The 72,089-nt window shown below is 41.5% G+C and overlaps 1 protein-coding gene, 1 long non-coding RNA gene and 1 pseudogene across 3 annotated transcripts; 2 read left to right on the forward strand and 1 right to left on the reverse strand.

Annotated features, from left to right (window-relative positions):
- Nucleotides 1-968: 968 nt before the first annotated feature.
- Nucleotides 969-15,548, forward strand: LOC129050835 (uncharacterized). Its single transcript, XR_008514663.2, has 3 exons — nt 969-1,317; nt 10,821-10,881; nt 15,219-15,548. It is a non-coding gene; the product is annotated as an uncharacterized LOC129050835 (long non-coding RNA).
- A 1,768-nt stretch (nt 15,549-17,316) lies between these two features.
- On the forward strand, nt 17,317-57,059 carry CYB5B (cytochrome b5 type B (outer mitochondrial membrane)). Of its 2 annotated transcripts, none has more exons than XM_054533027.2 (5): nt 17,317-17,657; nt 39,951-40,079; nt 40,921-40,950; nt 52,347-52,375; nt 55,676-57,059. In XM_054533027.2, the coding sequence occupies exons 1-5, from the start codon at nt 17,418-17,420 to the stop codon at nt 55,764-55,766; spliced, it is 519 nt and encodes a 172-aa protein (XP_054389002.1). In that variant the 5' UTR covers nt 17,317-17,417; the 3' UTR covers nt 55,767-57,059.
- Nucleotides 34,560-37,299, reverse strand: LOC112129434 (ER membrane protein complex subunit 3-like; annotated as a pseudogene).
- Nucleotides 57,060-72,089: the final 15,030 nt, after the last annotated feature.

Genomic DNA, 72,089 nt, shown 5'->3' on the forward strand with positions numbered 1-72,089 from the left:
GCTCATGCCTGTAATCCCAGCACTTTGGGAGGCCGAGGCGGGCGGATCATTTGAGGTCAGGAGTTCGCGACCAGCCTGGCCAACATGGTGAAACCCTGTCTCTTCTAAAAATACAAAAATTAGCCGAGCATGGTGGCGGGCGCCTGTGTTCCCAGCTACTCGGAAGGTTGAGGCAGGAGAATTGCTTGAACCTGGGAGGCGGAGGTCGCAGTAAGCTGAGATTGCACCACTGCACTGCACTCCAGCCTGGGTGACAAAGCAAGGCTGTTTTCTTAAAAAAAAAAAAAAAAGAATTTTTGGAGAAGAAAATGCTTCCTCCCACTCCAGGTATTTCCTTTGGTGTGAAGGGCCATCAACTACTATAACGCTCCAGCCTCCTCTTCAGCCCTTACTCCTGCACATAGGGAAAGGAGAGCATTAGCATGTTCCCAGCCCCAGGAGAAACTGGGCATGAGTTGCCGTGTCTTCCTTTTCCTGGTATCTGAGGATCAAGAAGGGAGCACACATTCTCTACCTCCACATGGGAGGGTGCTCCGGTCCACCGCTGCTTGGGACTGATGGGATAGTCTCTCTTATTAGGATACAAGGACACACTCAGCCACATTCTACAGCCTATAGCCTTTATCAGAAGATAATCCATCTTCTGATTTTTTTCCCCCCTCAATTTATTTAGAGCCTGAGTAGGGAGGAAGTGTGTTATTTATTTACATATTTTTTGAGACAGCGTCTAAGTCTGTCACCCAGGCTGGAGTAAAGTGGAGCCATCTCGGCTCACTGTAACCTCCACCTCCCGGGTTCAACCAATCCTCCTGCTTCAGCCTCCCAAGTAGCTGGGACTACAGGCATGCGCCACCATGCCTGGCTAATTTTTGTATTTTTAGTAGAGATGGGGTTTTGCCATGTTGGCCAGGCTGAGTCTGCTATTTATTGAATCCCTTCTCAAAAGTTATCAAGAACCACCAACTTAGAGCATCAAGGACCCATAGATTCATCCTCTCACCTCTCCCCTTCCTTGCTGTATTCCCAGCCCCAGGAGAAGAAGCTGTTCTCCTTGGGAATCCATAGAGATAGTGGAGTGCTAGAAGTAGCCTTAGAGGGAAATTACAAGAAAGGCAGAAAAGTTAGATTTACTTACAACAGCAGGTGAGAGGAAATGGATTATATCACATGGAGCGGGGCGGGGAACAATGGAGCAGTGATTTAATAGTGGACTTCACCAGAACCACGCGCAGGGTGTGGCATCCCTGGTATTTTTCCACAGCCTCACCCTGACCGGGACCACAGTCACATCTGTCCCCCACCTCGCCCAACCCACTTGTATCCTTTTACGCCCACTTCTTGGAAAATAGATTACTCCACTTCCACAGAGAGGAGCAGGAGTTTGGTGCATACACACCAGCTTAAATAACATAGTATTTTATTATTATTAGTCTTTAATTACAAAAGTAATATACAATCTTTGAAATAACTAAGCAAAGATATAGAGAAGCATAGAAAAGTATAAAGATGAAAGCTAAAGTCAGTTCCAAGCCCTCAACTCTGAGATAGCTATTGTTAACCTTTTAGTTAATTAAATGTTCAGCCTTTTTTCTATACATATTTTAAAATTTCTTCATATTCCTTAAAAAATTTTTATAAAAGTAGTTCAAATAATATAGAAGTGCATGATGTAGAAGATGAAAATGGTTTATTCTGCTATTTCTCCTACTATTATGATGTAGTTGTATTATTACATGGAATTTTTGTTGTCGTCACTGTGTCCTTTTCTCTTTCCTGGTCTCAGGAATGGTTGAAATACTGGCACACACGGCTGGGCGAGGCGGCTCATACCTGTAATCCCAGCACTTTGGGAGGCAGAGGTGGGAGGTGCTTGAGCTCAGGAGTTCAAGACTAGCCTCGGCAGCATGGTGAAACCCCATCACTACAAAAAATACAAAAAATTAGCGAGGTGTGCGGATGCGTGTCTGTAGTCCCAGCTATTTGGGAGCCTGAGGTAGGAGAATGGCTTCAGCCTGGGAGGTGGAGGTTGCCGTGAGTCCAGATCATGCCACTATACTCGCACTCCAGCCTGGGAGACAGAGCCAGACCCTCTGTCAAAAAAAAAAAAAAAAAAAAAAAAAAAAGAAAGAAAGAAAGAAATGGCACTCATGTGAGAAGAAGGTACTCGTATTATGACATCCGTTGTGGAGTTGAGGAACTGAGGCTCCCAGACTCACCCACAGCAACACCCCACTCTTGGTTGGGTGGCCAGGATCCCTGGGGACAGGAACAATTTCCTTACTTAATAGGCAGCTTGGTTAAGAAAAGGTGGTAAGAGGCTGGGCACGGTGGCTCATGCCTGTAATCCCAGCACTTTGGGAGGCCGAGGCGGGTGGATCACGAGGTCATGAGATCGAGACCATCCTGGCCAACATGGTGATACCCCGTCTCTACTAAAAATACAAAAATTAGCTGGGCATGGTGGCGCGTGCCTGTAATCCCAGCTACACAGGAGGCTGAGGCAGGATAATCGCTTGAACCAGGGAGCTGAAGGTTGCAGTGAGCCAAGATCATGCCACTGCACCCCAGCCTGGCGACAGAGCAAGACTCCATCTCAAAAGAAAGAAAGAAAGAAAGAAAAGGTGGTAAGAGAAGTGGCTTCCATAAGCCGGGGCTCTTGGCCTTTCTTTCTCTATCAGAAATACCCATCACATTTACCCGTACTCACACTGGCCTCTCCAGTTCCAAGAATTTGATTCTGGGAACGTATAGCTGCAAGTGAACAAAGAGTCAAGGGAAAGTTCTTTATCAACAGAAGAATTATTTTATTCCATGTGTTTCCTTACAGAACTTGGGACAATATGGGGAAAGAACGAGAAGAAATAAAAGGCCAGTTACTTAGGCCACTTTTAATGAATCACCCCTCAATGTCATTACCCATCCTTAGTCAGGAAAAGCTTGAGTTTTTCCATGCCAAGAAAAACAGAGGGCAGGAAGAAACAAATTACGACCTTGTTTGTGTTTTGTGTCTCAACTGTTTGATTTATAGGACTTGATCCAGTGATTATGGATGAAAGAAAATATCCCAGTGTCCCAAACCTAACCTGAACTTAACCGGGGGTGGGTCTCACGTCCACTGCTCAAGTTAGCACAAAGTTAAAAGGCTTTAAGAAGAAAAGCATCGAGGTTTGGAGCTGCCTGTAGGCATTCTCAACCCAGTGGCAAGGCCAAATTCCTTTCCCACACTCTGATTTCAAAAAAACTCTGTTTAGAAACTTTACCCCTTTTTCCTTATCCCAGAAGCTGAGCATTTATCTATTTAGCAGATAGTTGTCAAGCACCTACTGTGTGCAATGCATGATGTTGGACAGAGGACACAGAGAGCATACAGATCAATCAACACACAAATCAGAAAATGTCATGTAGGCTGGGCACAGTGACTCATGCCTATAATCCCAGCACTTTGGGAGGTCAAAGTGGGAGGATCACTTTAGGTCAGGAGTTTGAGACCAGCCTGGCCAACATGATGAAACCCTGTCTCTACAAAAAATACAAAAATTAGCTGGGTGTGGTGATGGGCGCCTGTAATCCCAGATGCTCGGGAGGCTGAGGCAGGAGATCGCTTGAACCCGGGAGGCAGAGCTTGCAGTGAACTGAGATTGCCGCCACTGCACTCTAGCCTGGGCAACAAAGTGAGACTCCATCTCGAAAAAAAAAAAAAAGAAAGAAAAGAAAAAAAGAAAGTGTCATGTAGCCATGAGCAAATGGAGAGAAAAGAAAAGAGAATGATGTGTTAGAGAGACACTGGGTAACCACTTAGGAGGAAGTGGCGAGCCTTGATCTTAGGAAGACAATGACATTTAAACTGACATCAGAATAAGATCTGTATGTGAAGCAGGGGTTGGGGAGACCATTCCTGGCAGAGGGAAAATCCTCCAAGACAGGCTTGTGCTTGACATATAGAAATTAAGCCATCCTGAGGCCGAGCGTGGTGGCTCATGCCTGTTATCACAGCACTTTGGGAGGCCGAGGTGGGTGGATCACCTGAGGTCAGGAATTTGAGACCAGCCTGACCAACATGGTGAAACCCGGGCATGGTGGTGCATGCCTGTAATCCCAGCTACTCAGGAGGCTGAGGCAGGAGAATCACTTGAACTGGGAGGCGGAGGTTGCAGTGACCCGAGATCGCGCCATTGCATGCCAGCCTGGGCAACAAGAGCAAAACTCCATCTCAAAAAAAAGGAAAAAGAAAAGAAAAAAAAAAAGAAATTAAGCCGTCCTGGGGACACATATGCTGGCTAGTGACAGCCGCTGATGTCAGGCTCAGTGTAAGGGGGCAGGTATCCTCACTTCCTGAAGGAGCTGTGCCCACCTTGGCCAGAGCCCCGTGGGGCTCCACAGCACTCAAGGGATGGAGAGCTGCCACTGAGGCCCAGCGTGGCTCACCATCCCAACACCCCTTGATAACTGCTCGAATATTGCATTTTTATCTACCACCCAGGCCTTCTCTCTTAAATTGGTGTCATGGAAGTTTGAAAGAAATGGAAGAAAAGGAGCGACATGACTGATTCTGTTTGGTCTTCCTACCTTGAGGTCTGGTTGGCATTTTCCGAGAGGAAAATACAAAATTGTGTTTTTTTTGGAGGAGGGTGAGAGGAGAGAGTGAGAAAAAGGAAACAAGGCTTCACATTTTCTATGATTTTCTAAAACTCTGCACGTTGACAGTGGTGGCAAAATAAACTAATCCCAAAGTTGTTTTTCTATTGAGAAGAAAGTGGTGGTGGATTTCATTCCCTTTTGTTTCCAACCTTTTCTCCCAGTGACAAAGTATAAAACATGGACACAAGAGAATAAGGTGGACCTCAGAAATCCTGAAAAGACTGCGAAGCTTACTTTCTTCCTCAGGAGGGAAGAGGGGAATGTTTCTAGCCCTCCCTGGAACCTAAAATGAAAAACACGAGTTTTGTGCGTTGGAAAGAAGACAAGGCCGTATCTGAATCATCGGCGTTACAATAATGTGAACATCATTATGGCAGCATTTCAAACAAAAGGCTATGAAGCTGTTGCGCAGGGCTGCAGGTGCCATTGTGCTCACTAATGGTATGCGCTCCATTGGTGTGGGCTTCAGCAGTATGGAAGCACTGAAGAGGCCTCTCAAAAGGCTGCACCGGATCTGTGCTCCAGAGTGGAGTGGGGCCTGCTACAACCTTGACTCCAAACACAAGATGCCCGAGTGGATTGGAGGCGGGAGTGGGCTCCAGAAGTTAATTTCTTTTTCTTTCCCCCTTTTTTTTTTAGACAGATTCTTGCTGTGTTGCTTAGGCTGGCAGTGCAGAGGCATGAACACAGCTCACTGCAGCCTCAGCCTCCTGGGTTCAAGTGATCTCAAGCAATCCTCCTGCCTCAGCCTCCTGAGTAGCTGGGACCACAGGCAACTGCCGCCATGCCTGGCTAATTTTTGAATTTTTTTTTTTTGGTAGAGACGGGGGTCTCATCATGTTGCCCAGGCTGGTCTTGAACTCCTGGCCTCAAGTGATCCTCCTCCCTCAGCCTCCCAAAGTGCTGGGATTACAGGGGTGAGCCACCACACCAGCCAGGAAATTTCTAAAACATTATTTGCAGGGAAAGGACGGTGCCCATGTTGCCCAGGCTGGTCTTGAACTCCTGGCCTCAAGTGATCCTCCTCCCTCAGCCTCCCAAAGTGCTGGGATTACAGGGGTGAGCCACCACACCAGCCAGGAAATTTCTAAAACATTATTTGCAGGGAAAGGACGGTGCCTTCCTGCTGGTGGTACCAGAAGAGGCGTAGGCTCACCGGAGTTGGGCCATTGGTGTGTAACACATTTCCGCCCAACCTCTCCCTCGCCTTGGCCCTTTCAGTCCTCTGTGATATGCTGGGCCCTCTACAGTGAGTGGTCTGCCCGTGCCACTTCCTCAAACAACTCATCACAACTCATGGGGTTTTTCCCCTTTGGATCTGACCGTACAAAAGGTTAGATGTGTAGACTGTTACAGCCAGGCACAGTGGCTCATGTCTGTAATCCCAGAACTTTGGGAGGCCAAGGTTACAAAAACCACTCAGTGTTTTGCTCCTGGGAAAGGAAGGTAGGTGCTCTGTGCACTCAAGGCCAGTGTTCACAAACCCTTGTTTTGTTTTTTGTTTTTTTGTTTTGAGACAAGGTCTTGCTCTGTTGCCCAGGCTGGAGTGCAGTGTCATGAACATGGCTCACTGCAGCCTCAACCCCCTGGGCTCAAGCAATCCTCCTGCCACAGCTCCCCAAGGAGCTGGGACCACTGGCGTGTGCCACCACACTCAGCTAACTTAAAAAATGTTTGAAGAGATGGGATCTCTCCATGTTGCCCAGACTGGTCTCGAGCTCCTGAGCTCAGGCGATCTTCCTGCCTTGGCCTCCCAAACTGCTGGGATTACAGGCATGAGCCACTATGTCCAGCTCCTTGTTTTATTTAAAGGGAGAGGAGAAAGAACGAAAGGGGAGGTCCTAGCTTATTTTCCCTTTTCTATGAAGACCTGATGCAGATTCTGCTTGACATAGTACATACAAAGCCCATGTGACTGGCTTGAAGGATCCATTGCCTTAAGGGGCTCTCAGGAAATGATCTCTAAAAGCCTGGTGACGGTACAACATACTGCCTCTAATTTTTTTTTTTTTTTTTTTTTTTTGAGACGGAGTTTCGCTCTTGTTGCCCAGGCTGGAGTGCAGTGGCGCGATCTTGGCTCACCACAACCTCCGCCTCCTGAGTTTAAGTGATTCTCCCTCCTCAGCCTCCTGAGTAGCTGGGATTATAGGGATGCGCCACCACACTCGGCTAATTTTGTGTTTTTAGTAGAGATGGGGTTTCACCATGTTGGTCAGGCTGGTCTCGAATTCCCAACCTCAGGTGATCTGCCTGCCTTAGCCTCCCAAAGTGCTGGGATTACAGGCATGGGCCACTGCGCCTGGCCTGCCTCCAACTTTTAACACCACCCCTTACCCATAGTTTTAAGGGTAATTACGGCCAACTGTGGAGTTTTATTTATTTATTTATTTATTTATTTATTTATTTATTTCTGAGGTGGAGTCTCACTCTGTCGCCCAGGCTGGAGTGCAGTGGCATGATCTCAGCTCACTGCAACCTCCGCCTCCTGGGTTCAAGCGATTTTCCTGTCACAGCCTCCCAAGTAGCTGGGATTACAGGCGTATGCCAACACACCCAGCTAACTTTTGTATTTTTAGTAGAGACGGGGTTTCACCCTATTGGCCAGGCTGGTCTCGAACTCCTGACCTTGTGATCCACCCGCCTTGGCCTCTCAAAGTGTTGGGATTACAGATGTGAGTGACCTCGCCCAGCCTAATTTTTTCTATTTAGTGGAGACGGGGTTTCACCATGTTGGTCAGGCTGGTCTTGAACTCCTGACCTCAGGTGATCCACCTGCCTCAGCCTCCCAAAGTGCTGGGATTACAGGCGTGAGCCACCTCACCTGGCCAAAAAAGGATATCTTAATAAAGCTGATTTAAAAACTACAGTAAATGACCAGGCGTGGTGGCTCATGCCTGTAATCCCAGCACTTTGGGAGGCTAAGGCAGGAGGATCACCTGAGTTCAGGAGTTAGAGACCAGCCTGGCCAACATGGTGAAACCCCGTCTCTGCTAAAAATACAAAAGTTAGCCAGGCATGGTGGCGTGTGCCTGTAGTTCCAGCTACTCGGGAGGCTGAGGCAGGATAAAGACCTGCTTGAGCCTGGGAGGCAGAGGTTGCAGTGAGCTGAGACTGAGCCATTGCACTCTAGCCTGAGTGACAGTGTGAGACTCTGTCTCAAAAAAAAAAAAAAAAACGAAAACCAGTAAAAGTTAATTTAATCACCATGGAGGATTCTGTGCCTTGCTATTCATCCTCAACAGACTAGGAAAAAGGCAATTGGCCAAAGGCAATTGGTGCATTTGGAGGGCAAAACCAACATACAGGCAACTTTGTGTTTATAGAAAGATTATGACTTATCGAAGTGGCCTTTGCCCAGCAGACTGTAGTAAAAACAGTGACAGTCATGTAATCTATGTGCTAGATTATCTTTAACAAAAAGAATCTGGCCAGGCGCTGTGGCTCATGCCTGTAATCCCAGCACTGTGGAAGGCCGAGGTAGGAGGATTGCTTGAGCCTAGAAGTTTGAGACCAGCCTGGGCAACATAGGGAGAACCTGTCTCCTCTAAAAATAAAATAAATTAGCCGGGCATGGTGGCACATGCCTGTAGACCCAGCTACTTGGGAGGCTGAGGCAGGAGAATAACTTGAACCCAGGAGTTCGAGGTTGCAGTGAGCTATGACCATGCCACTGCACTCCAGGGCAAGAGAGTGAGACCCTATCTCAAAAAAACAAAAAGAGCTGGGTGCAGTGGCTCACGCCTGTAATCCCAGCACTTTGGGAGGCTGAGACGAGTGGATCATGAGGTCAAGAGATCGAGACCATCCTGGCCAACATGGTAAAATCCTGTCTCTACTAAAAATACAAAAATTAGCTGGGCATGGTGGGGCATGCCTGTAGTCTCAGCGACTCAGGAGGCTAAGGCTGGAGAATCGCTTTAACCTGGGAGGCAGAGGTTGCAGTGAGCTGAGATCTTGGCATTGCACTCCAGCCTGGGCGACACAGCAAGAACCCATCTAAAAGAAAGAATAAAAAAAGTAAAAAGAATCCCTTATATTGTAAAGAGCTTCACAATTTTAAAGTCTTTTCACATCCATTTACTCATTGGCTCTGCACCTGACAGGGATTGCAGCCTTTCAATATTTTTAAATCACTCTCCCTCCTCCTCTTCATGACTTTTCTGCAACACCGAATCCAGACTTCTAACACTATATCTAGGTTTCGTTTGTGATTGTAACAGCTTTATTGAGATATAACTCACATACCATACAATTTACCATTTATCTTGTAAAATTGAATTTTTTTAGTATAGTCACAGGGTTGTGCAATCATTATTACAATCTAATTTTATTTTATTATTTTTGATACATAACAATTATGCAAATTTATGAGATTAAATTTAATTTTAGAACATATTTATCTTTCCCAAAAGAAAACTCTTACCCATTAGCAGTCACTCCCCATTTCCCCCCAACTCTTTCAGTCCTAGGCAACCACTACATCTACTTTCTTTTTCTGGAGAAAAAGAAATTTCCTATAAATAAAATCATATAGAATGTGATCTTTTGTGACTGGCTTCTTTCACTTAGCATGATGTTTTCACCATGTTGTAGCATGTTATTTTTGTGCTGAATACTATTCCATTTTAAGGATACAACCATATTTTATTTATCCATGCATTAATTGATGGACATTTAGATGGTTTCCACTTTTTGGCTATTATAAATAATGCTGCTATGAATATTTGTGAGCCAGTTTTTTTCTTTTTTTTGAGTTGGAGTTTTGCTCTGTCACCCAGGCTGGCCAACATGGTGAGGTCAGGAGTTTGAGACCATCCTGGCCAACATGGTGAAACGCCATCTCTACTAAAAATACAAAAATTAGGTGGGTGTGGTGGAGTGTGCCTGTAATCCCAGCTACTTGGAGGTTGGGGCGGGAGAATTTTTTGAACCTGGGAGGCCAAAGGTGCAGTGAGCTGAGATTGCACCACTGCACTCAGCCTTAGCGACAGAGACTCTGTCTCAAAAAAATATATAATAATAAATTAAAATAATAAAAGAATAAAATGATATTGAGCCTGTAATCCCAGCACTTTGGGAGGCCAAGGCAGGCAGATCACTTGAGGCAAGGAGTTAGAGATCAGCCTGGCCAACATGGTGAAATCCCTTCTCTACTAAAATTACAAAAATTAGCTGAGCATGGTGGCGTGTGTCTGTAATCCCTGCTACTTGGGAGGCTGAGGCAGGAGAATCACTTGAACCTGGGAGGTGGAGGTTGCAGTGAGCCAAGATTGTGCCACTGCACTCCAACCTAGGTGACAGGGTGAGACTCTGTCTCGGTAAATAAATAAATAAATAAATAAATAAATAAATAAAGATATTGAATGAACTTGAAGAAAAATTTTAAGCAAATAAAGCAACAAATAAAACAATAAAGTTCATCTATAATAAGCTATGCTTTGTATAAAAAGGGAAGGGCTGTGGGAGAGATAAATAAAAATGAATTGTATTTATTACCTATTAAAAATAAGCTAGCAAACACTGGAAGGAAGAACAGCAAGTGTTCTGAAGCCAGGAGAAGCAACCCAGAGTGGAAAGCATCCTTGCCAATGGCTGTTTGCATCAGCCTATATAGTTTCTTTCACTCCTAGAAGCTGGGCTGGGCTGGTGGGGGTTGGACCTCACTGGCGTAAGACTGACAGGATGGTCTTGGGTGAAACTCCAGAAGAGGCCACCTAACGGGCCGGGAAGATCTGGCTGACTTGGGGGTGGGATCTAATCCAGAATGCTGACAACCAAACACCCCCTGAGGCTATCCCCTGGAGGATATAGGTTCCTAACTTTGCAAGGACTTCCTGAAGTTTCTCAAACAGTGGATGACTCAGTCCTGGCCCTGGGAAGGGAAAGGGTGTTGGAGTGTGACAGCTTTAGAAGTTTGTCTTCCCTCTGGCAGGAGCAAAGAGTAGGTTGCTAGGGAACATAATATCTTGAGAAGGGCAAGAACAGATTGGAGGGCCACCTCATTGTATTTCATTCCTGGAAGAGGAAAAGGGAACATTCCTCCCCGCTGCCACCTCAAAAGGGTATGAGAACACAGGGCATGCCCGACGGCTGCAAAAACTGGGACAGCATCCTCGCTTCTTGCTCTGTTCTCAAGGAGCATGCACAGTGTTTGCCTTGACCATTTCCTGTTTATACAAAAGCAGTAAAATGAGCTTGCAAGGTAAATAACAACTCCGGTGGAGCAGTGTCTCACACGCCAAGGTACTGTTATCTGAGGTAAATTACAGAATTCACACTGATTGTCATCCAGCCTGGGGGGAGAATTTTCTAACTTGTAAAAACAGCAATAGTAAAATGTTCATGTTAAACTTGTTTTATATGGTAAGTGCCATCTTCCTTGTAAATTTCCTTAAGAACTGGGTTTCATTTTTCAGCATCTAGAAATAATAACCCCCAAAATAGCTAGCATTTACTGGGGACTCTCTGTGATAGGCAGTGTGCTGAGAATTTCGTTTAATTCTCATGTCACCACAATGCTTTACTGTAGCTACCCAGTAAATATTTGTCAAAGAGCTTGAAAAAACTATCAAAGACCTTCAAGAAGAGAAAATTACAGACCAATATTCTTCGTGAATATAAATGCAAAGATCCTTTTAAAATATTAGCAAATTGAATTCAATAAACAAGATTAGCATCATAACCAAAGTGGGATTTATCTCAGGAATGCAAAGATTTTTAAGTTTTTTGTTTTGTTTTGTTTTGTTTTTTTTTGAGATGAAGTCTTGCTCTGTCGCCCAGTCTGGAGCGCAGTGGCGCGATCTCGGCTCACTGCAACCTCCGCCTCTTGGGTTCAAGTGATTCTCTTGCCTCAGCCTCCCAAGTAGCTGGGACTACAGGTGCGTGCCACCAAGCCTGGATAATTTTTTGTATTTTTAGTAGAGACGGGGTTTCACCATGTTAGCCAGGATGGTCTCGATTTCCTAACCTCAAGATCTGCCCGCCTCGGCCTCCCAAAGTGCTGGGATTACAGGTGTGAGCCACCACACCTGGCCAGAAGGTTAGGTTTTTGAAAACCATTCAGTGTAATTCACCATATTAACAGAATAAAAGAGGAAAATAATATGATCATTCTGATAGATGTATAAAACATATTCGACTGGCCAGGCACAGTGGCTTATGCCTGTAATCCTAGCACTTTGGGAGGCTAAGGTGGGTGTATCACATGAGCTCAGGAGTTTGAGACCAGCCTGGGTGACATGACAAAACCCTGTCTCTACAAAAAATACAAAAATTAGCTGGGTGTGATGGTGTGAGCCTGTGGTCTCAGCTACTCGGGAGGTTGAGGTGGAAGGATTGCTTGCAAGCCCGGGAGGTTGAGACTGCAGTGAGCCATGCTCGTGCCACTGCACTTCAGCCTGGGCCACAGAGCAAAACCCTGTCTCAACAACAACAGCAACCAAAAAAAAAAAAAAGAAAAGAAAAAATATTCAACAGGATTCAACACCCTTTCTTAATAAAAACAAAATAAAAATAAAACAAACTCAGGAAACTAGATCCTCAAGATCCTCAAGCTGATAAAATGCATCTACTGAAAAATTATATTAAATTGTGAAAGACTGAATGCTTTCCTCCTAAGATTAGGAACAAGACAGGGATGCTCACTTCACCATTTCTATTCAACACTGTACTGAAAGTCCTAGCCAGTGCAATAAGGCAAGGAAAAAAGAGGCATACAGATTGGGAAGAAAGGTGGAAGCAAAGCTGTCTCTATTAGCAGATGACATAGTTATTACATAGATAATTCTAAGAAATCCATAAAATAATTACAGGAACTATAAGTGAATTTGGCAAGGTATAAGATAGTAAGTCAATATACAAAATCAATTATATTTATCTAGACTGGCAGCAAACAATTGGAAAATGAAATAATTTCATTTATGGGGCATTAACAAACAAAATATTTAGAAATAAATGTAATAAAAGATGCTAAAGATGTCTACATTGAAAACTACAAATTCAACTGAAGTAAATGGTTTATGAAATGTAGGTTTTTAAGGTGTCTTTTTTCTGTAAATTCATCTATAAGCGCTTTTGTAAAATTAAGAAGCTGATTTTTTTTTTTTTTTTTTTTTAGAAACAGGGTCTCACTCTGCCAGCCAGACTGCAGTGCAGTGGCACAATCATAGCTCACTGTAGCCTCCAACTCTTGGGTTCAAACAATCCTCCTGCCTCAGCCTCCCGGGCAGCTGGGACTATAGGTGCCCACCACCATGCCCAGCTAATTTTTACATTTTTTAAAAGAGATGAGAACTTACAGGCCAGGCACGGTGGCTCACGCTTGTAATCTCCGCATTTTGGGAGGCCGAGGTAGGTGGATCGCCTGAGGTCAGGAGTTCAAGACCAGCCTGGCCAACATGGTGAAACCCTGTCTGTACTAAAAATACAAAGAAATTAGCTGGGCATGGTGGTGGGCACCTGTAATCCCAGCTACTCAGGAGGCTGAGTCAGGAGAATTGCTTGAACCCAGGAGGCAGAGGTTGTACTGAGCCAAGATCATGCCACTGCACTCCAGCCTAGGTGACAGAGCGAGACTCCATCTCAGAAAAAAAGAGATGAGGTCTTGCTATGTTGTCCAGGTTGGTCTTGAACTCCTGAGCTCAAGCAATCCTTGTGCCTCAGCCTCCAAAGTGCTGGGATTACAGGCATGAGCCACAGTGCCCAGCAAAAAATAATAACCTTTTTTTGGTAATAATTTTAGATTTACAGAAAAGTTGCAAAAATAATACAATGAGTTTCTGTATACTCACTCAATTTTCCATAATGATAACATTTTACATTACCATAATATGTTTGTAAAAAGTAAGAAATCAACACTGGTACCTTACTGTTTTATTTGGATTTCGCTAGTTCTTCCCTAGTGCCCTTTTTCTGTTCTAGGATCCAGTCCAGGATACTACACTGCATTTAATTGTCATGTCTCCTTAGTTTACTTGAGTCTGTGACAATTTCTCAATCTTGCCTTTTTTTTTTTTTTTTTTTTTTTTTTTTTTAATGAGCTTGTCAGTTTTGAGGAGTACTGGTCAGGCATTATGTAGAATGTCCCTCAGTTTGGGTTTACCTGATGTTTTTCCCATGCTTGGACTATGGTTATGAGTTTTGTGGAAGAATGCCACAGTGGCAACATGCCCTTTTCATCACATCACACCAGGGGTACATGCTGTCAACATGATTTATTATGGAGATGTTTTAATTTTATCACTTGGTCAACAAGCTGATTTTAAATTGTATGTGGGGCCGGGCATGGTGGCTCATGCCTGTAATCCCAGCACTTTGGGAGGCCGAGGGGGGTGGATCACCTGAGGTCAGGAGTTTGAGACCAGCCTGGCCAACATGGTGAAACCCCTCCTCTACTAAAAATATGAAAATCAGCCAAGTGTGGTGGTGGGGGCCTGTAATCCCAGCTACTCTGGAGGCTGAGACAGGAGAATCTCTTGAACCTGGGAGGTGTAGGTTGCAGTGAGCTGAGATTGCGCCATTGCACTCCATCCAGTCTGGGTGATGAGAGTAAAAAAAAAAAAAAGTATGTTGAAATACAAAGGATCTAGAATAGCAAAAATAATTTTCAAAAGTTAAGAGCAAAGCTATAAGACTTATATTACCTGATTTAATGCCTCATAGTAATCAAGACTGTGGAATTGGCACAAGGATAAACAAATAAGTCATCGGAACAGAGTAGAAAGTTCAGAAAGAGAACCACACTTATATGATCAATCAATTTTCAACAAAGACAGGAAAACAATTCAAGGGGGAATTGTGTTTTCATCAAGTGGTGCCGGAACAAGTGGGTATCCACATGGAAAAAAAGAGGCTAAGAAATCTGCCCAAGATCACCAAGTTTGTGAGTGGCAGGGACAGGTATTCCAAGCCAGACTTTCTGGCTAACATGTGCTATCAATTGTAAATATAAATTTATAACCAAAACATTTAGGTCACAATAATTTTTCAGTGTAAAATTCAATTTGAGGCTATACTATTTAAAAATGTCAATGTCATGAAAGCAAAAGCAAAGTTAAGGAAATGTTCCAGATTAAAGGGGACTCAAGAGACTTAGCTAAGTGTAATACATGATCCTGAACTGGATCCTGGGTCATACAGGCACACTAAAATTCCACAAAGGACATGAATGCAATAACGGAAAATAATATAGAGAGTATGTTAGATAATAGTTTTGTGTGAATGTTAAATTCTCTGAATTTGAAAATCATACTGCAGTTATGTAACAATATGTTCTTATTTTTAGAAGATACATGTAGAATTATTTGGCTGTAAAGGGTGGTGATATCTGAAATAGTTCAGCATTATTAACAACAACGATCAAAATAATATGGAAAAATCAAATATTGAAAAGTATTAACAATTGGTAAACCTAAGCTAAAAGTATACGGTCTTTCATTGTATTATTCTTGTAACTTACTTATTTGAAATTCTAAAAAAATTTTCAAATAAAATGTTACACGTATATATCACTTAAGTGCTAGAATTTGTAATTTTTTTATTTTTTATTTTTATTTATTTATTTATTTTTTTTTTTGAAACAGGGTTTTGGTCTGTCATCCAGGCTGGAGCACAGTGGTGTGATCATACCTCACTGCAGACTCGACTTCCCAGGCTCAAGCCATCCTCAGGTCTCAGCCTCTCAAATATGTGGGATTACAGTTGTGTGCCACCATGCCTAGATAATTTTTGTATTTTTTGAAGAGACAAGAGCCTCACTATGTTGCCCAGCCTGGTCTTGAACTCCTGGGCTCAAGTGATCTTCCACCTCGGCCTCCCAAAGTGCTTGAATTACGGGGCTTGAGCCGCTGCATTCAGCCTGTAAGTGTTTTTATTTCTTTCAGAGATTTTGTTTCTTATGTTATCTCTCTACTCCCAATGCCTATCATAAGACTTGTAACAGTAAATAGTAAATGTCTGGAATAAATGTAAATATTTGAATCTAGAGTTTGTGGAGGATCCTAAGAATCTTGTGAGATTGCTCTCACAGTGTCAGTCTAACTAGGGAGGTAAAATACGTAAAGTTAAAATTTATAGACGTAGCAGGTTTCCCAAAATAGTAATATGCTTTCTTAGGTACTGCAAAGGGATGGAACCACTGGAGCTCAGAACGGTAGGAGAAGAAGTTTGAAAATAGAAGAAACTGAAGAGGAACTTGAAAAGCCAGTAGGCATTGAAAGGAAGAGGAGTCCTTGGGACAGCAATTGAGGGCAGAATGTGGAGTATCCCATGTTTCTACCACCATTCAGAATCCGATTTTCAAACGAATTCTGTGATGATCAGGATCAATCTGCACTATTTTAGTCTCTACGTGATCTAAAATTAACTTGGTGGACCTGGGATGACCACGGATGTGGTTTTAAACCAGCAGGTTTCGGAGTCGGGGCTGGTGTAGCAGGCTTATAAAGGGAATGGTGGAAAATATTATATGTTAGTGAAAGAGGTTGCGAATGGATTGTGGAGAGCCCTGAATGGTAGACTGAGAGAGTGACAGGATGAAAATGACATTACAGGAAGAGCAATCTCTCAGTTATAATGGCAGTTAAAAAGTGGCGCACAACACTGCACCTTAACCAAACGTGGAATTCCAAAGTGCTGGGACCTCTAGCGGAGAGCAGTTGAGTTCGATTCTATTTTAGATCACGAAGAGACTAAAATAGTGCCGATTGATCCTGATCATCACAGAATTCGTTTGAAAATCGGATTCTGAATGGTGGTAGAAACATGGGATACTCCACATTCTACCCTCAATTGCTGTCCCGGACAGCAATTGCCTTTCTAATCGGCTGCCATGTTTAGCGATTACTATGGGCCAAGCGCTTTACACGCACTCTCATTAAAATAGGCAAACCGGGCCGGGCGCGGTGGCTCACGCCTGTAATCCCAGCACTTTGGGAGGCCTAGGCAGGCGGATCACCTGAGGTCAGGAGTTCGAGACCAGCCTGGCCAACATGGTCTCTACTAAAAATACAAAAATTAGCCGGGCGTGGTGGCGCATGCCTGTAATTCCAGCTACTCAGGAGGCTGAGGCAGGAGAATCGCTTGAACCTGGGAGGCGGAGGTTGCAGTGAGCCGAGATCGCGCCACTGCACTCCAGCCTAGGCGACAAAGCGAGACCTTGTCTCAAAAAAAAAAAAAAAAAAAAAAAAAAAGGCAAACCCCTCTGTAAGAGAGCGTTTATCAAGCCCATTTTACTGATGGGGAAACTGAGGAGAGACGGGATTGGCCAGATCACGACCTGGAGGCAGCAAAGATGTAAAATCAGGGTTGGGATACAGGCTGCGCCGGTAGTGTAGGGGATACGAGCTTCCTGAGACTCAGGAGAAAGCCACAGCGATGGGAAGGGAAGCGGAACACTGGAGATCCTAAAGGCCCACAGGCTGAGCGAAGTGGAACCTCTCCTGAGGTGACACCTGTCAGCACCCCTCTTTTGGGCGCCAGTCCAAAAATCGCGGTATCTGCTTGGCGAGGTTGGAGGGACTGAACGACGCTAATTGGTTAGTTGGACCTCGAACCAGACTTTCACCTGGAGAATCAGGAGAGGAGTGGGCGGGATTTCGAACTGAGCCACTCGCTTCATTGGTGAAAAGAAAACGAACCAGGAACTATTCGGAAGTGTGATTGGCTGTTGCTAGGAACCGTCTCAAGGCCTTATGGGCCCTGGTTACGGAAGCCGAGGAAGGCTGAGCGCGGGCTCTCAAGGAAAGTAGTCGCGGAATCTCAGTTAGCGGTGGAGAGGCGGTATGTCCGGTTCAATGGCGACTGCGGAAGCTAGCGGCAGCGATGGGAAAGGGCAGGAAGTCGAGACCTCAGTCACCTATTACCGGATGGAGGAGGTGGCAAAGCGCAACTCCTTGAAGGAACTGTGGCTTGTGATTCATGGGCGAGTCTACGATGTCACCCGCTTCCTCAACGAGGTGGGGCCTGGGAGGTGGGAGGCCTCTGAAGCTGCTGGGGCGAGGGGTGAAAAGGCTGTGTGGAGGGTATGTGGGAAGGAAGGGAGGCTTGGCTGGGGGCGATAAGGCTTACGAAAGGGATCACGACCCTCAGAGGGAAACTGGGGTGGGATTAGGGGAGGGCTTTAGTTTGCATGCATTTCCAGTCAGCTCCGAGTTCTGGTGCCTTATGTAATATCATGTATTACTTATGTGTCGAGCACTTGCTGTGTGCTCAGCTAAACCCTAAGCCATCATTATCTTTGTTTTACAGAAAGGGAAACTGAGGCTCACAGGTTGAGGACTCTCAGGGCCATAGAGTTAACGGCCTAGATCCGTTGAACCTAGGTCTGAAGTGCACCCACATCTGTGCTTTTCCAGTGTGCCTTCTGAAGTAATACCGTGTTTGGTTTTCGTCTTCTAGAGTAGAAGCTGAGATTTCTCTCCACACGCTCCCCCACCTTGATTATGCCTCCAATTTTTTTTTCCCCTAATCTGAGTTAACCTTGAGGCCAGAAAGTCATAAATCAACCTTTTTTTTTTTGTCTTTGACTCATGTTTTGTCATTTTTCTTAAATATTCAAGACTGTTTTATTTAATCTTCAAGACTGTTGCATTAGATCTCATTTTAAAAATTATCTTTGAGACCATGGCGCAACTAATTTTTTTCTTTTAATTAAGGAAACAGGATAGACTTTTAAAAATTTAAACTAACTTTATTGAGGTGTAATGTACATACGCAAATTGTGCCTATCTAAAATATACATTTTGATGAGTTTTGAAAAATGTATTCATCCATGTTAAGACATAAACCATTTCCATCACTCTAAAAAGTTTCCTTTCCCTTTGCAGTCATTCTCTCCCAACCCCAGGCAACTAGTGATATGCAGCCACTAAAGATTGGTTTGAAGCTTTGATTTTGTGTGTGTGTGATCATTTTATTTTGAGCAATAGATTAATGACTTGTGAAAGTTCATTTCTATATTTCTCTGAAGCAAATATACTAGTGAAATACTTTTTCGATTAATTTGGGGCCTAAAAGAGAAATCTCTGCATCCTGACTTTTAATTCTAAAAACTTTTAAAATTTAAAACTTTCCCCCAAAGAACATTATTTTTAATAAATCTTAATAGTGAACAATAATTTAACAAACCCAGAATTTACTAACTTCTTGCATTTGTATGGTGTATGGCATTTTATGCTTTTAAAAGTGCTTTCCGGCCAGGCGCGGTGGCTCACGCCTGTAATCCCAGCACTTTGAGAGGCCGAGACGGGCGGATCACGAGGTCAGGAGATCGAGACCATCCTGGCTAACACAGTGAAACCCCGTCGCTACTAAAAATACAAAAAATTAGCCAGGCGTGATGGCGGGCGCCTATAGTCCCAGCTACTCGTGAGGCTGAGGCAGGAGAATTGCTTTAACCCGGGAGGCGGCGCTTGCAGTGAGCCGAGATCGCGCCACTGCCCTCCAGTCTGGGTGACCGAGCGAGACTCCATGTCAAAAAAAAAAAAAAAAAAAGTGCTTTCCCGGCGGGGTGCTGTGGCTCACGCCTGTAATCCCAGCACTTTGGGAGGCTGAGGCGGGCGGATCACGGAATCAGGAGTTCCAGACCAGCCTGACCAACATGGTGAAACCCCGACTCTACCAAAAATACAAAAATTAGCTGGGCGTGGTGGTGGGCGCCTGTAATCCCAGCTACTCAGGAGGCTGAGGCAGGAGAATCACTTGAACCCGGGAGGCAGAGGTTGCAGTGAGCCAAGATTGCGCCATTGCACTCCAGCCTGGGCGACAGAGCGAGACTCCAAAAAAAAAAAAAAAAGGGGGGCTTTCAAAACAGCTAGTGGAGGGTGACTTGGATAGTAGTGATTTTTATTTTAACAGAGGTACAAGTAACAGGTTCAGAGAGATCCTGGTCATACAATCAATTAGTAGGAGATTTGACAGATCCCTTGATTTCTCTTGTCTGCATAGCATTACTTCAAAATTCTAGCCTTAGCTATGACTTCTGGTGTTTGCTTCATAATAAGTTTCATGCTAAAGCATGGTTCATAATGGGTAGAAAATCAAGTTTTTTGGCTGAGCGCAGTGACTCATGCCTGCAATCCCAGCACTTTTGGAGGCACAGGCGGGCAGATCACCTGAGTTCAGGAGTTCGAGACCAGTCTGGCCAACCCGGCGAAACATCTCTACTAAAAATACAAAAATAAGCCAGGCATGGTGGCACCTGTGATCTCAGCTACTTGGGAGGCTAAGGTAGGAGAATCGCTTAAACCTGGGAGGCGGAGGCTGCAGTGAGTTGAGATGGCGCTGCTGCACTCCAGCCTGGGTGACAGAGCGAGACTTCGTCTCAAAAAAAGAAAAAAAAAAATCATGTTTTTCATTTATGGTTTTATTTCCCTGCATTTTTTTTTCTTGATTGATTCAGAATAGATGGTGAGCTTGGAGGGAACACTCAGCCCTTACAGAGAGCATTAATTCAGTCTCAAGTAATAGTTGCTAACCTGTTTCTTTCTTTCTTTTTTTTTTCCTCTGTGAAGATTCCAGAAGTAACTAACCTGTTTCAACCACATGCTAATATAGCCAGAGACATCACTGATGTGCCAAGGTTTCTCTTGGAGCTTGAGCCGCAGGTCTTTACCTACAGTTTTGTTTTGTTTTTTGAGACAAGGTCTTTCACCCAGGCTGGAGTGCGGCTCACTGTAGCCTCAGTCTCCTGGGGTCAAGTGATCCTTCCGTTTCAACCTCCCGAATAGCTGGGAAAAGGTGTGCACCGCCATGCCTGGCTAATTTTTAAAATTTTTTTTTGAATTGGGGTCCCACTGGCTGGGTGTGGTGGCTCACGCCTGTAATCCCAGCACTTTGAGAGGCCGAGGCGGGCAGATCACGAGGTAAGGAGTTCGAGACCAGCCTGACCAAAATGGTGAAACCTCGTCTCTACTAAAAATACAAAAAGATTAGCTGGGCCTGGTGGGGCACACCCGTAATCCCAGCTACTCAGGAGGCTGAGGCAGGAGAATCGCTTGAACCCGGGAGGTGGAAGTTGCAGTGAGCCGAGATCGCGCCACTGCACTCCAGCCTGGGCGACAGAGCCAGACTCTGTCTCAAAAAAAAAAAAAGAATTGGGGTCCTACTATGTTGCCCAGTGTGATCTAGAATTCCTGGGCTCAAGGGATCCTCCTGCCTGGGCCTCCCAAAGTGCTGAGATTACAGGTGTGAGCCACTGTGTTCAGCCTAATTAGCTATTCTTATTTATTCTGTTTTCTTGTTCATTCCAAGCCTATTCATTCATTCACTTATTCAAATATTTATTAAGCCTTTACTATGTTCCAGACACTGTTCTAGGTGCTGGGGATTTAATAGTGAATAAACAGCTATGCCCTCATGGAAATTACATGGCACAGGAGGCAGACAATAAGCAGAGTAAATAACTAAAATATATACTACGTTAGGTAGTGGTAAGTGCTAAGAAGAAAAATAATACAGGGGGCTGGACACGGTGGCTCATGCCTGTAATCCCAGCACTTTGGGAGGCCAAGGCGGGTGGATCATGAGGTTGGGATTGAGACCATCCTGGCCAACGTGGTGAAACCCCATCTCTACTAAAAATACAAAAATTAGCTGGGCGTGGTGGCATGTGCCTGTAGTCTCATCTTGGGAGGCTGAGGCAGGAGAATCACTTGAACCCAGAAGGTGGAGGTTGCAGTGAGCCAAGATTGTGGCACTGCACTCCAGCCTGGTGATAGAGTGAGACTCCGTCACAAAAGAAAAAAAAAAGAAAAATAATACAGGGAAGAGGACTGTGGAATATGTATGTGGTGTGAGGAGGAGGGTTTGAAATTTTAGCGATGGTGGCGAGATAACTTTATGAAGATGACTAAGTAAAGGCCAGGAGCAAAGTAAAGGAGCTAGCCATGAGGATATCTGTAGGAAGAGCATTCCTGGCAGAGGAAACAAGTTCAAAGGCCTTGAGATGGGAGGAGGTCTGGTATGTTTGAGGAACAGTCAGGGAGGCCACAGTGGTTGAATAGTTGCACATGAGATCAGAATGATCAGGGGAGGGCAGATCGTGTACAACTTCACAGGTTTTAGGAAGGACTTTGGCTTTTATTCTGAGATGGGAAATCATTGGAGCAGAAGAATGACATGATGTGACTTAATGGCTTAATAGGATTGTTCTGACTACATTGTTGTGAAAGACTGAAGGAAGAATGTGTCTGGAGTTGGTTCCTTCTGGTGGGTTCTTGGTCTTGCTGACTTCAAGAATGAAGCCATGGACCTTCGCGATGAGTGTTACAGCTCTTAAAGGTGGCACAGACCCAAAGAGTGAGCAGCAGCAAGATTTATTGTGAAGAGTGAAAGAACAAAGTTTCCACAGTGTGGAAAGGGACCGGATCAGGTTGCTGCTGCTGGCTGGGGTGGCCAGCTTTTATTCCCTTATTTGTTCCCACCCGCATCCTGCTGATTGGTCTATTTTACGGAGTGCTGATTGGTCCATTTTTACAGAGTGCTGATTGGTGCATTTACAATCCTTTAGCTAGACACAGAGTGCTGACTGGTGCATTTTTACAGCCTACCATTGGTGCATTTACAGCCCTCTAGCTAGACACAAAAATTTGCCAAGTCCCCACTCCACCCAGGAAGTCCAGCTGGCTTTGCCTTTTCAAGAGGACAAGGGCAGAATTGAGGAGCCCAGTTAGGAGGCTGTTTTAGTAATTAGGCAAGAGATAGTGGGTTGTACCAGAACAAGTGTCAGATTTTGGATGTGTTGTGATGGAAGAGCCAATAGGATTTAATGGTGCGCCAGATTTGGGGAATGAAAGAAAAAGGAGTCAAGGATAACACCAAAGTTTTGGCTTATGAGTCTTCAAGAATTGGGTTGCTATTAGATGAGAGAGGGAAGATTTACATTGGTGTTCATCCTTCTCTTTCCAATCTGATGTCACTTTGGGGCCCCTCCTTTAGCAAGAGGTTCCTAATGTAAGTGTCCTGTGTCTGTAGCTTACCATTTTTTTGATTAATGACTGGTTAGAGTGTGATACTGGAGTTTGAATGTGGTAGTTTAGAATTGGTAATATAATTGAATTGTCTTTCCCTAGCAGATTAATTTTGCATTGTTTGAATCAGTGCATTCATGAGTTGTTGAAATCATGAATGAAAGTACTACATGTCAGTATCTTTCCACTATTTAGTAGTTTAGAAAAATCACATAAAAATGATTGTAATATCTTATGACATTGAATAGAAAATATCAAAGTGCATCTCTCTTATCAAGGGTAAAATTTTGTGAAACTTTATTCAGTTATATATAATGTCTTTTTTTTTTTTTTCTTTTTTTGGAGACAGTCTGGCTTGTTGTCCAGGCTTGAGTGCAGTGGTGCCATCTTGGCACCACTGCACCCTCTGCCTCCTGGGCTCAAGCAATCCTCCACCTCAGCCTCCCAGGTAGCTGGGACTACAGGTATGTACTACCACACCCAGTTAATTTTTTTGTTATTTTTTTGTAGAGATGGGGTTCCATCATGTTGCCCAGGCTGGCCTCAAACTCTGGGCTCAAGTGATCCTCCCGCCTCGGCCTCCCAAAATGTTGGGATTACAGGCATGAGCCTGTAATGATTATATGCCTGGCCTATAATATCTCATGTATATGGTGTTTACTGGATTGCAGTGTAAAATTATTTTCTTACTGGGTATTACAAGTGAAAATTTGGAAGCCATTGACTTGTGTATAAATAGCCATTTGTCAGAAGAGTAACTTGAAATAACATTGTGATATTTTAAAACTTTTTTTTTTTTTTTTTTTGAGATGGAGTTTCGCTCTTGTCGCCCAGGTTGCAGTGCAATGGCATGGTCTCGGCTCACTGCAACCTCCGCCTCCCAGGTTCAAGTGATTCTCCTGCTTCAGCCTCCTGAGTAGCTGGGATTACAGGTGCATGCCACCATGCCCGGCTAATTTTTCTATTTTTAGTAGAGATGGGGTTTCGCCATGTTGGCCAGGCTGGGCTTGAACTCCTGACCTCCGGTGATTCACCCGCCTCGGCCTCCCAAAGTGCTGGGATTACAGGCGTGAGCCACCACGCCCAGCCCTATTTTAAAGCTTTATATGTGTATTTATTTATTTATTTATTTTGAGATGGAGTCTTGTTTTGTCACCCAGCCTGGAGTGCAGTAGCGTTACCTTGGCTCACTGCAACCTCTGCCTCCTGGGTTCAAGCGATTTTCCTGCCTCAGTCTCTGGAGTAGCTGGCACTACAGGTCCCTCTTACCACACCTGGCTAGTTTTTATGAGATGGGGTTTCACCACGTTAGGTAGGCTGGTCTCGAACTCTTGACCTCAAGTGATCTGCCCACCTCAGCCTCCCAAAGTGCTCGGATTACAGGTGTGAGCCACGGCACCGGCCTGTGTTTTTAGAAACTGTCACCATAAATGAGAATATTACTTTAGGACCCATCTCGTAAATGGGATAACATTTTATTAACCCAACAAATATTTGTTAAGTTCTGTGTAGTAGTAGGCCCTGGTGGTGTATAAAAATAAACATGGAACCCCAGCCTGGGCGACAGAGTGAGATTCTGTCTTAAAAACAAAACAAAGCTGGGTGTAGTGGCTCACACCTGTAATCCCAGCACTTTGGGAAGCCAAGGTGGACAGATCACTTGAGCTCAGGAGTTTGAGACCAGCCTAGGCAACATGGCAAAACCCCACCTCTACAAAGAATACGAAAATTAGACGAGCATGGTGGCATGAGCCTGTAGTCCCAGCTACTCAGGAGGCTGGAGTGGGAGAATGGCTTGAGGCCAGGACATCGAGGCTGCAGTGAGCCGAGATAGCGCTACTGCACTCCAGCCTGGGTGACAGCGAGACCCTGTCTCAAAACAAACAAAACAAAAAAATCCCATGGTACTGCCTTCTTGAAGCTACCATTCTAGAGGAGTCAAAACAAAAACAGACAGATGAAATAATTTTAAATTATGGCACTTTTATGAAGAAAATAAACGAGTTGAGAAAGAAAAATCAGGAAAGATTTAATTTAATAAGAGTGATCTGGGAAAGCCTCTGTGAGAAGATAACTTTTAATTGAGCCGATGGTCATGAACCTGATTTGGAAAGAATACAGAAAAGAGCATTCCAGCAGCATTTGAAGTCAAGCAAGAGTTTGGCACGTTAGTGGGACTGAAAGAAGCTGCGTCTATAGTGAATGAAGGACAAGAATGGCCAGAGAGCTAGGCGGGAGCGAGGACATGCAAGGTCTGGTAGGTAGTTCGGATTTGATCCGAAAGGTAATAGAAAACCACTGACATGTTTTAAGATGAGGGATGACATTGAAGCAATTTACAGACAGTCCCTGACTTATTATGGCTTGACTTACAATTTTTTGACTTTACCGTGGTGTGAAAGTGATATGTGAGTACTCATACAACCATTCTGTTTTTCACTTTCAGTATGGTATTCAATAAATTACATGAAATATTCGACACTTTATTGTAAGATAGGCTTCATGTTAGATGATTTTGCCCAACTGTAGGCTAATGTAAGTGTTCCGAACACATTTAAGTTAGGGTAGGCTAAACTCTTTCAATCCCAATAATTTGTTTGAATACTACATCTTCCGTGCATATACTTATATCTGCAAACATGTATATACTTATATATACAAATATGTATAAATATATACAGAAATAGAGTCATAGTATTCTATTAGTTGATTTGCCTTCGTAGTCATCATAGTATTTATTGGGTGCTTATTATTCTAAGTGCTTTACATGTAATTTCTCTTTTAAGCCTCCCAACAACCTGTTTTAGAGATGAGAAAACAGGAGCAGAGGAGTAACTTTCACAGAGTCATAAAGTTAGGTGGCACAGGTGAGATTTGAACTCAAGCACTGTGACCCTATAGCCTGTACTTTTTTTTTTTTTTTTGAGACAGATTCTCGTTCTATCACCCAGGCTGGAGTGCAATGGCGCGATCTCAGCTCACTGCACCCTCCACCTCCCGGGTTCAAGCGATTCTCCCTGCCTCAGCCTCCTGAGTAGCTGGGATTACAGGCACCTGCCACCACATGTGGCTAATTTTTGTATTTTTAATAGAGACGGGGTTTTGCCATGTTGGCCAGGCTGGTCTCTAATTCCTGACCTCAGGTGATCCGCCTGCCTTAGCCTTCCAAAGTGCTGGGATTATAGGCCTGAGCCACCATGCCTGGCCTGTGGCCTGTACTCTTAACCATATCCTAGGATCTGCCTCAATGTTTTTCATGGCTGCAGAGTAAGGAATTAGGTCTGTTTTATAGCTTCGTTCACATTTTAAATATAGTTTGGAAGGATTGGGAATGTGGTATAGGGAAGTTAGAACAGATACCCCTTTCCTGGAACCTAGGTAATTTTTTCATTTCTTAAGTAGGTCAAACAGGTATATAGTGAAAAGCCGCCTTCCCCTCTGCCCAGTTTCCCTGCCTCCTAAAGTTAACTACCGTTGTTTGTGTATCCCTCTAGTTTCTTTTTGCCTGTACAAGCCAAAGTGAATGTAGTTTCTCTTTTTTTACACAAAAGATAACATACTATGCACACTGATCTGTGTCTTGCCTTTTTCACTTAACTGTATATCTCAGGGATCTTTCCATAGCAATAACTGGAATCCCTCCTCCTCCTTCACCACAGCTGCATAGGATTTATTGTATGGATCATTATTTAAGCAGTATCCTATTGATAAACATTTGGGTTTATCAATATTTTGCTGTCACATTTTTTTCTCTAAACTTAATTGAAATCAAATGTAGGGACAATAAAATGTACAGATTTTGAATGTAGAGTTCAGTGAGTTTTGACAAATGTCTCATCTGTATAATCACCATCACAATCAACATACGGTCGTGGGTCACTTCACAATGAGGGTACATTCTGAGAACTGCATCATTAGTTGATTTTACCCCTTCACGAACATCGTAGAGTATATTTACACAAACCTAGGTAGTATAGCCTACTACACACCTTAGCTGTACAGTATAGTCTCTTGTTCCTAGGCTATAAACCTGTACAAACCTGTAGGCAGTTGTGACACAGTAACAAGTATTTGTGCATCTAAACATAGAAATGGTGCAATAAAAATATGATATTATAATCTTATGGGACCACCATCATATATATGGTCCATTGTTGACCATATTATGTGGCACATAACTGTATAGAACATTTCTACCAGTGTTGTCCCCATACACACTGATTTTATTTCTAACACTATAGTATGTACTCTTCTGTCTAGCTTCTTTTGCTTAGTATATCTGTGAGATTCATCTATTTTTTCTGTGTTATCAGTGATTTGTAACTTCTGATTTCATTGTGTGAACATACCAAAATTTGTTTATCCATTCACTTGTTGATTGATATTTGGGTTGTCTCCAGTTTGGGGCTGTTATGAATAAAACTGCTAGGAACTGTCATGTACAAATCTTTGTGTGGACATATGATTTTATTCCTCCTGGGCAAATACCTAGTAGTACAGTTGCTAGGAGTGAGATTACTATGTTATATGTCTGTTTAACTTTTTAAGCAACTGCCAGAGCATTTCCCAAAGTGTTTATATCATTTTATACTCCCACCACAATGTAGGTTTTCCAGTTTCTTCACATCTTCATTGACACATTGTATTTGTCAGTTATTTTACTTTTAGCCATTCTAATGGGTGTGTGGTTGGCCAGGTGCTGTGGCTCACGCCTGTAATCCCAGCCCTTTGGGAGGCTGAGGTGGGCAGATGACGAGGTCAGGAGATCGAGACCAGCCTGGCCAATGTAGTGAAACCCCATCTCTTCTAAAAATACAAAGTTAGCCACGTGTGGTGGTGCATGCCTGTAGTCCCAGCTACTTGGGAGGCGGAGGCAGGAGAATCGCTTGAACCTGGGAGGTGGAGGTTGCAGTGAGCTGAGATCGCGCCACTGCGCTCCAGCCTGGGTGACAGAGCAAGACTCCATCTCAAAAAAAAAAAAAAAAAAAAAAAAAGCCATTGTAATGGGTGTGTAATGGTATATAATTGTGGTTTTAACTTGCATTTTCCTGATGACTAATGATGTTGTATCTTTCCATGGGCTTATTGGCCATTTATATATGCCTTTTTATGAAGTATCTGTTTGGTCTTGCCCTTTTTAAAATTGGGTTGTTTGTTATTTTTGACTTGAAAGCATTTTTTTCTAGTGGCTGGGTATTAGCTTTGGGGTCCAAGTGTCTGGTTGAGCTTTCTACTTTACCACTTAATAGTTGTGGAATCTTGTGGAAATAATCTCTGTAAAGGCCCTTTCTCTCTCTAAAATGGAGATAATAGCACATACTTCACAGGGTAGTTGTGGTTGTGACAAGTAATTTAAATAATACATATATAGACTTATTATGGCATATTACCTGGCTTAAAGAGCTCAGTAAATGTTAGTGATTATTTTTGTTTTTAATACAAAATTGCATTTAATATAAAATTGCATTGTTTCCTGCAGCATCTTTTGAGTACCAAGTGGCAAGTGCTTTGAAGGATTGAAAGGTAAATTAGATGGCTTGGATTTGCAGGGAAGATCTGTGCCCAAGTAATTGTTGTGTGAGGTATAGAGTGGCCTTGCCTTAAGACTGCTGAGAATGCAGGCTCTATTTGGTACAATCCTAGGGTATTTCTTGAAAGCTTTGGCGTTTGACTAATAATTCCTACTGTATTTCTCCAAGGCTGGTCAAAAGAAAGTTGATTGTTGCCTGGCCAGTGGAATTAACATTATAATTAAGTTAAATTAATTAATTTATTTGTTTTTGAGACAGAGTCTCACTGTGTCTCCCAGGCTGGAGTGCAGTGGCGCGGTCTCAGTTCATTACAACCTCTGCCTCCTGGGTTCAAGCAATTCTTCTGCCTTAGCCTCCTGAGTAGCTGGGATTACAGGTACCCACCACCACACCTGGCTAATTTTTTGTGTTTTTAATAGAAACAGGGTTTCACCATGTTGGTCAGGCTGGTCTCAAACTCTTGACCTTAGGTGATCCTCCTGGCTCAGCCTCCCAAATGCTGGGATTACAGGAGTGAGCCACCGTGCCCGGCCTAACGTTATAATTTTATAGAAAGAATGCTCTCTGCCAAGAGTGGTTCCAAGTGGTTAGTTCTAGGGAAGGTAAGAAATAAGATGAGGCAGAATTTAACCTCTACCACTGCCCAGGTGAGGTGACCTGATCAAGGAATCTGCTTTCATTTATTTATTCATTTTGCTCGGGGGCATGGCATGCACTCACATGTGTGTTCGCACTTGTGAGCAGTGTGTGTGCTCACTCCCTGGCTCCCATTATGTTCCAGGCACCATGCTGTGTTCTAAAACAGCCATGAATGGGACAGGCGTGGTCTCTGTTCCCAATGGAGTTTATCTAGTCTGATGGAGAAGAAAGATATTAAATAAATAATTGCAATTGTGATACATAAATATCATGAAGGTACATATGGCGTTGTGAGAATCAGTGCAGTGGGACCTCATCTTGGGGGATAAGGATGTCAAGTTATGTTTGGATCTGCAGACCTGAACTTCAGACCCTGCCAAGGTTACACCATTCCTGGCAGCCAGCTGGTTTGCCTCTCTTAGGTGACATCCTTTTCTTATCAGGCTCATTCTAACCCAAATGCAAATACCTATAGACGTGCATCGTTTCCTTCTCCTGTGCACCCCACAGGTCTGTTATCTTTCTCTGCCCTGCAGACTGTTTTTTAGGAAGTAGTTTTTGTCCTCTCCAAAATTTTAACCTCCATGTTTTATTTTGATGAGATAACGTGTTTGGCTAGAGGACTCCCTTTTCATCACCAGGCCTAATTTTGTACTTCCTCAATCTTAATGTTTCTAGATTTCATTTTCCAAGTCAGGTGATCTCTAGTATATCTCCATTGTTGTATTTTTATTACATCACTATGGAATTTCCACCCACAGATAATTTGTGTAATTTTTTTTCCAACAAGATTTTTATTCTGTAACTGCCATTCTTCACATTCTCCTCTTTTCTGCCCATCAGTCCCCATTTCCATAGAATTAGTAATCTGGAAGTATTATTTTCCATAAGGAATTTGTCCTCTTCTCTGTTGAAACATAGATTTTCTGTCTGCTCTCCAAAAATACTTAGTAAAGTAAATGAACTTAAGGAAAAGTCAATAGATTTCTCCTACTCCTATCACATATTCTTTGGATAGTTGAACTGGATAAAATTTTTCACAAGAGGACATTACGAAATTTCCTTTGTAGCCGTAAAGTATTTCACTTGATTATTATTGCTTGATTTAGATAGAAATGAATAGATCACAATCATTGTTTCATCTTTTTTGGCAGTTTATAATTTCAGTTGCAGTATAGTTTATTTGAAACATTTCATTTGTAATATTGTGTAACTGCATACATAATACTAATATTAAGTAGACAAAGAGTCCATTAGTGTTGAAGTACAAAGGCTATTCAGGTTGGAAGAATTTTTTTTGCAAATTCACAAGAGGTTTAAACACAAAGCAAATCCTAGAAAAAAATGGGAAATATCTACTGTCTTACTAGGTTTACTTAATAAAAAGTAGGGAGGAATTTTTGAGTGTCTAGTAGATTTGAATAGTATAGACAACTAATCTAGACTACTGAGCATAACTCCCCCATACACTTCTGTCTTGTTTTGTTAAGATTCAGACAAAAACACAGTTTTAGTTTGTATTAATTATAGATATATAAACCTAACTTTACTCTTTCTTTTATTGGGTGAAATATAGATAACAAAATTTGCCATTTTAACCATTTTTAGTTGTATAATTCAGTGGCATTAATTATGTTTACACTGTTATGCAGTCATCACCACCATCTATTTCCAAAACTTTTTCGTTACCACTCCAAACAGAAACTCTAACCATTAGCCATAACTCCGTATTCCTCTCCCCAGACTCAAGCTAACCTCTCATCTACTTTCTGTCTCTATTGAATTTGCCTGTTCTAGGTACCCCATATAAATGGAATCATATAATATTTGTCATTTTGTGTTTGGCTTCTTTCACTTAGCATAATGTGTTTTGTTTTATTTTTATTTACCATTTTATTAATTGTTAAGCATACAGTTCAATGGCATTAAGTACATTCACATTGCTGTGCAATCATCACTACCATCTATCTCCAGAATTTTTCATTACTCCAAACTGAAACTCTGTACTTATTAAATAACTCCCTATTTCCCCCTCTTCCCAGCCTCTGGTAATCACAGTTCTATTTTTTGTTTTTTATCAATTTGACTACTCCAGAATATAAATGGAATCAACAATATTTGTCCAGTTGTATCTGGCTTATTTTACTTAGCATAATGTCTTCAAGGTTCATTCATGTTGTAGTATGTATCAGAATTTCATTCATTTTTAAGGCTGAATAATATTTTATGTATATACCACATTTTGTGTATCTATTCACCTGTTTATAGGCATGGGTTGTCTACCATTTGGCTGTTGTGGACAATGCTGCAGTGAACATTGGTGTACAAGTATCTGTGTGAATCTGTTTTTAATTCATTTGGACATATCTAAGAGTGGAATTGTTGGGTCATATGGAAATTCCATGTTTGGCTTTTTGAGGAACCTCCAAACTGTTTCCCACAGCAGCTGCACTATTTTATATTCCCACCAGCAATGTACAAAGATCCCATTTTTCGATTTTTTTTTTTTTTTAATTGTAGCCATCCTAGCAGGTGTAAAGTGGTGTCTCATTATGGTTTGATTTTCATTTCTTTTTTTTTTTGGTGTGGGGAGTCCCTTTCTGACAGAATTCATTTCCTTAATGACTACTGATCTTGCATATCTTTTCATCTTCTTATTGGTCATTTGTATATTTTCTTTGGAGAAATGTCTACTAGAGTTCTTTGCCTTTTTTAAAATTTGAATGTGAGACGGAGAGAGAGCGAGAGAGCTCTTTGCCCACTTTTAAATTGGAGTGTCTTTGTTGTTAGGTTACAGTTCTTTATATATTCTGGATATTAATTCTTGATCAGATATATGATTTGCAAATATTTTCTCACATTCGGTAGATTTTCTTTTTACTCTTGATGTCCTTTGATGCTCAAAAGTTTTTATTCTGATGGAGTCCAATTTATCTGTTTTTTGTTGTTGTTGCCCATGCTTTTGGTATCGTATCTAAGAATCCATTGCCAATCTCAAGTCATGAACATTTACCCTTATGTTTTCTCTAAGAGTTTTATGATTTTAGCTTTTATATTTAGGTTGTTGATATTTTATATTAGGTTGTTGAGTTAATTTTTGTAATGTGGTGTGGGGTAGGGGTTCAACCTTTCCTTTGCATGTGGAAATCCAGTTTCCCAGCATCATTTGTTGAAAAGACTGTTCTTTCCTCCACTGAATGGACTTGGCATCCTTGTGAAAAATCAAATGGGAGCTCTATCTTGGCTCACTGCAACCTCTGCCTCCTGGGTTCAAGCGATTCTCCTGCCTCAGCCTCCCAAATAGCTAGGACTACAGGTGCCCGCCACCAGGCCCAGCTAATTTGGTATTTTTAGTAGAGATGGTGTTTCACTATGTTGGCCAGGATGGTCTGGAACTCCTGACCTCATGATCCGCCCGCCTTGGCCTCCCAAAGTGCTGGGATTACAGTCATGAGCCACCACGCCCAGCCTGTTTCTATTTTTAATTGTATTTTACTTAAAAATTTATATTATGGTAAAAACAGCATGAAGTCTAAGATCTTTTTTTTTGAGACAGTCTCACTCTGTCACCCAGGCTGGAGTGCAGTGGTGTGAACTCTGCTGACTGTAACCTCTGCCTCCTAGGTTCAAGTGATTTGCCTGCCTCAGCCTCCTGAGTAGCTGGAATTACAGATGGGGGCCACCACACCCAGCTAATTTTTGTGTTTTCAGTAGAGATAAGGTTTCACCATGTTGGCCAGGCTAGTCTCAAACTCCCAACCTCAAGTGATCCACCTGCCTCAGCCTCTCAAAGTGCTGGGATTACAGGTGTGAGCTGAAATCTACCATCTTAAACATTTGTTTGTTTTAAAGACAGGGTCTTGCTCTGTCACTCAGGCTCGAGTGCAGTGGTGTGATTGTAGCTCATTATAGCCTCGAACTCCTGGGCTCAAGCAATCTTTCTGCCTCAGCCTCCCAAGTAGCTGGGACTACAGGTGTGCACCACCACACCTGGCCAATTTTTTTTCTTTATTTTTAATATAGATTGGGGTCTTGCTGTGTTGCCCAGGCTGGTCTCCAACCCCTGGCCTCTAGTGATCCTCCTGCCTCAGCCTCCCAAAGTCCTGGGATTATAGGCCTGAGCCACTGCACCTGGCCCATCTTAAACATTTTTAAGTGTACAATTCAATTGTTTTAAATACTGAATATTGAATATTGTTGTGAATCAGATCTCCAGAACTTTTACATCTTACAAAAATGAGACTATACTCATTAAACAAATTCCCTTTTTTTCCTTCCCCAGTGCCTGGCAATCACATTCTACTCTGTGTTTCTATGAATTTACTTTACATACTGCCTATATTTTTGAGATTTAGCCATAAGATGTCACTGTAGTAAGTGAACACACTTGTATAACCACCATCTTGTTCTTCCTCATCCCCAGAGGTACCCACTGTATTACCATAACAGCATAGATTCATTTTGCCTGTGTTTGAACTTTTTATAAATGGAAATTTCACAGTATATATTCTTTTGTGTCTGGTTTCTTCAGTTCAACATGTTGCATTCTCATGTGTTGTGTATGTGGCAGTGGTTCGTTCTTTTTCATTGCAGATTAGTATTCCATTGTATGACTCTATCTCATTTTGTACATACTCTGCTGTAGATGTTTGGGCTGTTTCCAGTTTGGGACTGTAATGAATAATGCTGCTATGGCTGTGTGTGGTGTGTGTGTGTGTGTGTGTGTGTGTGTGTGTGTGTGTGTGAATACTTATATCTATTACACATTTCTCTTTAGTATATATTAGGGGATCTCATTTGTTTTTTTTTTTTTTTTTTTTTTTAAAGAGATAGCATCTCACTATGTTGTCCAGGATGGTCATGAACTCCCAGGCTCAAGTGATCCTCCCACCTTGGCCTCCCAAAGTGCTGGGATTATAGGCATGCGCCGCCGTGCTTGGCCTTCATTTGATTTCTTTTTAATGGAAATTTTTATTGAGATAATTGTAGATTCATATGTAGTTGTAAGAAATGATAGAGATCCTTTATACTCTTCTCCCATTTGTAACATTTTGCAAGACTTTAGTATGGTATCACAACCAGGATATTGACATTAATACAGTCCACAGATATTATTCTGATTTCCCAGTTTTACTTCTCTTTTTTTTTTTTTTTTTTTTTTTTTTTTTTTGAGACGGAGTCTTCCTCTGTTGCCCAGGCTGGAGTGCAGTGGCGCAATCTTAGCTTACTGCAACCTCCGCCTCCCGGATTCAAGCGATTCTACTGCCTCAGCCTCCTGAATAGCTGGGACTTACAGGCACATGCCACTACGTCCAGCTAATTTTTTGTATTTTTAGTAGAGACAGGGTTTCACCATGTTGGCCAGGATGGTCTCGATCTCCTGACCTCGTGATCCGCCCACCTTGGTCTCCCAGAGTGCTGGGATTATAGACGTGAGCCAGAACGACTGGCCTTACTTCTCTTTGATTTATTTCTTAAAGAGAAAGCGAGATGGTTTAATTTGTAGTCAAGAGTCATTTCTTCTTGATTACAGTGCTCAATATGCAAATTTCATCTACCTGTTGATACAGAAATGGTACCCTGCCACTTCCCTGGACATTTATTCCAGACAGAAAAATTCCTGTGCAACCCTCACCTACATGTCTGCCAGCAGTTGATCTCTCTGCCTTCTTAAAAAGTTATGTAAACTCTTATCTAGAATATCTGGGGTTTTTAGTTCAACTGACTGGACATATACAGTATAGAAACTCATTTTTTTTCAGTGGGTTTGATAATATTCTTAACTCTAGATCAAGAACTTCCCATTACTTAACCTGTCTTTGATGATCCTGAAAGTTCCCTAGATGGGAAATAGATCTAGCAGTATGTCAAGGTCACTAATTTTCCCTGGATGGTATTAAAATATATAGAAGGTTTGCTATGTCTCCTGGCTCTGGATAATCCGTCTGAAAAGAGTTTGTGTGAATGAAGGTTTCACATATTTGCTCTCATGTCATCCTGTAGTCTCAAAATGAACAATACAGGGAGATTCATTTTGCTTATCTATAGTTTCTAAATTTTTGGTAATGAAAATTATTACTTTTGTAAAGAAAGTTATAAAAATACTAACACAATTAAATATAAAAATGCAGGGTGCTTGGATCCCAAGAAAATAGGAGCTTACTGTGATTAAAAGTCAGACTGCATATAATAATTAGTTATAATTAATAATGCTTTTTCTTTTTTTTGTTTACATGAAATCTTTCAGAAAATAATAATGCTTTTTCAAAGGTTGAATTTTTGGTAAACGTTTATATTTTGGCTAGCTTAAGTTTTTCCCTTTCTCTGCCTCTCATTTCTAGAGTCACCAGAAGGAAGATGTAAAACATCTTTTAAATGGCTCTTTCCCTGTAAATCATCCAGCACACACCCTTCATTTTTTCTAGTTTCAGGCATAAAGGGAAACCTGGCTCAGATAAGAATGATCCTTGCTGCATGCTCAGTGGCTCATATATCTTTATTTTTAAATTATTATTTTTAATTTTTTAATATTTATGTATTTTTAATTTTTTTAGTGGCGGGGTCTCACTCTGTTGCCCAGGCTGCAGTGCAGTGGTGCCACGCCTCGAATTCCTTGGCTCCTGGGTGATCCTCCTAATTCAGCTTCCTGAGTAGCCAGGACTACAGGCCACTGTATAATTGCCTGTATACATTTTTTAATTTAAAAAATTTTTTTTGTAGAGAACAAGGTCTTGCTTGGTTGCCCAGGTTGGTCTTGAATTCCTGGCCTCAAGCAGTCTTCCTGCCTTGGCCTCCCAAAGTGTTGGGATTACAGGTGTGAGCCACTGTGCCTAGCTATCTTTTTTTTTTTTTTTTTTTTTTTTTTTTTTTTTTTTTTTTTTTTTTTTCTAATTCTGAGAGGCTCTAGCTCAAACACAAGTTAGCAGGTTAAGGGCTACTCAAAGTTCTGGCAGAGGTAATCTTTACTGCTTGGCCTTCAAAAAATAGAGGTTTATAACTCTTTTTTTATTTTTTTTGTGACAGAGGTTCACTGTATTGCCCAGGCTGGAGTGCAGTGGTGCGATCGTGGCTCGCTGCAACCTTCGCCTCCCGGGTTCAAGTAGTTTTCCCGAATAGTTGGGATTACAGGTGAGCGCCAGCATGCCCAGCTAATTTTTGTACTTTTAGTAGAGACAGGGTTTCACCACGTTGGCCAGGCTGGCCTCAAACTCCTGGCCTCAAGTGATCCGCCCTCTTCAGCCTCCCAAAGTGCTGGGATTACAGGCGTGAGCCATGGCACTTGGTCTTGTAACTCCTTTTTGAACATACCTTCAAAGTGAAGGTCTTTGCCCATGAGCTCTTTGACATCGTCTGGTGTCCACTGGTGACCCATCAGCTCCAGAACTTTCTACTTTGTCTTGGAAGCTTTGCTGGTTTCTGTGGGCATCGCCATGGCTGCTCTGGTCATCTGCTCCTGCCTCATTTCTTATTGGTCAGTTGCCATTATCTTGGCCCAGAATCACAGTAAATTCTCTGAAGCCCAAATACGTTGAGGAAATACCAGGATGCAGAACTCATTCAGGGTGGATCTAATGTGAGTAGTTTGATAACTTGCTGCAGCATAGGCTTAAAACCAGAGGGTCGGCTGGGCGCAGTTTCTCATGCCTGTAATCCCAGCACTTTAGGAGGCCGAGGCGGGTGAATCACCTGAGGTCAGGAGTTCGAGACCAGCCTGACCAATGTGGTGAAACCCTCTCTCTACTAAAAACACAAAAATGAGCTGGGCATGGTGGCAGGCACCTGTAATCTCAGCTACTTGGGAGGCTGAGGCAGGAGAATCGCTTGAACTTGGGAGGCAGAGGTTGCAGTGAGCCGAGATTGTGCCATTGCATTCCAGCCTGGGCAACAGAGTGAGACTCCGTCTCAAAACAAACAACAACAACAACAAAAAACAGAGGGTCAGTGGAAATAGGACTTTGGTTGCAACAATGCCTGAGTATGTCATGTTGATCCATTCACAAGAATCATAGGGATGACGTTTGTTATATTTCCTTTCATCATGCCTGAGAGCATAGTGGGAGGAAGTGGTGATATTTTTATCCTCTGGGTTGTTGATGTAATATTCTCATATCAAGAAAAGACTTTTTGGGAATGTAATTTCCATTTTCACTGAAGGCTCTGCTTCAAATTAGGACTTAACTGTCAGATACTTGCTCCTGGGTGAGCTTCTTGTCACTCTGTACCAGGATGAACATGTAGTGGCAGATCATGTCTGAGAAGAAGCAGATGATAAATATGGGCGGGACTATCCAGTGGCTGATGCTGGAGTTGGACAGTAGCTCCTACCCTCTATCTTCACTGAGAGCTGGTTTGGCTTCTCCTGGGGTGCCGGGGCTCTTTGGGTTTTCGTCAAGGCCTTCTCATGCTCCTCAGCCTGGGCATTATCTTGGCCTAAGACTGGCCAGGACCCTGCTATAGCCTCGGGCCTAGTGCACTGATTCCAGCTCCTCCAGCTGGGCTGCCAGTGGCCCCCGGCAGCCCTGCATGCATTTGATTTTCACTAACTCTATCTGAAGACTATAGAGTTCTAAACAGAAACCAAGAGCTCCCTGACGTCTTTTTGCTTGTTCTAAGCCATCTCTATTAAGACCATATTTTAGAGTGAAAGTTATTAAACCAAAGAATTTTGTTTGATCACTCTGACCCCCACTTGCTTCAGTGAAAAAAAAAAAAAGCAGGCTATAAAACATGTACTACATGAATTCACTTTGTGAGAACACAAAAAACTTTTATTTATCACTGCCTACCACACAAAATAGTAAGGATTCAATAAAAAATTGTAGACTAATGGCTGAAATGATTGAAAGAATACACAGGAAAAATGAAATTTTATGCACCAAATTGTTAACTGGACTTATTTCTGTTCCAGGACTCTAGTTGATTATTCTTTTTTCCAAGTTTACCACAGCGAATATATAATTTTTACTTAATATTTTAAAAAGTGTTGTGCTTTCTCTTGTTTATAAGTGGTGAGAGACTGATGAAAGTGAAAGTACTTGTAGAAAGAACTGTGTAGCAAGTTAAAAATTCAGTCATTCCCTGAAATGTTGTAATCTACTAAGGAGTTTTATTGTCCTTTTACTCTGAAAGGCAACACAATAGTTGGGAAGTGTCAAAAGGAAAAAATATCATCCATAGTTTAGGTATATAGAACAAATTGGGACATAATTCCAGAACTGATGACTTAGTTCCACAACAAAGAACAGTTTCAGATATAATAACCTGAGAGTTTCAGATATAATAACAAGTGAATCGTGGCTGTCTTACTTTTGCTGTAAAATAGCATTCTTAAATACTGGGATGTGAGACCCACTCACTGGGTGAAGACCTTTTAGGAGATAAAAATAGAAGTTATCCTTATCCTCAGGGAGCTCATAGGCTGGTGACTATGACTGGGAAGTAACACTTACAGTTTTTATACTTCAATTGAATTAACATTTATTTAAAATAGGAATGATAATTTATTCCTGCTGAAATGGTTGTTATAAAAAGTAAAAAGCATTAATATTTCAAAAATACAAATTTCGATGTATTAAATAATATAAATTCTAAATTTGCTAATTTAAGTAAATGTTTTTTGAGTATTTAAGTCAAGGACTGTGCTAAATATAATTTTACAAAATGATTAATTTTCTGAGTAAGTAATGCTTTATTTGGTAAAACAATTTCAGAGGCTGGGCATGGTGGCTCACACCTTTAATCCCAGCACTTTGGGAGGCCGAGGTGGGTGGATCACCTGAGGTTGGGAGTTCAAGACCAACATGGAGAAACCCCGTCTCTACTAAAAATACAAAATTAGCTGGGCATGGTGGTGCATGCCTATAATCCCAGCTACTCGGGAGGCTGAGGCAGGAGAATCACTTGAACCTGGGAGGCAGAGGTTGCGGTGAGCTGAGATTGTGCCATTGCACTTCAGCCTGGGCAACAAGAGCGAAACTCCGTCTCAAAAAAAAAAAAAAAAAAATTTCAGAAGAGTATGTGGTGAAGTCTTCCTTCTAACCTATCTCCCAGCCACTAGGTTCTTTCACCATTTTCAGAGATATTTTATGCATGGGTATAAATATGCATATATGTATCTTCATTTAAAAATTGTAGATGGTATTATATTATGCTCTTCTGGAGTACAAAGTGTTTTATATGCTTATCTCATTTAATATGTACAATAGTTGTCAAGACAGGTACTCATTAATATTTCCATTTTACAAGTAAGGAACTAAAGACATCTCAGTTTCTTAATAACTTGTGCAGGGTCACATAGCTGATAGTTATATAATCTACTTCCTGAGGCACTACTTTATATAGTTAACTTATTTATTTATTCATTTATTTTGAGTCAGAGTCTCACTCTTTTGCCCAGGCTGTAGTGCAGTGGTGTGATCTTGGCACACTGCAACCTCCCCCTCACAGGTTTAAGTGATTCTCCTGCCTCAGCCTCCTGAGTAGCTGGGACTGCAGGCACCCGCCACCACCATGCCTGGCACTTTTATTTTTAGTACAGACAGGGGTTCACCAAGTTGGCCAGGCTGGTCTTGAACTCCTGATCTCAAGTGATCTGCCCGCCTTGGCCTCCCTAAGTGCTGGGATTACAGGCATAAGCCACCGTGCCTGGCCTAGTTAACTTTTTAATTTGAAACAATTTCAAAGTTACAGAAAAGTTGCAAGAATAGAATAAAGAATTGCATATACCCTTTGCCTGGAGTCCTCAGTCAGGTTTCTGAAGCTATCTCAATAATATTGGCAAAAGGAACCAACCTAGGATCACACATTGTTCCCAGTTGTCATGAATCTCTAGCCTCCTTCAATCTGGAACAGTTTCTTCACTCTTTCTTTGACTTTCATGACTGTGGTATCTTTAGAAATCACAGGCCAGACCTGTCCAGAGAGATTTTGTAGAATATTTCTAAATTTGTGGTTGTCCTAGGTGTCCTCACAGAAATCCCCATATGATGCATTTTTGACCACAGTATCACAGAAGTTATGCTGTGTTCTTCCCATTGCATCCTGTCAGGCAGCACATAATGTCAATTTGTTCCATTCTTTCTATTACAGGGAGAAAGGAAGAAAGGGTTATGGGAAAGTAACTTGTTGGTTTGCTTTTCAGAGAACCCTCGGTTGAGTAAATATCTTTTCCTTGTAGCACCCTGGAGGAGAAGAGGTTCTGCTGGAACAAGCTGGTGTAGATGCAAGTGAAAGCTTTGAAGATGTAGGACACTCTTCTGATGCCAGAGAAATGCTAAAGCAGTACTATATTGGTGATATCCATCCGGTAAGAACTGTCAGAGATGGGAGCCCTTATGCAGAGAAAACTACTCAACAGCTGCGGAACAGAATGAAGAAATGAATTATTAGCCGGGCGTGGTGGTTCACACCTGTTATCCCAGTACTTTGGGAGGCCAAGGCAGGCGGATCACTTGAGGTCAGGAGTTCGAGACCAGCCTGGCCAATATGGTGAAACCCCACCTCTACTAAAAAATACAAAAATTAGCCGGGTGTGGTGGTGCACACTTGTAATTCCAGCTACTCAGGAGGCTGAGGCACGAGAACTGCCTGAACCTGGGAGGCAGAGGTTGAAGTATGTCAAGATTGCACCACTGCACTCCAGCCTGGGTGAAAGAGTGAGACTCTGTCTCCAAAAAAAAAAAAAAAAAAATTAAAAATTAAAATGGAAATTCATTCAACCTAGCCATCAGGCTAAATTTTCTCCAAAATTGTCTAGTCTTACTGTGCTAGGATATAGCTTCTTTGCCAGGTAGCACATGTAATATCTCTAAAAAGCTAAGGGAACTGATTCTGGATTATTTTTATGTGTTGATTTATTTTTGTAATGCAGTTAATAACACCTTTACCTAAAATAGTGGTTTGCTTGTTTTTGCAAGCTCCTTGCTAAAGGTAGTAATTATGGACTTTTAAAACTATCCATATATACCATTCTAACAAGGGACCCTGATATGCTCAGAGTAGGGGTATCTTTCTGTGGATCCTCAGATCTCCCAGGGGATTCACTATCACCAGAATATAGTCTCATGTTCCAAAGTTAGAAACAAGCATATAGTGAGAATTCATTTGGATATGTCTTAAAATATTATTTGTTTTCCTTTTTTTAACAGAGTGACCTTAAACCTGAAAATGGTAGCAAGGTAAGAAGTCATCGGTTTGTCTTGTGTTTATATTTCTGTTTACTCAAGTAGAACTGCTTTTTGAAACATTTTTTCTTAACAAGAAAAGTTACAAAGTATTTACTTTTTCCCCAAGCAAAAATCCTATTTTTCAGGAATTTGGACTCAGTATCATCTCAGGAAATAAAGAATAGCTGAGTCTTGAACAGTAGGAAACATTTTGCTAATGCTTCTATACACTTTTTTTTTTTTTTTTTAACTGAAACTCCAAAGCTATGCCCTGTGTGGTTTTGAAAGAAATTAGTTTATGGGTTCAGTTGTAGAAAAATACTTTGCTTTTACATTATGTAGAACAAGTGATAATCATTGTTTCTGTGTTGGAAAAAAATAATTGCAAAGTTGTTTTGTTTCTTATAGGTTATCTTCTTTATCTGTAATACAGAGGCCTTTCTGTACTTATTTTCCAAATTTAATTCTTTTATCCTGTAGGCTCAAATAGGCCCACACCCTTCCCGGTTACTTAGTAATACAGCAGAAACAAAAGACTAAGTATTTGAGTGTTTGAAAACTTTAATGTGTACTGCATTGCATACCAGGAAGAAAATATGGAACCATTTTCTGCCTCCCACATGCTAGGTGGTTAATTTCCCTTATTCCCTAACAATTTTCCTTAATTTCTGTCCTTCAGATAGCTGTTACACAAAACTCTAATTTAAAGGGACAGCAGTTTAGGTGCCACCTAGAACATAGGAAAGTGATGCTGCCTCCCTTCCATTTTCTTCCTCCTTGCTGCTTGCTTCCCATTCCTCATTGAGCCGGAATTACTGAATAGGTTTGACACAGCAATTAAAGTTGGCCTAGACACAAGAATTCTGTTAACTCAAGAGATTGCTTGCTTAACAGTGTCTGCCATCTGTTGCCCTGCAATCCAGAGTGTTTGTGTAAATTAACTCTTCCATCTTGCTAGACTGCTACTCTGAACTATTGAATTGTTTCTGAAAGGGGAATGAAATGGTTCTTAAAACACTTTGTAACAACTGTTGGTTGTTTGTCCTCTCCTAACACATGTACTATCCATTCTTGAATCCTTAAAAAAAAAATTAAATAGTTCAAAACAGTATTCTGTAAAAAGTTTTCCTCCTGTCTCCAGCTCTCAGTGTCTTAGTTCCCCTTCCCTGGAGGTAACCAGCCATCATTTTTTGTTGTTGCTTACTCTTAATAACTTGTGTTATTACGGTAAAATTTGAACTAAGCGTGGTCTTGATTTGTATATTGAACATGTCCAGAAAATACCACTCTCAGAGGTCAACATCTGATTCAAGGGATATAGGAGCCATAACACATTTCTGCACAGCAACTATGAGAGCATCTTTTATATTAAAACAATAGAAAAAATATGTTTGCAATTACAATGTCTACAAGTCTACAGATTGCTTCTTTTTGCTGTTCTTTCTTGGTAGTACAGTTAGGACCATTCTTAGGAATGTAGAACAATGTTCCCCAAATTCTGTTCTTGTATCACCTCAATTGGAATCCCTTGGTATGTACATGAGTATATATAGGAAATGTGTATTTCTTGGGTTTCTACTGCTTTGGAATCTCTGGAGATAGGGTTTAGGAATTTGCAATTTAAGTAATCTAGGTGATAAGTAGGTAGCTAAGCCCAAACTTTTTGCTGAATGATACGCCCATCTTTTCATTTGAAAACTTAGGAAAATTTAATTCTCTTCTGTGGTAAGCATTGTCTGCCTTCTATAGGCCAAAGAATTAGAGATTTCTCAGCTGAATTCAAACTATTGAGCCATCCAGGTGCAGTGGCTCACGCCTGTAATCCCTGCACTTTGGGAGGCTGAGATGGGAGGATCGCTTGAGCCCAGCAGTTGGAGACCAGCCTGGGCAACATGGTGAGACCCTGTCTCTATTTTTAAAAAATCATAAAATTAGCTGAGCATGGTAATGTGTGCCTGCAGTCCCAACTACTGGGGAGGCCAAGGCTGGAGGATAGCTTGAGCCCGGGAGTTTGAGGCTGCAGTGAGCCATGGTAACACCATCGCACTTCCATCTGGGTAACAGCATGACCCCATCTCAAAAAAAAAAAAAAAAAAAAAAACAACCCAAAAAACCTATTGAGCCTTAGATTTTTTTGTAAGAAAGATAGAAAAAGAAAGCGTTTAAGCTCACCAAGTTCTATAATAATTTAGAAGTCTCCAAATGTAGTTTAGCCCCTATCTGGGTTAAAAAGTGACTAAAGGCAGTGTTTTCAATCCTGTTTTCCTCATGTCACTGTACTCAAGGGACATGTCTTCATTAAGTAGAGAGTCTGGCTATTGTGTTTCTAGTCACTCTGCTCTACTTCAGGCAGATCAGGCAAGAAAGGCCTTTTGGAACATTTTCAAGACCACCTACATAGGTTTTTATAGAGCTACATTCCAACCTGACTTCAGTTCCAGGAAGAAATTCTTGATCTCTCAGATTTATTTCTTACAGAGGTTTAAATAGGCACTTGATGTCTAGGATGTAGGTATCTCTTTTCTCCATATTTTATCTCTGGTTTAAATATTCACCATTAAGAAATGGAAGTGGAGTTCATTTCATTGGTTACCTTCCTTTCTCTTGGTTCATGGTTTCTGAATCTTTGTGAAGAAGTGATTTTTTTTTTTTTTTTTTTTTCTGAGAGGGAGTCTCGCTGTCGCCCAGGCTGGGGTGCAGTGGCGCGATCTCGGCTCACTGCAGGCTCCGCCCCCCGGGGTTCACGCCATTCTCCTGCCTCAGCCTCCCGAGTAGCTGGGACTACAGGCGCCCGCCACCTCGCCCGGTTAATTTTTTGTATTTTTAGTAGAGACAGGGTTTCACTGTGTTAGCCAGGATGGTCTCGATCTCCTGACCTCGTGATCCGCCCTCCTCGGCCTCCCAAAGTGCTGGGATTACAGGCGTGAGCCACTGCGCCCGGCCTGAAGAAGTGATTTTTAAAAGTCAAATTAAAAGGTATCTTCAGCCTATGGGAGAGAGTTTTCATTTCCATTTTCCTTCTCCTTTCCTCTATTTCTACCCGTCTTCTCTCCCACCTCCACAACCCCATATCTACTCCCTGTCTGAACTGCACCTTCCCTACTGCCACCCAAGAAAGAAACACTCAAAATGTTGCTATTCCAAAGTGTAAGTCAGTAACCATTCTCTAATTCTTTTAGAAAACACCTGTCATATTACTTTTATAACACAGGTAAATAATTAATGGTCACCATTGTTTTATTGTTAGATGGATAGTACCTGAGTTGAAGGCCCAGAATTATTATACTAAAAACGTAAAGGCTTAAAGATCTAGCAACAGATTTTTTTTTTAACCTGCTTCAATCAAAAATAACTAACTAGAATTAAAAACCATTTGTCTTTGTGAATCTCTTCCTTGCTGGATTAACCCTCATGCTGAGAGCCGTCAATCTCCTACTTATATTTGACTTAACATTTTTCTGGTCTGTTTTTGGTTACGGAAACTCACCTTAGAAACAGACTTAGTGCTCTCTGTGCCAGTTTGCCTGCCTGTTTGCCTGCTCTTTAGCAAGTAACCTATAAATATTCGTGGTCTATGAATTCTCTCTTTGATGATGTATTTACTTCTTGGTTAGCTGTTTTATCACTTAATCTGCCATCAGTTCAAGAGATAAAGTGCATACAAATCGTAACCTGACTAAAAAAGTGGGCACCATTTCATTCATTTCTTCAACAGATATTATCTAGATAATAGTTCAACTGCTTTACTAGTCAAATCTTGTAGTCAAATAGGTCTAGTAATTTGACCTGTTCCCCATTACATTTTTTTTGAATGAGTATTATAAAATGTACATGGTAAAAAAAAAAAAAAAAATTAAATAGTTCAAAACAGTATACTATAAAAAAAAGTTGGCCGGGCGCGGTGGCTCACGCCTGTAATCCCAGCACTTTGGGAGGCTGAGGCGGGCGGATCATGAGGTCAGGAGATAGAGACCATCCTGGCTAACATGGTGAAACCCCGTCTCTACTAAAAATACAAAAAATTAGCCGGGCGTGGTGGCGGGCAACTGTAGTCCCAGCTACTCGGGGCAGGAGAATGCGTGAACCCGGGAGGTGGAGCGTGCAGTGAGCCGAGATCGCGCCACTGCACTCCAGCCTGGGCGACAGCCAGACGCAGTCTCCAAAAAAAAAAAAAAAGTTCCCTCGTATATCCAGCTCTCAGACTCTTAGTTCCCCTTCCCTGGAGGTAACCAGCCATCATTTTTTTGTTGTTGTTTACTCTTCCAAAGATTCCATGCATTCATAAGGATGGATGGATGGATGGATAGACAGACAAACCAACCATCATTTCCTTTAAAAAAGTAAAAAGCCGGCCAGGCGCGGTGGCTCAAGCCTGTAATCCTAGCATTTTGGGAGGCCGAGGCGGGCGGATCACGAAGTCCGGAGGTCGAGACCATCTTGGCTAACACGGTGAAACCCCTTCTCTATTAAAAATACAAAAAATTAGCCGGGCATGGTGGTGGGCGCCTATAGTCCCAGCTACTCGGGAGGCTGAGGCAGGAGAATGGCGTGAACCCAGGAGGCGGAGCTTGCAGTGAGCCAAGATCGCGCCACTGCACTCCAGCATGGGCGACAGAGCAAGACTGCCTAAAAAAAAAAAAAAGTAAAAAGCCTCATACATACACTATTCTTCACCTTGCTTCTCTTTACTTAAAAATTTTATTTGTTGGCTGCGCACTGTGGCTCACGACTGTAGTCCCAGCACTTTGGGAGGCTGAGGTGAACGGATCACACGAGGCTAGGAGTTCGAGACCAGCCTGGCCAACATGGCGAAACCCCGTTTCTACTAAAAATACAAAAATTAGCTGGGAATGGTGGTGTCCCAGCTACATGGGAGGATGAGGCGGTAGAATGGCTTGAACCTGGGAGGCAGAGGTTGCAGTGAGCCAAGATTGTGCCAGTGCACTCTAGTCTGGGTGACAGAACGAGACCCTGTCTCAAAAAAAAATTTTTTTTTATTCATCATTATTTCTTGTCAGTTTATTAACATCTTTTGGGCTGGGGTCGGTGGCTCATGCTTGTAATCCGAGCACTTTGGGAGGCCCAGGTGGGTGGATCACGAGGTCAAGACCATCTTGGCCAACATGGTAAAACCCTGCCTCTGCTAAAAACACAAAAATTAGCTAGGCGTGGTGGTGCACACTTGTAATCCCAGCTACTCGGGAGGCTGAGGCAGGAGAATCGCTTGAACTTGGGAGGTGGAGGTTGCAGTGAGCCGAGATTGTGCCAATGCACTCCAGCCTGGCAAGAGAGCGAGACTCTGTCTCAAAAAAAAAAAAAAGATCTTTCTCATTTTTTAAGTAGATATTTAGTATTCCATAGATGAAAGCGTTGATGTGATGACATTTGCTTTCAAAGGATTTGATCTGTTTTTTAAAACAAATAAAATTGTCTCCATAGAGGCTTAACGTGTTTTTTAAACTTCATTTTTAACTTAAGAAGCTTAACTTTTGAAATCCAGTAAATTTTACATGTTAGAAGCAGTCTATTAATTGCATTTAAAGTTACATTTTTTTCTCCCAGATGCTACTGAATTTTATTATACATACAGTTTTCTGTTATATAATGTATTATGTAACATACCGTTTACTTCTTTTATGAGAAACTAAAAAGAATATATTGTTTATAATTATGAAATATAGTTAGTTGATTACATTAAATTAAAAATTTTTAAGGATTATTTAATATCCCCACCTTACCTACTACCTAATGTATTAAAGTTTGGAATGGGATGCTGACGCCCTTTAGACAAGCAGTGATTACTATTTACCAGAGAATTTTGTCTGGTTATTTCCTGATTTCCTGTGTGTTTTTTTGTTTTGTTTTGTTTTTGGGCGGGGGAATGGAGTGTTGCTCTGTCACCCAGGTTGGAGTGCAGTGGCGCAATCTCGGCTCTGCAACCTCCGCGTCCTGGGTTCAAGCCATTCTCCTCCTGCCTCAGCCTTCTGAGTAGCTGGGATTACAGGCGCCCACCACCATGCCCGGCTAATTTTTGTATTTTTAGTAGAGATGGGGTTTCACCATGTTGGCCAGGCTGGTCTCGAACTCCTGACCTCAGGTGATCCACCTGCCTTGGCCTCCCAAAGTGCTGGGATTACAGGCGTGAGCCACCAGCTACTGCGCCTGGCTTATTTCCTCTTTTTGTATAACACTTATATTTTGTAACATAATCTTTTGAAAGAAAGCATAGAATGTGATGACAAAATTACTCTTGAAAGACAAAATACCCTTTGCTGAGGGTTCTCAAGGACTAATGTCTTCTATTGGTAAAGCCCTACTTAGAAATGATGTATAGTTTTGCAAAACAAGGGATCAGAAGGACAAGGAAACATTCTTTTCAAATCAGCCCTCCAATGTTATAACAGATTTTTCACTACTTAAGTCCCGATAGAGATCATCCTGTGAATGTGTTAATTTTTTTTCTTGAGTGAGGTGTACATATTTTATCACAATGAGTTCTTAAGAGAGTTTATAGCAATTTGTTTTAGGGGCTGTTTTTCATCTTTGAATTTTGCCATATCTACAGGGAAATTTTTTTATATAACGGTTTGACTCTAGGATTATATGCTTTGCAAGGCAGTAATTGTTAAATTATATTCACATCCAGAAAGAAATGGTTCTTATTGACTTAAATATTTTAGTACATTGGAGCTTCATGAGAAGGCTGTCGTCAAGATCCATACCACATGACTGTGTCATAATTGGGACTGTAAAATGCTGAAATCATATACCTTCAATACTCAAACATTTTAGGTGGTAAAATGAACCTAATATTAAAATTCATATAGTGGTAGCTCATGCTATAAGGTCCATGGTATTAAGGGGGAAAAATCCTTTCCAGTTTAGAATTTGAAGCCAGAAGTTCCCAACTTGTTTTTCATAAGTTACTGGCCACAGAGATACCAAAGTGTTCCAAATTCAAAGCTACACAATCTCTACCAGACCACCTAAATACCCATTAAATTTGCCAAAGGTGTCCTGTGGCTTAAAATCTACTTTTTCCAATTTTAAATACTTAGAATCCTCTTGGAATAGCAATGTAGGAATCAAAACATAAGGTCTTTATATACCTTATATTTGCCTTTTAAGCTTTTGAAAGCCTAAATGTAAGCTGTATAGGCTGAAGGTATAATGCCCTGTTTTTTTGGGTTTGTTTTTTTTTTTTTTTTTTTTTTTGAGACGGAGTGTCGCTCTGTTGCCCAGGCTGGAGTGCAGTGGCGCAATCTTGGTTCACTGCAACCTCCGCCTCTTGGGTTCAAGCGATTCTCCTACCTCAGCCTCTCAAGTAGCTGGAACTACAGGTGCATGCCACCACACCCAGCTAATTTTTTTGTATTTTTAGTAGAGATGGGGTTTCACCCTGTTAGTCAGGATGGTTTTGAGCTCCGGACCTCATGATCCGCCTGTCTCGGCCTCCCAAAGTGCTGGGATTATAGGCATGAGCCACTGCGCCCGGCTTCCCTGTCTGTCATAATGCATCATAATCATGATTCTGGTTCATTATTTCCTACATTTATGTCCTGATGACAAAGTACACTCCATTCCTTAAGTGTGTGCTCTTCTCTCATGTTTTCTCATAAACAAAGTTCATCGTGAAATCCACCCCCATTGAGCCACACATCCTTTCTATGTGGTTGCCAGTTGAGACATTTCTTTGTTCTCTCTTTTTTTTTTTTTTTTTTTTTTTTTGGTGGGGGGACGGAATCTCACTCTTATCACCAGGCTGGAGTGCAACGGTACAATCTCGGCTCACTGCAACCTGTGCCTCCCGGGTTCAAGCGATTCTCCTGCCTCAGCCTCCCGAGTAGCTGGGATTACAGGCACACACTGCCACGCCCAGCTAAAATTTTTGTATTTTTAGTAGAGACGGGGTTTCACCATGTTGGCCAGGATGATCTTGATCTCCTGACCTCGTGATCCGCCCACCTTGGCCTCTCAAACTGCTGGGATTACAGGCATGAGCCACCACGCCTGGCCTTTTTGTCATTCTCTTAATCTTATCAAATTGGGTCAGTGCTTATGGTGTGACAAGTATCTGGGAAATTACTCCTCTATGTAGCTGGTGGAAAAGAGAAAAATCTACTTATGGTAGTGCTTCTTCAGTCTTCCTAGACATAAGAGAATGGTGTTTTCTTCTCTCTACCCTTTAGAAGCCTGCTGCTGTAGGTTTCACCACAATGTCCTTGGCTCAGAAAATTGTGTTGAGATAATTGAATATGACTTTAGAATTCACATTGATCTGAGCTTTTCATTTTACAAACGAGGAAACTGATTTATAACATTGGGCTTGAAGATATTAGATACGATTTTAATTATGAGCAGCTTTATAAATATTCTATTTAGGCATTACAAAATATTTCCTTTTTCACTAAAAAGTTGTCTTTTGTGTTTATATGTATATATATATATTTATTTATTTTTGAGACAGAGTGTTGCTCTGTCCCCCAGGCTGGAGTACAGTGGCACAATCCTAGCTCACTACAGCCTTCAAATCCTGGGCTCAGGCGATCCTCCTGCCTCAGCCTTCCCAAAGTGTTGGATTACAGATGTGAACCAAGGTGCCCAGCCCCTACTTATTTATTTTAGTGGAGAATTAAAGCCTTAATGAACCTTGAACTTGAGGAACCAGTTTTATTTAAACAGTTAATTTCCATGAGTTTTGAGCTAAAGTCAGAGTAGACTTAACAGCAATTTGTTTTAGAACCTGTAATACCAAAACTCACAGCAATTTTGTTGTTTGCCAGTGTATTCTAAGCTTTTTGAAGAAAAAGAAGCATGCATATTAATTGCTTGGTAGGGGTTATGCTGGAAGAACTTTGGATTTGATTCATTCTCTTGTAACTAAAATCATAGTATTGCAATTATTACTTTCCAGGCCAAAGGTTGACAGCATTAAAATCTAGGCATGGACATAACCAGCTAGTTATGCCTCAATACCTGAAGGGATAAATTAAAGTCAACTATAAACTATAAGATTTTCACTTAAGCATCCATTAGCTTTAGTCCAGTGCTTAGCTGTGGAAATGAAGATTGGGGGGAACTGTGCCTAGGGGAAGGGTGGAGGTGAAGGGAGATTATGTGTTAATAGAACTTTTTTCATTTCAGTTTAAAAATAACCGATTTGGTTTATTTCCAAATTTGGCTGAGTCTTGGCTGTTAAGAGCTGTGCCTTCAACATCTCTTTGATTATTATGTATTTGATTAAAAATGGGGTCACTATGGTTTGCATCTACTTGGCTGTCAGTATCCTAAAGGGAGTGTATGCCTCTTTCTCTTCTCTTTCCTTTAATGGGTTAGACAAGTTGGTTTTTTTTTTTTTTTTTTTTTTTGCGTCCCCAGCGATGGATTGATCTTAAAACAGGAACATTTTGCAGTACTTAGTTCAAAGAACACCGTATGTTTTAAGTTATTTATTGTTTAGAAATTTTTACATTTCAGCACAGTACAGTTTTGGCTGTCTTTGTTCTCTTTCTTCTTCAGTTGCTTATTACCTTTTTCTAAGGCTCATCCTACTTAGCAGACATCCAGGGCTTTTGATTGTAAAAGAGGCTAAAAGCTTTGGAATTTAGAGAATCCATTTATATGAAGTATATGATTTTTACTCTAATTATAGATTAAACACCATAATACATATATTATGCTGTGATGCTCTCATATAAGCCTTTCAAATTATCCCTTTTAAAAATAGTAACTACATTTTTTGTCTATAAATCATTGGTATTTATGTAGCTAAAGCATAAAAGACCATGAACATTTTCTTGATGGAATTCAATTATTTCTTGATTACTGTGGTGGAATATTTATTTTAAAAGGCAACATTATAAATTAACTTGATGCGCATACTACCATCGCTACCACTCCTGCCTTCCGAATCTGTAAAGTCAATAGTAACATTTGTTGTATTTTTCAAAGATTGACTTGTAACTCATTTTAGTTAATCGGATCCTTACTAGACTAGCTGAAATGTCCCAGATAACGTTAATCATTAAAGTCTTAAAGAAGTATAGAAGTATGTTAATATGGTTTCTTTAAAACCTTTCATTTGACATTTTTCTTGCCTACAGGCTAATTTCTTTCAGGTTTGGGGCATGTATTCATTTGCATGACAGTGTTTTGGATATATGAAATTAAAACTCATTTCATGGACTGCTCTAAAGTGTATCGGGGCCAATGTGATTGGTTTCTGGAAATTCTTGGAGATTATTGAAAATGGTGGTTAAGCAGAGCTAATATTCCATGTTCATACCCTGATATACTTCTACATTTTGCAAAGATGGTATTTTGGGCAGCAGCAACCTATGCTAAAGGGTTATTGTCCTCTGGCAGTAAGTTAGCAGGCCTTTTGTACTATACAGCTGATTAATGGAATCAATAACTCATTTGATACTTAAATTGAGTAAAAAAATTTTAATAACAGCTTTATCATGATACAATTCACATACCATACAGTTCACCTATTTAAAATGTACAAGTCAATGGTTTTTAGTGTATTTACAGAACTGTGCAGTCTATTTTAGAACAATTTCCTCACTCCAAGAAGAAACCCCATATTCATTAGTCGTTTTCCATTTCCCCACAACTCGTCCTCCTCACACCAGCCCTAGGCAACCACTAATCTACTTCTAACTCTATTGATTGTCCTGTTCTGAACATTTTATATAAACAGATTTATATAATATGTAGTCTTTTGTGTCTGCTTTCTTTCACTTAGTATAATGCTGTAAAGTTTGTCGCATATATCAATACTTCAGTACTTTTTATTGCCAGTATTTGTTTTTTAAGATTATTTTGTCATTTTCTTTCCCTTGACTCCATTTTTTCTCTTTTCATTGTGAAATCAATTCTAAGGTCTCCTGTCATAATTATTATGATTTCAAAGAGTGAACCAGTATATTTTTGTGATCTACAAAGCAGTCATCTGTATGATCTAGAGCATTTCATAGTTGATCTACATGTTAGAAGAGCTTTTTGGACTTTAAAAAATGTTTTTAGAAAGTGTGATGTTAGCTACTGCCAGTGGCAAGCCCAGCTGAACCAGGTACATCATCATGACCACAGAGTAGTCCATTTCAATATAGTTTGTATCATTAACATTTTTTAACATCTAAAAAAGTTTAGGTCATTTCTATGCTTTCATTGGTGATTCTTCACTAGGAAGGAACCTAGTGAAGTGCCAGTATGTTATCAGAAATAAAATTCCCAGTCTATCCATTGTTTATATATTTGTAAACACCAAAATTCATGAAAGATGAAGTTCTGGTATCAGTTACAGGGTTGACGTAGCTTGATCAAGAAAATGTATATGTGCTATGTTAATCTTCTTTCTTTTTGTTATTTTTGAATTTTTTTTTTTTTTTTTGTCATTTCAGGACCCTTCAAAAAATGATACATGCAAAAGGTTAGTATCCCCTTAACAGATTTCTGTATGTTCAAGGTAATGTCTGGCAAGAGACTCTTCCATAAGTATGTGTATGTAACATAACTTATGAGTGCAGTTTGACAACTAATTCTTTTTTGGCCCAAATCATTGCAAATTCAGTTGTTCCTTGACATTAGAAAAATTAACTTTTACAGTTTCAGCCATTTTGGATAATCTAAAAGGTTCATGCCTTGAGTCATTTTTTAATCTTATTGTGACATAAATTGGAATCACACTCAGTAAGAGGCCAGGATGCATGGACAGGTAGCTACTATTAGGTCAGCCTTTAGTCCCGAAGTTCAACCCAGCTACATGATTCTACTTAAAACTTAATCTCATTTACTTCTCACAACCACTGTGTAAGGTAAGTGCTATTATTACATTTTGCAGGAGAAAAAAATACTACGGTCATATTTAGGAATTTGGGTTTTCTCAGGTTTATTTACAATATATTCCTTGGCATTAATATTAGTAATTCATTAGTATTAGCTCTGAAAGTTATAACTTGCCTTCCCTTAAGTGTCTCTATCTAAAATGACTGTGGAATCCTTGGCTTGTACAGTATCTTTGTGGAGATTATATAGAGCTAGCCATTCTATTTTTTGGACATCTCGAAGTATTTCAGAGAAAGAAAATATGTCTTTTTTTCCCATAAAATATCAGATCTATTATTTGAGGTAACGGACACAGTATAAAAAAGTACAAACTATTAGTAAATTTAGTTTCCTTAATATTAAGGGCTTAGGATCAGCGAAATGCTGCATAAAAATTTTGAAAATACAAGCCACAAAATTGCAGATTTTAAACAAAACTTATGCTTATGCAGGGCCGGGCGCGGTGGCTCACGCCTGTAATCCCAGCACTTTGGGAGGCTGAGGTGGGTGGATCATGAGGTCAGGAGTTCAAGACCAGCCTGGACAACATGGTGAAACCCCGTCTCTACTAAAAATACAAAATTAGCTGGGCATGGTGGTGCGAGCCTTGGGAGGCCGAGGCAGGAGAATTGCTTGAACCTTGGGAGAGGTGGAGGTTGCAGTGAGCCAAGATCGCTCCATTGCACTCCAGCCTGGACAACAAGAACGAAACTCCATCTCAAAAAAAAAAAAAACCTTATGCTTATGCTATAAAACTTAGACTTATGCTAAACATAAAACTGATATAGAATTATTAGGTAGAAGATATAAAGAATTCCTACAAATCAGTTTTTTAAAACCTCAATAGAATATGAGAAAAAGATTTAAGCACTTTACAGAAAAGGAAACACAAATGTAAACATAAGGAAATGAGGTTTAATCTCATTCATCATTAGTGATATGTGAATTAAAAGCATAGGTATATTTCATACCTAACCAGATCGGTAAAAATTAAAAATTTTGCAAATAAGAGTTGGTTGGAAAGTTTATCCCCGACTCTTAAGCACTCCTAGGGTAATGTAAATGAGTATAATCACTTCGGAAAACAGTTTGGCATTATCTAGTAAATTTGATAGGATGAATTAACTTTTGACCCAGCAATTCCATTTCTAATGATATACTTGATAGAAATGTGTGCACAAGTACACCCAGAAATATGTACAAGAATGTTCATAGCAGCGTTATTCGAGATATTCAAACATCGGAAACAACCTTAATAAATTGTGGTATATTCATACAATGGAATACTACAAAACAATAAAAATAAATGAATCACAAACATGTAGTAGTCTAGATGGATCTCCAAGAAGAAAAATCTGTCTTATGGTAGAAAGTTATTGTTGAACCTGAATCTCCTGTGATGCAGTATAAATGTATTTCCTCTGGTTCTCTCCTTAGTGGCAGTTAAGTATTAGGAAAGATTATGTGAGGATTGGTGTCAACCATTCTCAGTCTTTTGTACTAAAGAAATTTTCTGGCCGGCGCTATGGCTCACGCCTGTAATCCCAGCAAACTGGGAGGCCGAGGCGGGTGGATCACAAGGACCAGCTGAGACAGGAGAATGGCGTGAACCCCAGAGGCAGAGCTTGCTTGCAGTGAGCCAGGATCGTGCCACCACACTCCAGCCTGGGTGACAGAGTGAGACTCCGTCTCAAAAAAAAAAAAAAAAAAAGAAATTTTCTTCTTCAATGTTTTCTCAAGGATCCTACTTTAGTCTCTTGCGGTTGCTCTTTAAGGAGTCTGAATTCATTACTCTTATCAGGAGATTACTTCAGAGTTCCCATGTGCATATTGCTGTTATAAATGCCATATTGCTTGGTTTTTTAAACAAAGCTACCTGGCTGACATTCTAAACTAGTCCAGAGTAGCTTTCTGCTATACGTAAGCATACAGAGTGCTAGGCATGTTTAGGCAAAGAGAATCATTTTTCTTATGAACTTCAGCTCGTTTTATTGACTTCAAAACCTTTTAATACCAAGACTCATATGTCTTAAGTAGAGGGGCAGCCAGGTCATTTGGATCATGGAAGAATTATACCTTAAAACTAGTGCGCTAATAAGTTCTGTTAAAGAATTATTATGTTAAGGAGAATGATGACTGTTCTGAAGCTCCTAAGGAAGGTCTCTTGCAGTACTTTTGAAGCTGCCATTTGCTTCACCCTGTTAGAACTGTATATGCTTTGTGTGTATGTGTATCCTTATTAGTGTCCAAACTTAACTAGGGATTAAGAGGATGGGTTTGGAATCAGACTGTCCAACTCCCTTACTAGCTTTGGGATTTGGGGTGCAAAGCTTATATTTCCCTTGTATGAGATGAGAATAATAACCCTATTTCATAGGTTATCCTATTTCATAAGGATTAAATCTTTAAAATACATATGAAGCAGATAGGATATTTCTGGTAGTTATATTAGATATGATTACTTCCAAATTTATATTGGGATGGATATATGTTTTTATACATATATGAAATGTCACTTACATAATGGTGTTTTTTCCTGTTTAAAAATGTTTAATTGTAGAATACGTGAAAAGCAAAAGCACAATGAAGAAAATGTGAGAGCATCCATAATCCCTAACTCAGAAATAACCACTATATGACTTTATAGAAACACATATAGAGGCATTTAAAGGCATCTTATTTGATATCATACTATTGGTTGTTTTTAACCTTTTAAAAAATTACTTTGTAATATTGTCACTCCAATTCAAATATTTTTTCCCTAACTACTTTGTGATAAAAGCAGTTAAATTTCTGAAACTAAATAAAAACTTCTTGCCTATATAAAAACATGTGAAAGCTGAAAGATAGCGAACATTTGGCTTAAAATATTAACAACTTTATTGCTTTCTCCCCCTCTTCCTAGTTGCTGGGCATATTGGATTTTACCCATCATAGGCGCTGTTCTCTTAGGTTTCCTGTACCGCTACTACACACCGGAAAGCAAATCCTCCTGAGGAGGCCTTGCTGAAGTTAGAAAGTGCATCCACTTTGGGGTGAAAACTAGAGACTTGCTTGGGGGCTGCAGAAGTGCCCTCTCCTCGAATCCTGCCAGTTGCATTCTTCCCCCTTGGAGCCAAGATGATTGGCCAGACATCCACCTCAGATCTGAGACCAGCGTCTTCCATCTCTCAGAGCCTTACTCCCAAAGTACCTGCTCACTGTTCTGTGTAGAACAATTGCCAGTGTTTCCTCTCTTCACTGGTTTCCATGAGTACCCTTATATTTCACAACTTTCTGTTCATAAGTTATAGTGACATTGCTCTTTGGTAAAAATGCCTGCTTTCCAATACTTTGATTGCATATTAGACATTCTTAACAGGGCGGCAGTCTAGTGTTGAAACTTTTATTTTTCCATTTTTCTTTTAAGTAAATTTTTTAAAAAGAATTCTGATTTAGGGCTAGGTGTAGTGGCTCAGGCCTGTAATCCTAGCACTTTGGGAGGCCAAGGTGGGAAGATCGCTTGAGGCCAAGAGTTCAAGACCAGCCTGGGCAACATAGCGAGACCCCTATCTGTATTTTTTAAAAAAATCTGATTTAATTCTTTTATTTATCATAAGGAGTTTAATTCCTGAAGTAAAGGTATGTACCTATTAAACTTAAAACTGCCAAATGACTTTTGTTCCTTTTATGTGCGTGATAAAAATACAAAGAATGGTGTGGCCACCTCCTCCCTTCCAAGCTAGGGCAGCAGGTAGCTCTTCCCACCCCCTGAGCCCAGCCCCTTCCCAAGTGGTGCCGGACAAAAAACTACATGGCCCTTTTGTGTCTTGGGGGTGGAAAGGGAGGGATGAATTGTGGTGATAGAACCCTCGTGAATTCAGAGTAATCTTTCTTTAGAAAACTGGTGTTTTCTAAAGAAACAGGATAGGAGTTTAGAGAAAGCACCAAAGCTTTCACTTTGGTTTGGCACCAGTTTCTAACCATCTGTTTTTTCTACCCTAGCTATCTTTTATTGGTAAAATATAAATGTATAATTATGTTTGTAGAGCTTTACCAAGGATTTTCCCTCCTTTTTTGTTTGTTGATTAGCAAATTTTTGATTCTCCATTTTCCAAAAGTAAGAGACTCCAACATGGCCTTCTGTTTGCCCCCCCAGTAAAGTAACTTCCATATAAAATGGTATTTGAAAGTGAGAGTTCATGACAAGAGACTGTTTTCCATTTCATCTGTATTTTACCTCCGTGACTTCAACTTGTGGGTTTGTTCTGTTCTTCCATGAGAATAAAATCCTGGCAGTTTTTTTCTCAGATGTGTGTTCATTGAGAAGTAGGTTACTAGAATTATGTTACTGTGTCTTATTGGTTCAGTGATGATTTCTCTGGCATATTAGACTTTTATTTTTTCCCCCGTGGAAGCACCTGAGGAAATAAATAGTACACTGGCTGTTTTCTGCCAGCAACTGTGGTGATTTTTCTCCCTGTCCTTTGAGAATTGCTAGTCTGCTTCTGAGCCATTGTCATATCCAGCAGGGAGCAGCTTGGTTCAAGAAGGACCATAGAGGCTGTTCAGCATCTCCTCCCTCCCTCCCAGCTTGCCAGGGATTTGATGAGACAGGAAACTGCCCAGCAAACCAGGGACTGCCCATGCAAACTATTTAAGAAAAAGTTCAACCCAGGTCTTGTATCCTGTGATTTAGCAGTTGAATGAATACAGAATTCATCAAAATAATATTAACCTTGTACTTGCACACTTGGATATATTTGGGAGTAATTTTAGGAGATTTCTGGCTAACTTTTATTATCAGGGACATGGGTTTAGTAAAACTTTTATCTTTAGAAAAATGTTCGTATGCATTATAAGATGCTACTTTTAAGACAATATTGAAAAAAACTTTGGTTATTATTTAACAAAAGTGGTATGACTTGATGTTTCTGTATTTAAAGGCAAGGAAGGATTGGTATATGATTGCCTGTAATAAATAAATTGCATGATTATTGGAGTACATTGGGGTAAAAGTAAAGAACAGAGGAGTATTGAGGAACTTGAAAGGGAACATTGAAACTAAAGCCAAGCCTGAAGATAACTCGAATCAGTTGTAAAAGTGTGTTGGCAATGTCCAAAATTGAATTAAAAACATCTGGCTTATAAGAAATGTTAAAGAACTATCATCTTAAGTAAAATTGGTGTTTTTGTTATTTTTAAGGTAAATGCCAATGCAAAAGGTATGTTTTTCTACTTCACATTGGTTTTCTTTTCCTGTTTACATGTGGACTTGTTTTTTGCTGAGAGCTAGAGGAAAAGATAATTAGACTTTGTCTCTTCCACCCATGAAATCCCCCAGTACCCAGGGCTTCTTCTGAACTACTGCTGATGTGATGTCACTTTGTATCTGGAAAATCACTTTGGGGTCCATTTACTATTATTCTGTTGCCAACAAAAACAGCCAGGTGAAAGGTAAATCTTGTGTGAGAGTTTGCAGAGGTTTTTCTATACAATAAAGTAATATAGCACACTAGCCAAATCCATCCAAAAGGACCTTTCTTTAGGAAGTAGACTTGAATTCACAAAACAGTCTTGACATGGGTAGGTGGTGAAAAACCCTCTGGAGAGCAAGTGGAGCCAGTCCCCATTGGCTGATAGTGCCACCTGGAGCTGGTCTCTGGGGTATTCGGTTGTTTATTCCTGAGGAAGACTAGCTGCTGCTGCTGCTGCTGCTGCAAACTGTACTGTACACATCATGGCTGCTGGACACGAAGGAGGAGGTGAGAAAAGTTTCGTGCTACCAAAATAGAGGGTGTTGGTACCACTGCCCCTGGCCTGAGAGCCAGGGTTTAAACCTGCCTCAGTAGAGACTAGTTTGAAATGACACCAAAATTCCTCAGCCCCTACTCAGCAATTGGTTTTGGTTTCCAAATGACTTCTGCATTTGTACAGATAACAGAGTGGTAGGGTCAAAGTTTGTCTTGTGTTTAGATCTCCTCAAGACTGCTTAAGCAAAAACAAAAATCCCTTGGAACCTATCGTTTGAGCCTGTAAAGTTCTTTTAGCAGTTGTCATAAATGCATATGTTGTGAAATCAGAACACTGTCGAGTTTATACTCATTTAGCTGCAATGTGGGACAATGAAAAATGCTTTACAGGCCTGGAGTATCATTACTTATGGTATCTCCTGCTTTAAAATCTCAAGCGATATCTATCTGGTTAAATTCCATTTTTGGAGATTGAGATGCAGAACGTTAATGTTCATTACCTCCTCCTACCCCAAGAGAAATGGATTCAGACATGTCTTGTCTCAACAAGAAATTGATTTTTTTTTTAACTATCTCATTCTGTTGCCAAATATCACAGAAGTAATGAGGAGTTTAGTTACATTTGGCTGTTGTGCTCTGAAAGAGCCAGGTTTGGAATTTGTGGGGGTGATCTAGGAAGAAGGTTCCAAAGAAGCAGAGGCATTTGTCAAGTTACCTACCCTATATCCAGCATCCTCCTCATGAGCTTCAGTAGCTGCTCTTTGCCCACGCTTGTATCCTACGTTTGCTTTTTGGGCAAACCATTACTTCAGTTATTTAACTTCCCTTTTTTTTTTTAACTTCACCTTTGACTATGAACAAGTAACATTAACATTCCTTTTGTGTATTCAATAATGGAGTTAGTTTACCTATTTTATTTCAGAATATTTTGAACAAAGATCTTTGTCTCTTTCTGCTGGAATGCGCACACAGTGAACGTTTGTCAGAACTACACACAATAAAGACACTGTTTTCCTTTTCTTGCCCCGACTACACTTATTATTATTATTTTTAATTTAAAAAGATGTTTTTTAAGTAGAAGTGTTGGCTTTGTAATCCTCAGGTGTTCTGGAAGAAAAGGATTTCAGAAGCATGACAGTCTCCCGTGTCTGCTAATGGTGTGTTTAGCATAACGTGGTGGGGAGTTCCGTGGTTCTCCAGGATTCTCCTCACTGTTCTTTTCGTGAAGTGAATCGTTCATTTGATAATCGTGAAATGCAAAAAGCAAGGCTGTGTTTTAATGGATGTGAAGTGGGAACGGGGTAGCCAGGTTTGAGGTTCTGTTTCCACTGAAACCACCTACTGACAGAGAAGCCAGTACCAGGTAATACTGTTTTGTTATCTGCAATGCCAGTCTTCAAATGATTGTTTTTCTTGGAAATAGCTAAACTGTTGGGGAAAATTAAACACTGAGATTGAAGTTTAGTGACTGTGTTAATAAAACAAGGGAAATAAACCATTTTTATAATTACCTTTAAAACATACTGATAGCCATCTAACATTACTAACATCAGATTTCTGTTGAGGGATCGTTCATTAGGGCTTGGCTATTTCACTATCACAGGAACTGATGATTACTAATAGGAAAGGATAACCCCATTCTTGTTACCAAAGTTTGAATTTAATGTTTAATCTTTGATACTAATAAGAATTTATTATCACAGCACTCTCCCTGATGCTGAATTGTGGGTAGGTGCTTAACAAATCCTGGTTGATTCATGAAAGCCTGAGGTAGAAGACTGTCCAATTATGTAAATTTAAGGGAAGAAATACCCACACAATCTGTTAAACTGCTGGTAATTGATAGCATAAATCTAACGTTAATTAGTGAACTAGATTACTACGTATTTTCAAAGCCCAGTCAGCTTAATCACATATATACCAGCATTTTAAAAACAAGATTATTTGATGAAGCAGTGAGAGACTAGAGTGGCTTTTCAGGTGAAACATGAGGAGGCACTTGCAATGCTGTCATTTCTCTGACGCCTACTATGTGCCATGCAATGTGGTTTACAAACCTTGCTGATCCTTACTCTTACAGTGTCCTTACAAGGTAGACAGGGACTACCTTGTAAGGACATTTTTATGGCAACTCAGAGAGCCACCTGACTTGACCACAGAGGTAAGAGGAGAGCCAGGGTTTTTGTTTTGTTTTGTTTTGAGACAGAGTCTCACTCTGTCCCCCAGGCTGGAGCACAGTGGCGTGATCTTGGTTCACTGCAACCTCCACCTCCTAGGCTCAAGCAGTTGTCTCACTCACCCTCCCAAGTAGCTGGGACTATAGGCATGCGCCACATCAACTGGCTAATTTTTGTATTTTTTTGTAGAGACGAGGTTACGCCATGTTGGCCAGGCAGGTCTTGAACTCCTGGTCTCAAGTGATCCACCCACCTTGGCCTCCCAAAGTGTTGAGATTACAGGCATGGAGCCACCGCCTGAGAGCCAGGGTTTAAACCTGCCTCAGTAGAGACTAGTTTGAAATGACCCTTGAATCCCATGCAAAAGTTTCTTGAAGCCAGTTAATGAGAATTTAGATCTGAACTATGTTGCTGGAAACAACTTTTCATAAGAGGCAAAGGATTGAGAATTGAGGACGACTGATGAAATCCTTAAGCAGCACAGATGAGAAGTCCTTGCATAATTCCATCAGTCTAGGATCCTGGATAAAATTTAACCTGGAACTATGTATGTAAATATATAGTTTTTGGGTTTTGTAAGGCGGGTTTTGCTCTGTTGTCCAGGTTGGAGAGCAGTGGCATGGTCATAGCTCACTGTAGCCTGAAACTCCTCTGCTCAAGTCTCAGCCTCCCAAGTAGCTGGGACTACAGGTGTGTGCCACCATGCCCAGCAACGTTAATTTTTTTTTTTTGTAGAGTCTATGTTGCCCAGTCTGGTCTCAAACTCCTGGCCTCAAGCCAATCCTCCTGCCTCAGCCTCCCAAAGTGTGAGATTACAGGCATGAGCCACTGTGCCTGGCCCCAATTTCCTTTTTTCTTTTTTTCCCGTTTTTCAGAAATTGAGGTGGGATTGTCTTCCCAAACAATACAATGATGTTCATAATAAGAATCTTCTGACAGACCTACTCACTCTGATTTTAATAACCTAAGAAATCTAATCAGAGACAAATAGAGATAGAATCAGGAGAGGCTAAGTCATGAACAGCACAGGAAAATGAGCTTCCGACACTCCCAGTCTGACCCTCTTTTTCTCTTTTGTAACTTTTTTTTTCCTACCTCTCATCCTACCTCATCTTGCCCCCTTGCTTTGCCTTGTGTTTTATTTTATAAAGGACAACACCTCAGCTATAGTCCTCTTTTCTTTTTCTTTTGTTTTAGAGCTGGGGTCTTGTTATGTTGCCCAGGCTGGACTGGAACTCCTGGGCTCAAGCCATCCTCTGACCTCAGCCTCCCCAGTAGCTGGGACTACAGGCACGCACCACTGCACTGGCTACATCTTCATTTTTGTGTTGTGGTACAAAAATGTACCTGACACTCTGTCCTAAAAACACTGGGAAGAAATAATTTGTTTATAAACTGGACCATCCAGAAAGAATGCAGTTCTGTTTGAACATCTCTATTCACCTTCGCTTAAAGCTACATTCTAGCTCTGGGCCTTTCATGTGAGTCAAATTTGCCTTTTAAGTTACTTCAAATTGGGCTTCTGAAACCCACGTCTCTTGACAACTATGGTCTCTGCAACTTATCTGACCTTAAAACACTTGCCTGGGTAATGTCCCTGTAAGAGTTCTTCCTTTCTGGCCGGGCGTGGTGGCTCACGCCTGGAATCCCAGCACTTTGGGAGGCCGAGGCGGGTGGATCACTTGAGGTCAGGAGTTTGAGACCAGCCTGGCCAACATGGTGAAACGCTGTCTCTACTAAAAATACAAAAATTAGCTGGACCTGGTAGTGCATGCCTGTAATCCCAGCTACTTGGGAGGCTGAGGCAGGAGAATCTCTTGAACCTGGGAGGTGGAGGTTGCAGGGAGCCGAGATTGCGCCATTGCATTCCGGCCTGGGGGACAAGAGTGAAACTCCATCTCAAAAAAAAAAAAAAAAGAGTTCTTCCTTTCCAAATATACCTAAGTTCCCATAAGACAGAAAGTCATTTTGTTGTTGTTAATTTTTTGAGTAAGGGTCTCAAACAATGTCGCCCAGGCTGGAGTGCAGTGATATGATCAGGGGTCACTGCAGCCTCCACCTCCCAGGGTCAAGCAATCCTCTTACCTCAGTCTCCCGAGTTGCTGGGATTACAAGTGCATGCCACCGCGCCCAGCTAATTTAAATTTTTTGTTGTTTTTATTTTTTTTTAGAGACAGGGTCTTGCTATGTTGCCCAGGCTGGTCTTGAATTCCCAGGCTTAAGTGGTCCTCTGGACTTGGCCTTGGCCTTGGCCTCCCAAAGTGCTGGGATAACAGGTGTGAGCTACTGTGCCCAGAAACTCATTTTTTGTTCCATGCCAAGTCTCAGTATCTCTGGAAACAAGAAACATTCTTCACTTTAAAACACCTACAGATTATTATTGTCATAGAGTAGGATACAGAAACCTGCTTAAGCTCACATAGGTAAAAGAGAAATGACTTGCTGTGAATCAGTAACGAATGAGTGAGTATCTGATGGAACACAAGGGTAGAAATCCCAGCTGGCCCTCCTGAGGAACTAGGAACAGGAACCAGAAACCCATAGGAACCAAAGTGGTTACTTTAGTTTCCTGTCTAAACTTCTAAAGGAAATTAATAATTAGAAGTGAAAATGTGGTTGGCTGGGTAATACGAGTGTCTACTTCTGGTCCCATCAAGGGGATGGGGACCCATCCCCCAGCCTTGAATGGGAAGGGGATCTTAAGGAAAGCAGTTTCCCCAGGGAGATGCTATAATCGCATACTGCATGTATATTTAAATGTCTTCATTAATTAACTAAAAGCCCTCTGAAGGAAGGCACTTCTGCATTTCTCAGGGTGCCCTGCATTAGGCTGGGCCATAGGGAGGGCGAAGTGGTTTCAGTATGGCCTATGATGCTGTGCCTGCATGCAAGACTATAGCCATGCTATAATGAAGATAGTATAGGCCAGGTGCAGTGGCCCATGCCTGTAATCCTAGCACTTTGGGAGGCCAAGGCGGGCGGATCACCTAAGGTCAGGAGTTTGAGACCAGCCTGGCCAACATGGGAAAACCCCGTCTCTACTAAAAGTACAAAAAAAAAAAAAAAAAAATATTAGCCAGGTGTTGTGGCACGCACCTGTAATCCCAGCTACTTGGGAGGCTGAGGCAAAAGAATTGCTTGAATCTGGGAGGTGGAGGTTGCAGTGAGCTGAGATCGTGCCACTGCACTCCAGCCTGAGCGACAGTGGGACTCCGTCTCAAAAAAAAAAAAAAAAAAAAGGTGAAGTTCCCATAACCAGTTTCCCCTATTATTAACATCACATGTTTATATGCAACAGTTGTTACAATTAATGAACCAATATTGGTACGTTATTATTGAAGTTCTTATGGTAGTATCTTAGTTTTTGCCTGATGTCTTTTTTCTTTTTTTTTTGGAGACGGAGTCTCAGCTCAATCTCAGCACACTGCAACCTCCCCCTCCTGGGTTCACGCCATTCTCCTGCCTCAGCCTCCCGAGTAGCTAGGACTACAGGCGTCCGTCACCACGCCCGGCTAATTTTTTGTATTTTTAGTAGAGATAGGGTTTCACCATGCTGGCCAGGCTGGTCTTGAACTCCTGACCTTGTGATCCGCCCGCCTCGGCCTCCCAAAGTGCTGGGATTACAGGCATGAGCCACCGTACCCGGCTGACCTTGACAGTTTTAAGGAGTACTGGTCAGGTACATTGTAGGATGCCCTCTGTTAAAATTTGTCAGATGTTTTTCTCATGATTAGACGGAGGTTATGAAATGGGGAGAGGAAGACCACAGGGATAAATTACCATTTTCATTACTTCATCTCCAGAGGACGCACTGTCAACATGATCTGTGATGGTTGATGTTGACCTTGATCACCTGGCTGAGGGACTGTTTATCAGGTTCCTCCACTCTCTAGTCACTCTTCAGGAGGGACTTTCCATATTGTTCCACACTGTGGCAGGAAGTTGCTGCACAGCCCACGCTTAAGGAGTGGGGAGTTATGCTCCATCTCCCTGAGAGCAGAGTGTCTGCATAAATTATTTAGACTCTTTCTGGATAGGAGATTGGTTTCATAGATTTTTAAATTTCTTTTTATTTACATATTTATTTTTAGAGACAGGGTCTCACTAGGTTGCCCAGGCAACAGTGCAGTGGCTCTTCAGAGGTACAATAAATCACTGTACACTGCAGTCTCAAATTTCTGGCCTTGAAGTGATCCTCCCTCCTCAGCCTCCTGAGTAGCTGGGACTACAGGCACATACCACCACCACACCACGCTCAGGTTTCACAGAATTTTATAGTGGATTGATATTTAGATTTTTTTTTTTTTTTTTGAGACGGAGTCTCGCTCTGTCCCTCAGGCTGGAGTCTCGCTCTGTCCCTCAGGCTGGAGTACAGTGGCGTGATCTCGGCTCACTGCAACCTCCACCTACCGGGTTCAAGTGATTATCCTGCTTCAGCCTTCCAAGTAGCTGAGATTACAGGCATGTGCCATCACACCTGGCTAGTTTTTGTATTTTTAGTAGAGACGGGGTTTCACCATGTTGGCCAGGCTGGTCTCGATCTCCTGACCTCGTGATCTGCCTGCCTCGGCCTCCCAAAGTGCTGGGATTACAGGCGTGAGCCATCATGCCCGGCCCCAAAAGGTGTTTAGTAACTTGCCTAAACGTGGATAGCCAAATGCCATCAACCATTTTTGGAAAGCCTTCCCATGAAACTTAGAGACCAAAACAAAATAAGAAAAAGAAAATAAAAGAAAAAACAATGCAGAATAAAACTGAAGGGGAAAACAAAACAACAGGCTGATAACATCAAAGAGATGAGAGATGACATTATCTCCATGAATACAATAGGATGCTATTTTAGAAAAGGAACATTCAGCTGGCTCAGCCTGTAATCCCGGCACTTTGGGAGGCCGAGGCGGGCAAATCACCTGAGGTCAGGAGTTTGAGACCAGCCTGGCAAACATGGTGAAACCCCATCTCTACTGAAAATACAAAAATTAGCTGGGCATGGTGTCAGGTGCTTGTAATCCGAGCTACTCAGGAGGCTGAGGCAGGAGAATCACTTGAACCCGGGAGGCAGAGGTTGCAGTGAGCCGAGATCGTGCCATTGCACTCCGACAGAGTGTAGTGTGACAGAGCAAGTCTCCATCTCAAAAAAAAAAAAAGAAGAAAAAAAGGAACATTCAGAGAATAAGACTTCTAGAAATTATAAGCAGCATTGTAAAGAAATCCTTGTCTGAAAGCCTTTTCTTGGCTTTTTTTTTTTTTTTTTTTTAAGGATCAGTTTCTTGCTCTGAAGTTATTCAGTCTAAAGATGTGTATATTGTTAAGTCTCTGTATCACTTTCTAACTACTTTCTAAGAGTGGCACAATTTACCGTCCCACCAGCAAGATCTAAGAATGCCCGTTTCACTGTGGAACTGGATATTTTGCATCTTAAATCCAATGCTGGTGTACCTTTTCTTAGGTACCTGGAAAGTAGAAATCATTTTGGTCACATAATTCTTTTAAAATGAATCCAATCTATTTACTTAAAAAATCATTTGCTCATAAGAATTATGAATTATCACTCTTTTTTTTTTGAGAGAGAGTCTTGCTCTGTTGCCCAGGCTGGAGTGCAGTGGTGCAATCTTGGCTCACCACAACCTCTGCCTCAGCCTCATGAGTAGCTGGGACCACAGGCACACGCCACCACACCTGGCTAATTTTTTGTATTTTTAGTAGAGACAGGGTTTCACCATGTTGGCCAGGCCTGACCTCAGGTGATCCGCCCACCTTGGCTTCCCAAAGTGCTGGGATTACAGGCATGAGCCAATGTGCCTGGCCTCCAAGCTATTCTTTATTAAACATTCTTTGAGAACTGCCTGTTTTTCAATATCTTCTATGAATTGACCCAATACTACCTATCAGATTTTATTACCTAGAGAACCTACTTTCAGTTGGCTGCATCCACTGACTTCTGCTCCCACCTTGTTCTTTCCTACCCCTTGTACTTTTGAGCATTGTTTTCCATGAGCCAATATCCAATATCCACTCCCACCCATTTCTGTTGGCAAATGAATTTTGTCATGAGTTCTGGCTCCAGTGGATGGGCTTGGGTTGCCTAGAGCACTGTGTTGGGTCTGAGCTCAGCAGGAAGTGGAACCACATTGGCATGAAGAGAGTGGCAGTAGACAGGCAGCGTATTTGCCATGTCGGCCTAGCTAAGTCATGTCCAGGCTTCAAAGACCAGCCTAAGTCTCACTTTCTCCATGAAACTTCAAATCACTCTCGTCCACTCCAACTGAATTCTCTCTTCCCTGAGTCCCTGTCACTCTTGTGCCATGTCATTTTTTGGCACCTGAGTAGTTTTTGTTAGTCTTCCCAAACAGACTGGAGTCTCTTTGAAGGCAGAGATTGGGCAGTATTCTTACTCTGTGTTCCTTCACTATACCAGTATGTATTAGTCTGTTTTCACACTGCTGATAAAGACATACTGAGACTGGGCAATTTACAAAAGAAAGAGGTTTAATTGGACTTACAGTCCTACGTGGCTGGGGAAGCCTCACAATCATGGTGAAGACAAGGAAGAGCAAGTCCCATCTTACATGGATGGCAGCAGGCAAAGAGAATGAGAAAGACACAAAAGCAAAAACCCCGATAAAACCATCAGATCTCGTGAAACTTATTCAATACCACGAGAACAGTATGGAGGGAACTGCCCCCATGATTCAATCATCTCCTACCGGGTCCCTCCCTCAACACATGGGAATTATGGGAGTACAGTTCAGGATGGGATTTGGGTGGGGACACAGAGCCAAACCATATCACAGTGCAACGCCCTACACATAGAAGATGCTCAGAATCCATTGGATTGCTTGCCTGGGGGTAGTTTTAGCAAAACATAAGTGAAAAATGTGCACTCTGCTGGTATGGTAGAAAAGAGCATTCCTCTTAAAATCTCTACAACCTTCATCTGACCTTCACAGAACAAATTAACAGAGGCTTCTTTGTAACATTGAGGATCCTCACTGGAGGATCCTTGGCTACATTGGGTCTTACATGAAATATTCAACTTCTTTCAAGAAGGCCTAACCTACACTGAAAAGCAAAGTGAAGTAGTATTGAGTTACAAATAAAAGATACATTTCTGGTTGACATAAGAATGAACAGCAAAATGTATATGACTCCTGTGTTATTCTTGGAATTGGAATTCTAACAGGAATGAAAATTTAAACATCCCGGGAATACTGAATGGCTGTTGGATATCATAAAAACAACCAAAATATTTGATGATTGTGCAATATTATATTTTTACTTTGTAAAAAGGAATAAATTTTCTAAAACTTGGATAGGATTAGGCCCATCAAGATCAAGTACTATTGGTGTACCTTCTCATATTAGAACTGTGCCTATTAGCTATAATGTTTATAATATTTGTGCTGACACAATGCCTTATAAATATAGTACAATTAAAATCTTAGAAACATTAAAAAAAAAAAAAAACCTTCCTCAGGAATGTTAGTTTTGTGGTCAATCTTTTTCTGAAGGATGTGCTGAACTTTTCACTCTTCAATTGGAATTGCCCTGGTATTCATCCTCTCTTGCTGGTATTAAGAATAATATCACTTTGTGTATTCATCCTCTGCGAATGATTATTTAAAGACCTCTTGGCCAGGCACAGTGGCTCAGGCCTGTAATCCCAGCACTTTGGGAGCTGAGGCAGGCGGATCACCTGAGGTCAGAAGTTCAAGACCAACCTGGCCAACATTGTGAAACCCCGTCTCTACTAAAAATACAAAAATTAGCCGGGTGTGGTGGTGGGCACCTGTAATCCCAGCTACTCGGGAGACTGAGGCAGGAGAATTGCTTGAACCTGGGAGACAGAGGTTGTAGTGAGCCAAGAACGCACTACCGCACTCCAGCCTGGGCGACAGAATGAGACTCCGTCTCAAAAAAAAAAAAAAAAAAAGAAAGAGATGGAAGTGTGTTACATTTTCAGCCACCTTGAGAATATGAATATTAATACATGTATCCATATGTACAATTCATATTTATAATATTCTTTAGAAAAAAATGGGACTTTTACATTTTAATTTTAATTTATTAAGAGACAGGATCTCACTCTCACCCAAGCTAGAGTACAGTGGTGCATTCATAGCTCACTTCAGCTGCAAACTCCAGGGCTCAAGCACTCCTCCTGGCTCAGTCTCCTGAGTAGCTGGGACTAAGGAGGTGCACCATCCCAGCCGCTAATTTAAAAAAATTTTCTTTTGTACAGACGGTGTCTTGCTATGTTGCTCAGACTGGTCTCGAATTTCTGGGCTCAAGCAGTCCTGCCTTGGCCTCCAAAAAATGCTGAGATTATAAGCATAAGCCACCGTGACTTTTTTTTTTTTTTTTTTTTTGAGACGGAGTCTTGCTCTGTCGCCCAGGCTGGATGCAGTGGCGTGATCTCGGCTCACTGCAAGCTCCGCCTCCCGGGTTTCTGCCATTCTCCTGCCTCAGCCTTCCGAGTAGCTGGGACTACAGGCGCCCGCCACCATGCCTGGCTAATATTTTTTGTATTTTTAGTAGAGACAGGGTTTCACCATGTTAGCCAGGATGGTCTCGATCTCCTGACCTTGTGATCCGCCCACCTTGGCCTCCCAAAGTGCTGGGACTACAGGCGTGAGCCACCACGCCCGGCCTTTTTTTCTTTTTTTGAGACGAAGTTTTGCTCCTGTTGCCCAGGCTGGAGTGCAGTGGTGTGATCTCGGCTCACTGCAACCTCTGCCTCCTAGGTTCAAGCGATTCTCCCTTCTCAACCCCCCGAGTAGCTGAGACTATAGGCGCCCGCCACTACGCCCAGCTAATTTTTGTATTTTTAGTAGAGATGGGTTTCGGCCATGTTTGCCAGACTGGTCTCGAACTCTTGACCTCAGCTGATCCACCTGCCTCAGCCTCCCAAAGTGCTGGGATTACAGGCGTGAGCCACCGTGCCTGGCCACCACAGTGCTTTTAATGGTGGCAATTTTTAATTGTAAAAATTGGGCTTTTAATGTGAGAGGATATTCAAACATCTAGGGCAACTGAATGGCTATTGGATATTATTGAGGTAACTGAAGGAACCTGGAGTCTTTGGAAGAGCCGAGGCTTGCACACCTTGCAGCATTTAAATGACATGCCCCGTGTGCACTGCATGTCATCATGTGATTTGCAAAGAGGGGGTACTCGTCCTAAATTGGACTGAAACATGATGTCCCGTGCCTAACATAACTGGTAACAGACACTATCCCAATAATTTAAAAAATATATGTTTATGACTCAGTACCCAAAGAGGCAATTCAGACAGGAAGGATCGTTGACGTTCAGAAGAGAAAGAGCAAGAGCTGCTGTGTTTATTTTGCCATGGTCAATTTATTCTTTCATCAGAGTTACTTTCTTCCCTCTAACCCTGAATCTCCAACAGTATGTTTAGCCACTTACCTCCCCTGTTTATAACTCTTGTTACCAATTAGTAATGTAAAGCATGTTTATAAAGAAAAACAGACACTTTCCATTTAATTACATGGCTTTCTCTGGGGAGCCTTGGAGTTGACCTTTCAATGTCCATCCCACCCCAATGATAGGTCTAGGACATTGGGATAATCCCAGCCCCTGGTCTGACTGGTTGTACATGTGACCCTGTTCTCACCAATGGACTGTGAGGGGCTGTCTGCAGAGGGACCTCTGGGAGAAGTTTCCTCTCCAAAGAGAGAGCCACAAGAAAGAGCACTCGTGGCTGTTCTACCACCAGCTGGAGCAGGAAGCAAACAGCAAGGATGGCCAAGGCGGGAGGTGGAAAGAACATGGGTCTCTGTTGACTCAAGCTGCTCACTCAATTAACCCTGCAGCAGGGCTTCCATTTATGTGGAGATCATAAATTTTCCTGTTGTTTAAGCCATTTGACTTGAGGTTTCTATTACTTGCAGCTGGAAGCATCCTCACTGATAAACTATTCCTAAGAGGAATGACTCATGGGCAAGCAATCCTCCCGGCTTCTGATTAATGCTGGCCTCCAGAGATAATTATCTGGGCCATCAGATATATAAAAATATGGAGGTCAGAATATTAAAGTTATAATGGTTGCCTTTAGGGAGAGGGTGGCGACAGTGACTGAGAGGGGCTTCTGGAATGCCAGAAAATTCTTGATCTGGGTGGTGGTTATAGGAGTTTACTTTAGGGTAAATTCACTGAACTGTGTGCTTATGATTTGTGTGCTTTTTGGTAAGTTCTACATCAATTTAAAAAGTTTATTTTTTAAGTATTACATTGTAACCAGACCTCCAAACAAACTGTTTATATCTTGCCTGGAAGGATATGGATGGCATATTGTGGTCATTTTACCAGGCAGCTGAATGAAGCAGTGGGTTCTGCTTTCTTTCACAAACTCCCAGAAGCTTATTGTAAAGCTTTCCTGTCACTAGTGTGTGGCCAACCCACGCTTATCTCAGCCGAAATGTTTTCCCTTTTGGTTTGGACGGAAGGGCCTCAAAGCCTTGCCAATGAACAGCTTCATCATTTTTAGAACCCAGTCATAATTAATATGAAAAACCAGAATAAAAACTAATGGACTGGCATTGGTCCTTGGAGAAATTTGTCCAGCAACATTTTGAGAGAAAGAGATTTTATTTATGGGAGGAAAACTCCAAAGAAATCACTGGACTTAGAAGAAAGCAACTATAAACCTTATGCTGTCTAGGTTATTGAGAACTTTAGTTTTTATGTATGTATGTATGTATGTATGTATGTATTTATTTATTTATAGAGACTGGGTCTCACTCTCACCCAGACTGGAGTGCAGTGGCGTGATCATGGCTCCCTGTAGCCTCTGTCTTCTGTGATCCTCCTGCCTCAGGCTCCACTAATTTTCCTTAGTTGGATTTCCTCTAGTTGAGCCAGGTCTTTCTCCAGATACTTTGGTCCCCAAAGCCCATATATTCTTCTTCTATAAACAACAAAATGAACTAGAGATCTTGCTAGGAGTGGTGGCTCATGTCTGTAAGCCCAGTATGTTGGGAGGCTGAGGTAAGAGGATCACTTGAGCCCAGGAGTTCGAGACCAGCCTGAGTAACATAGCCAGACCCCATCTCTACAAAAAAAAAAAATATATATATATGTAAATATAAATATATATATATATATATATATATATAAATTAGCTGGGCATGGTGGTGTGTGCCTGTAGTCCCAGCTACTCAGGAGGCTGAGGCAGGAGGATCACTTGATCCAGGAGTTCGAGACCAGCCTGGCTGAGGCAGGAGGATCACTTGAGCTGAGATCAAGCCATTGCACTCCAGCCTGGGTGACAGAGCGAGACTCTATCTCAAAAAAACAAAAACAATAAAACCCCTTTCAGAATAGGGCATAAGTAGGTAAGTACCTATATACAGTTATGAGTCATTCAGAGTAAACCCCAATGTATCCA

This window comes from Pongo abelii, chromosome 18 (assembly GCF_028885655.2).
Source record: "Pongo abelii isolate AG06213 chromosome 18, NHGRI_mPonAbe1-v2.0_pri, whole genome shotgun sequence".
Classification (NCBI taxonomy): Eukaryota; Metazoa; Chordata; class Mammalia; order Primates; family Hominidae; genus Pongo; species Pongo abelii.

Bases quoted from the DNA above. Each gene is read 5' to 3' on its own strand.
- CYB5B (XM_054533027.2), top strand. From the start codon at position 17,418: ATGTCCGGTTCAATGGCGACTGCGGAAGCTAGCGGCAGCGATGGGAAA. The intron at 17,658-39,950 runs GTATGTGGGAAG...TTTTCCTTGTAG, and splicing joins GTGAAAAGGCTGTGTGGAGG to CACCCTGGAGGAGAAGAGGT. The intron at 40,080-40,920 runs GTAAGAACTGTC...TTTTTTTAACAG, and splicing joins ATATTGGTGATATCCATCCG to AGTGACCTTAAACCTGAAAA.